This window comes from Solea senegalensis, linkage group LG7 (assembly GCF_019176455.1).
Source record: "Solea senegalensis isolate Sse05_10M linkage group LG7, IFAPA_SoseM_1, whole genome shotgun sequence".
NCBI lineage: Eukaryota > Metazoa > Chordata > Actinopteri > Pleuronectiformes > Soleidae > Solea > Solea senegalensis.
In genome coordinates this window covers 19,064,744-19,135,365 of record NC_058027.1, presented here as the reverse complement: position 1 = coordinate 19,135,365, position 70,622 = coordinate 19,064,744, and the positions used below count along the sequence as shown (strand labels likewise).

The 70,622-nt window shown below is 39.6% G+C and overlaps 6 protein-coding genes across 15 annotated transcripts in view; 3 read left to right on the top strand and 3 right to left on the bottom strand.

Moving 5' to 3' along the window:
• greb1 (growth regulating estrogen receptor binding 1) overlaps positions 1–3,678 on the top strand; it is a 26,142-nt gene extending 22,464 nt beyond the window's left edge. Inside the window, exons 31-34 of one of the 2 annotated variants that reach the window (XM_044029658.1) lie at positions 612–844; positions 926–1,126; positions 1,250–1,388; positions 2,266–3,678. In XM_044029658.1, coding sequence (XP_043885593.1) covers positions 612–844; positions 926–1,126; positions 1,250–1,388; positions 2,266–2,429 — 737 coding nt within the window. In that variant the 3' untranslated portion in view covers positions 2,430–3,678. Of the gene's footprint in view, positions 1–608; positions 845–925; positions 1,127–1,249; positions 1,389–2,265 lie in introns of both variants that reach the window. The other variant, XM_044029657.1, reaches the window with a different exon arrangement.
• Positions 3,679–10,393: 6,715 nt separating this feature from the next.
• Positions 10,394–28,562, top strand: LOC122772720 (phosphatidate phosphatase LPIN1-like). Of its 6 annotated transcripts, none has more exons than XM_044030942.1 (24): positions 10,394–10,607; positions 13,048–13,248; positions 13,949–14,044; positions 17,165–17,261; positions 17,355–17,574; positions 18,734–18,808; positions 19,007–19,096; positions 19,246–19,360; positions 20,083–20,308; positions 20,988–21,128; positions 21,208–21,301; positions 21,631–21,830; positions 22,090–22,183; positions 22,647–22,716; positions 23,393–23,479; positions 23,762–23,854; positions 23,965–24,029; positions 24,603–24,741; positions 25,127–25,275; positions 25,380–25,466; positions 25,643–25,795; positions 26,215–26,329; positions 26,418–26,521; positions 26,632–28,562. In XM_044030942.1, exons 2-24 carry the CDS (start codon positions 13,057–13,059, stop codon positions 26,801–26,803), a joined length of 2,874 nt encoding a protein of 957 aa, XP_043886877.1. In that variant the 5' UTR covers positions 10,394–10,607; positions 13,048–13,056; the 3' UTR covers positions 26,804–28,562. The 6 variants fall into 6 exon arrangements, with proteins under 6 accessions (XP_043886877.1, XP_043886878.1, XP_043886880.1 ...); XM_044030943.1 differs by having other exon boundaries at positions 19,004–19,096; positions 20,083–20,299; XM_044030941.1 differs by having other exon boundaries at positions 10,395–10,607; positions 19,004–19,096; positions 19,249–19,360.
• A 2,793-nt stretch (positions 28,563–31,355) lies between these two features.
• si:ch1073-291c23.2 (uncharacterized protein LOC799862 homolog) lies at positions 31,356–38,052 on the top strand. 4 transcript variants are annotated; one of them, XM_044031022.1, is made up of 7 exons: positions 31,356–31,515; positions 34,313–34,469; positions 34,565–34,681; positions 35,251–35,307; positions 35,423–35,575; positions 35,716–35,829; positions 36,353–38,052. In XM_044031022.1, the coding sequence occupies exons 2-7, from the start codon at positions 34,341–34,343 to the stop codon at positions 36,398–36,400; spliced, it is 618 nt and encodes a 205-aa protein (XP_043886957.1). In that variant the 5' UTR covers positions 31,356–31,515; positions 34,313–34,340; the 3' UTR covers positions 36,401–38,052. The 4 variants fall into 4 exon arrangements, with proteins under 4 accessions (XP_043886957.1, XP_043886958.1, XP_043886955.1 ...); XM_044031023.1 differs by lacking the exon at positions 31,356–31,515 and adding an exon at positions 31,523–31,642; XM_044031020.1 differs by lacking the exon at positions 31,356–31,515 and adding an exon at positions 32,742–33,591.
• Positions 38,053–49,485: 11,433 nt separating this feature from the next.
• ddias (DNA damage-induced apoptosis suppressor) lies at positions 49,486–53,531 on the bottom strand. The gene is made up of 5 exons (XM_044029463.1): positions 53,159–53,531; positions 52,794–52,955; positions 52,123–52,231; positions 51,694–51,998; positions 49,486–51,579 (listed from the first exon to the last, which is right to left on the bottom strand). The coding sequence occupies exons 1-5, from the start codon at positions 53,278–53,280 to the stop codon at positions 50,010–50,012; spliced, it is 2,268 nt and encodes a 755-aa protein (XP_043885398.1). The 5' UTR covers positions 53,281–53,531; the 3' UTR covers positions 49,486–50,009.
• A 406-nt stretch (positions 53,532–53,937) lies between these two features.
• Positions 53,938–61,128, bottom strand: si:zfos-1056e6.1 (uncharacterized protein LOC107988029 homolog). The gene is made up of 9 exons (XM_044029735.1): positions 61,017–61,128; positions 60,029–60,096; positions 59,690–59,737; positions 58,513–58,577; positions 58,357–58,394; positions 57,075–57,154; positions 55,734–55,796; positions 55,588–55,638; positions 53,938–55,256 (listed from the first exon to the last, which is right to left on the bottom strand). The coding sequence occupies exons 1-9, from the start codon at positions 61,087–61,089 to the stop codon at positions 55,203–55,205; spliced, it is 540 nt and encodes a 179-aa protein (XP_043885670.1). The 5' UTR covers positions 61,090–61,128; the 3' UTR covers positions 53,938–55,202.
• An 824-nt stretch (positions 61,129–61,952) lies between these two features.
• gfod2 (glucose-fructose oxidoreductase domain containing 2) lies at positions 61,953–70,280 on the bottom strand. The gene is made up of 3 exons (XM_044030792.1): positions 70,130–70,280; positions 68,197–68,561; positions 61,953–66,004 (listed from the first exon to the last, which is right to left on the bottom strand). Exons 2-3 carry the CDS (start codon positions 68,447–68,449, stop codon positions 65,103–65,105), a joined length of 1,155 nt encoding a protein of 384 aa, XP_043886727.1. The 5' UTR covers positions 68,450–68,561; positions 70,130–70,280; the 3' UTR covers positions 61,953–65,102.
• Positions 70,281–70,622: the final 342 nt, after the last annotated feature.

Here is a 70,622-nt window from a genome sequence, read left to right as displayed (position 1 = left end):
ATCAGAAATACTGTTCTGTTGCATTTACCAGGGTATGTGAACGGAGTGGAGCTGAGGATTTTTGACCGGAGTGTGTAGAAAATGAAACAAATAACAAAAACCTAATAGTACATAATAATAACTTAAAGTCACCTTATCTCGCACTCCATCTTAATCTAATTTCACTATAAATCTGCCTCCTCCTTTGATTGGCCTATTTACACCACTGTATTTTAACATTGCCGATAATGGTGTCACTTCGAGAGCTCAATAGTTTCTCATGTGGTACTAATGTGGTATAAAAGGTTTGCGAACCACCGGCTTAGAGGATGGTACCTCAGGAGGTGGTCTGCATCATAGGGACAAAAAAAGTGGAAACCAACCTCTAAATGTGTTTTTTGTGATCAGCTCAGAAGACGTGTGCAGGAAGCATTGAGAGTGTACAAACCTGAACAGCGTCACATTTGCATGCCTTTTAAGGCCATGACACCCTGTGCAACCTTTTACAACCACTAACATGGAACATGCAGACAGGAAATAACATCCTCATACATCAAATCACAGGCATGCAAGCAATTTTAAAACCAACTTTTCTGGTTTGTATTAAGTGAAATCATTGCTTTTGTCAGCAGGTAACAGACAGAGGGAGCCCTTCTCCAGAGGTCACCTTCACGACTTCCTCCTCCTCAATGTGGACCAGAGTCAGAACATCCAGTATGACCAAAACCGCTTCACGTGTCACGACGTGGACTATACCCTGAGGCTGCACAGCGCCGGAATGCTCGTGTGCCGGTTCAACAGCTTCAGTGTCATGAAGAAGCAGATCGCTATCGGAGGATACAGGACATTTATAATCAAGACCAAGGTACTGTAGACAATGAAGAAAACACACATTAATAAGCTCTTGCTGTGCAGCATCTTATTGAAAAAAACGTCATCTCTCCAGATGACGGACGTTCCCACCTCGGTGGGGCCCTCGCAGTACGTCTGCGCCCCAGACAGCAAGCACCTTTTCTTAGCTACACCAGCTCAGCTTCTCCTGGAAAAATACCTCCACCACACCAGTCAGAAACTGTTCCCACTCAGCACCAAGAACTACACACACCCGGTGTTGTCTGTGGACTGTTACTTCAACCTGGGGCCTGAGGTACACAGCACATACACACATACCACATTTCCACACACAAGCAATGTGTAATTACATGGCGTAAATTAAACTGGTAATTAAGCTGCAGGTGATTAAAGTCGCTCTCTGTTTCTCTTACTGCAGGTGACGGTGTGTTTTGCGAGTTCCAGACCTCACTCTGTCAACATCAGCACCACAGGAATGCTGTTCAGTGGCCTCCTCCTCTGTTTCACGGATTCCTTTGTGACCGCCGGGTTCCTCAAGAAGTTCACCTTCCTCAAAGGTGAGGGGGGCAGGTCAAATGCATACATCAGAAAATATTCCATGTATGATGTATTTATTAATATAAGGACTCTGTTGTATATGCCGTGTGTGAGACAAATGATACAACTTTCCTTTGGAACTGGGAGATTTTTAAAAATCATTAAAAATCACTAAATGCAAATGGAGCTTTTCCATTATACAGTTCTAACATCTTTCCATTAGAGATTTGTTTGTAAAGCACTTTAAAACAACCACAGTGAACCAAAGTGCTGTACAAAGATTAAAAAAAAGACACAATAAATAAAAGGCATAGGAGCTCACAAGAGGCGATGATAAAAACAACTAAAATAAATGAAAAGGCATAAAAACGTGGATTAAGAACCACAATAAAAACCGATCAAATCAAATATAGAAAACAAAAAATCAAAAATTAAATGCGGTGAGTGTTACAGTGAGCAAAATGATGTTCCTGGTACCCAAACCGAGTAGAGTCAAGTCGAGTAGAGCCGAGCAGTGCTAGAACTGTATCATGGCCAAAAGTCTACGTTACATTGTTTCTGCTACAGTCTGCCAATGCTGCTAAATTACTGAGCACCGCCGATATAAAGAATTCACATGATTAATAATATCCGTGTGCCACAAATTCATATTATTTAAATGCACTATATGAAAGTGTGTATATGTGTTGGGGATGGGACAATACCACTGTTTTGTGTCCGATATTGTGACGACATTAGTCCGATACAGTCATTTTAGACCATTTAGTATGAACTATGACGCTGTTAACGACACATTTGTGCTGAGTCATTTCAAAGACATAATTCCCAAACTGTGTAAACAGCCCAAACATGACTCAGCTAAAAGGCTTTTGCTCTGTCCTGTCTGCCTCCCTGCAGGTGCGACTCTGTGTGTCATCAGTGCAGATCGTAGCTCACTGAGGCAGACGGTGAGCAGGCTGGAGCTCGAGGAGGAGTGGAGGTTCCGGCTGAGCGACGAATTCCAGACCGCCAATGCCAAAGAGGATCGACCGCTCTTCTTCTTGACTGGGAAACACATATGACTGGACGCAGGAAATTACAAATGGAGTCACAGTCGAGTGTTAAAATGCTCTAAATGCCAAAGACAAGACAATTCAGGGTATTTAAAAGACAGTAGATTTTACACGTCAGTGGTTTGCTGACTAACGTGGACATTAACACACACATGGAAGTCCTGATCTATGAAAATGAAAAAGTTTTGGTAATTTGTACATTTCATAAATCTCTAATCAAACTTCATAAAACACAATATTAAGCCCGGGTGAATTATTTCTGAAACTCCTTTTATAATATATGTTGACATCCTTTTTATGTCCTTATTAAAGGGACAAAAGACAACTTTCGTCACTGTCATGAAGAGACAGTTCCACGACTTTGAGGAAGCGCCGCAAGAAGTTGATGGAATTTTTTTATTGCAGTTTTTGAAAGTCTCACTAGTTTCTAGACTTACAGACCCTTGCTTTAGAAGAAGTTATAAGAGAACTATTTTCTGAACTGTTGTAAGTGGATAAAAAAAAGATTCAGTTTCGTTTGTTTACAAAAGTATATGAGAAGCTGAGCAATTCAATCAAAGATGGAAATGAAAACAGTCCTTTTTTAAACTCTGTCATTCAGTTATCGGTGGCTCTAGTTTTGTACTCTTATTTTTAGATGATATTTCACAGTTTAAAGGTTGTTGTTAAAATTCCTTACACAGTCATTCGTGTGCAGTTGTAGCCGTATTTTTGGCAACAGAATTTTTTATAGCGCAGTGTTTTGTAGATGCTTGTTTCGCTTACATATAAATGTTTTTTGAACATATTTTGTATTATGTAAAAAAAAATTATTTTCATTGTGTACAAGAAAAGAAGCTTTTTCTCTGTTTGGATGAAAAGCATTTTTTCAATGCTCAGTGATGACTGTATTTGCTGTGTCGGCAGCTTTTTTTTACCCTGTATAGTTTTGTTTGTTTATTTTAAAATGTATAAATGTACAGACATTTTGAATTTGTTGTGTTTTTTTTCAAGAGTAACAGGGCCCGGGACATTATAGAGTATTTATCCATCTAATTTTGAAAACAAGTACAGAATGTGCAATGTTATAAGACTTTTTTGGTTTCCCTGTAGAACTGCCACTGATTTTAATTTAAAAAAAAAAACATTATTAAACCATAATTAAGGACAACTGCCAGAAAAAGGGGGTCAAAAATAAAAAATCCTGTGAGGGCACTCAATCTTCCGGCTCTGTGAGAGTGGGAGAATCAACTCAGTGCAATCAGGTGTGTGTGACACTGATTAGTGTTGATTAAGCCCAGGTGTGGGGAGTGTTCCTACACCCTAAGTCTCCAGTGCTCTGTGCTGACTCATTGTCTCACCTTCAGAGGTAGTGAGAGGTTCTCCCTTCTTAAGTTGTCCGTGTATCTAAAAGAACCAACTCAGGACTTTGTGTGTATTTGATGTCAATTGCCTGTTTCCCAGTTTATAACTTGTGGTGCTGGAGGGTTTGTTCTGATTTCAGTCTTTTGGGTTTTCTGGGTCTCCTGGACAACTCTGGTTTTGAATCAGCTGCTTGGCAGCAGTGGTTTAGTTAATCATTTTAATGCTTTTTTTCATTAAGGAAGCCTGTAGTGGCTCTATACAGTTTTGTTGCTTTTTTTTTTTATCCCCTTTCCAATCCATCACTATTGCGATTGTGTTTCCTGAAACACAATGCACAATACAGACCTCTTAGTGTCCCACAGTAATTAACTCCTAAACTCTAATTAAGTCAGATAAAGGTAGATAAAGGTACCCACCTTTTTTAACTCTTTCTTCTATAGTAAATGCATTTTTCCATTATTATACACACCTCCGAAATCTTAGTATATTATTATGTTATATATGTTATATATATTATTATATTATTATTATTATGTATATTATATGTTTTTTCAGACTAGAATCTACATTTTGCCCTGAAGTAATTGCTTATACATTGTTATGTCAATGTGGGGAAGAGCATATAACCCAAAATAAACATCTTGTTCGGCTGTTGTTGCAGATCAGGTTAAAGGGGCAGATCTAAATGTATTTAAATCACCGTCCTGTCCAGAGATGGAGCATTATCTGTCACGTAAGAAAGAAATTCAGGTGTTTAGATCCACGTGTTTGTACAATTTCTATGCACATTTTGAAAAGGAAACACCTTGTAGAAGTCTACTTCTTTACAACACTTATAATCTCTTTGGAATACAATGAAAAGTACCACTGACTCAGATACATGAGACATAAAACAAATGAACAGTAAAACATTAGCCTGTCTGAATAAGGTTTACAAAAACAATATTATACATGCTGTGCAGGGGATATTTGACAGTAAAAAAGTGGATGTGTCAGCCTTCAGTGTCTCTGCAAACTGAAGCATAACAAGTTGTCAGAGGCATGAGGCAAAATTAGCTCTGTGTCAAGAGGCCTCATATGCACTATATGTCCTCAACATAGAAGTGTGTGTGTGTGTGTGTACACACATGTGTCTAGCAGCAGGACTACATGGTGCACACATGGCGGGAAGATGGGGTGTAGGAGGGGAGCAAATCAGATCAGGTTAAAGGGGCAAATTTAAATGTATTTTAACTACCGTCTGAATTCATTTTCACTCAAAAAAACATACATTTGACATGTTCCAGGTGTTTGGATCCATGTGTTTGTACAATTGCATGCAAATATTGAAAAGAAAAAGTTACTTTGCATTTATTTTCTAAGAGCTACACAGAGTGTGTGTGTGTGTGTGTGTGTGTGTGTGTGTGTGTGTGTGTGCGTGTGCGTGCGTGTGCACCCTCTCAGATTTCCTCCAAGTATACTCCATTCCAAGAACACACTTGTTGATAAACTTAGCCTAAAAAAAGTCACTGCATGTCAAACAAGCACCATCTTCTCACTCAAACCACGTCAAGACCCGTACAGAAGAGTCTTTACCCCACGATGATGAAGAGATACCAGGTGAAAGGAGTTAACTATGACTGTCCAGAGGAGTTTTAAATCTTTGTCAGCCAACGACTGAAAATAAAGTTTTAATAGAAATAGACCAGGAAAGAGTCAACAATTCAGTTTTTTGTTGCGGGTTTTTTTGCTTCTTTACACTGACCAGCTTCAAGATTTCTGCTGGACATCTTCGGAGACTGTAAACAACAACAACAACAACATGAGTTTCCAGAGTAGCTCAGGACTGTGAGTCGTACGGAGCCATGACCCACTCACTGGAGAGCGACGGAGAGTTCTGCAGCCACAGTGAGGATGAAGGCCCCAATAACTCCTGGTCCTGGGTAATAGAACTAAAACATAATACATGTATAAAAGCATGGAGGGTTCATTTGGTCATTTTAAGGTAAATTGTATTGTGCTTTGTGTGGAATTAAGGACACAGAGTCTGCAGTGGTTCACTGTGGAAGGTTAATCTCTTCAAATGAATCATGTTGTCGTTATTAATATGCTATTATATGATATAATACATAGCAATCACAGTAGGGAATGTTGGAACAGAACAGGAGTGGATCAGCATCTGTCTCATAGGAGACATAGGAGGAATGAAGAGTTAACAGAGAATGTTGTTCCTCAGATTGTGTGTGTCTGATAACATATGCAATGCCTGGTAATAATTACACACAATACAAGTTCAAAAGCAAAAGAAGGCTGCACACTCACAAACCCTGGCTCACTTATATAATGTTTATGTTCTTGTTTGTTGTTTTCTGCCCATGAAGAAGTTGAAGAGATAAGGTAACACTAACCCTAAAACCACAATTAACCCGTTTCTTCAGCCTTGTTTACTGGATCTGACATTTATTGAGATAGTTATCAATCCACGGATCTGAGGATTTCCAATCCAATCCAACTTCATTGCTGTAAGTGCTGTACATCACAGATTAAGAAAACAAACAAAATATAGAAACACAAGACCTAATAGACCTAAAAAATTAAACTGAGCTACTTAAGGGCAAACCACCTGACATCAAATTCCTTCTTAAACCGTCTGCAAGGTTACGCTTTAATTTGTACCTGAGGCCTGAGGAACCATGTTTCCATGAAACACATGTGATCAAATAACTCACTCTGAGCACGAGTGTTTGTCTGTCCTGATGTACAATGGTTTGCTGAACAACCAGTTCCCAGTGTGCACACACACACACACACACACACACACACACACACACTGGTTCCTGGGACATAGTGAGCGGGACAAAGTTTCCATGCATGACCCCAGGCCTGCATTTCTCTTTATTACAGCGTAGTACATCCCCGTTAGCTAAGCTATTACATAACAGTCACACCATGCTGGGGGCCTGAGAGAAGCCATGTGGACTCACACAGCTTTTCCACTGGACAGTGTAAGGACAGTGTGTCTGTCCTAATGTAAGGATTTTTACTTCATTTGGAATAAGCCAATTAACTGTCAGTTTGTATGATAGATGCACTCATCGCAACTCAAAAATATAAATACCAAATATAATTATAATATAATTAATATTGTACATAGAGACACCATAATGTCTATATGAATTCTGTGTATGACAAGATTCATGATGCTAATAAACACTGTTCCACGTTATATAAGATGATTTGTGCCAGTGAGAAACCACATTAACATTATGTGGGGGTGGGGTTTCACTAAGCTGGTTAAATGATGAGATATTAACCTAACCCTCTTTACAATATGTTCTATTCAACACAATATTCATTGCGTATGATTGGGGTTGCAGCATACAGCAGAGCATACAGCGAGGACTCCACATTCGAGGCAGGTCCAGTGGTTCATTTGTGGTGTGTGTGGCTCATGTTGCCTCCCGATTGGCTCCCTCAGCCCATCCCCCGTCTCCGTGGTGATGAATAACCACATTCTTGACCTCAGAAAGCTTTCCTGCAGAGATTGGTCCCTTCACGGTGAACTAACTTCTTCCTTCTTTCCTGCTTTTTCTCCCTCTTTCTCTCTCTCTCTCTCTCTCTCACGTGTCTTACATGAGGTAACCGTGCAGGGACAAGGCTGCAACAATGAGAGTTTATCAGCCAGCATCGACCCACCCATATACGCACACACACACACACACAGTAAACACATACAGTTGAACTGCACATGTCAATACAGAAACACACAGTTGAAGAGTGCAAAGAGCAAACATTAACCCAACCACATAAACAGACAGAGCTCGTGGCCACACGTGTGCTGTGGTGAATGGAATCCTTTATCAGTGTCACAGAAACCATCATCATCATCACACTTTATTATTTCATTAACATAATTTTGGTAGGACTTTAGTGATGACTGAGCCAGGGCAAAAAACAGATAAATGCTTAAATGTGGAAATCCAGCTGAATGTCACAACAGAAAGACAATAACAACAACAATGATCAAGAGGCTTTACATTAAGGGTTAAGAAGAAAGGTAGATTACACTTAAAGGGAGGGTACATTTTGGTTTTCTTCTGTGAAGAATTAAAATAGATCCATCTTAACATATCTTAAAATATACATATAGTAAGGAGAAAAGTAAGAGATGAGTATGATAAAATAAAAATATATATATAATCATGCTGTACGACTTTTATTTGCAACGATGAGTCCAACATGCACATGAAAGGAAGTGAACGCAGTCTCTTCTGTCACATGTCTCAGAGTCTCATAGATCCATGCATACATTAACATTCTGCAAATTCTCTCTCCCTCTCTCTCTCTCCCCTTCACCCAGTTGGCGTCTTGTTGCTCCCTGACGATTGAGTCAGTTCTTAGAAAACCTCACACGTGCTTCCTTGTTCCCGCCCTGGTGGCCTGATCTGTGTGTGTGTGTGTGTGTGTGTGTGTGTGTGTATGTGTTGGATGTGAGTGTAACTCAGAAATGGGTTCTAAGAATCGCTGAACAATGAAAAAAAAAAGCCACGAGAGCCACTTTAGGGAGCCTCCTTATATAACCTGACTTTTCTCTCAACACAAAGAGTCAAAAACAACAATGAAAAGCACAAAAGATTAATACTTTTATTTTAATAAATCCACTTTTTTTCGTGGGAGTTTGTTACCCCAATAAAAACTTGCAAACATGTGAATCACATATAATAAAAGAGTTTTATTGTTTAACCATTGAATCATTTATAGTTAGAGATGTCAGATTTGACTGTCTCTCTGTTTAAAGTCATATAATAAATAAACTGTCCTGCACAGTTTATGCTCAGGTCCTTACAATAGAACCAAAGCTGTCAGGTGATTCATCTGATTTGCAGGTTTACATTCTCCTGTTTCTTCACAGGGCAGATGTAGTTATAGATCTAATATGTACATCCCAGTTTAATGTGCAGCAGAAGACTAAACTTCCCTCTCAGGCTTCTTTCTTCAGCCTCTATAACCCAAAAATGTGTCGGTACTATATATATTGAAGAATCCAACTGGTTACACTGACAAAATGCATTACGCATTTTGAATATACCTCAATTTGGGACTCACAGATCCATGTGACCCACTATGACCAGCGCTCTCATGTCAGGTTATAAAAAGTCAAAAGTGTTGAGCTGTATTGTCTTCAGTGCCGTCAACCTTATAGCTGTCCCCAAAGTGTCTCTGCCTTCCAATGTGTCTCTGCAAAGTGACATTTTGACCGTTCTATCACACACCAGTCCTCAGCTGAATACAGACATTTACCAACTGGTTACCAACCAAATCGGCTTTATGCTACAAACACCAGAGATAAGCACCAGCCAGATGCTCCCATAATATGACCTAGTCATGCAACCTTCTTCTGAATCATCTTCTTCTCATCAGACAGAGCTGTTCCTCCTCCTATAGCCCGATCTGTATTTACCATACAGTTTTAAGAGCGGTAACTTGTATCTTACGTGGCTAAAGTCTCATATTGTTAATTACAGTATGTAGACCTGGTTGCTCTTGTGATGCATTATTATTTCACTTGTCGAACTATGTTTGGGGTGGCTTGGCTTGAGGTGGGTGGAGTCACATGTTGACAGCTGAGACACAGTCAGTGCGCTGCAAAATACAGATGCCTTTAAGCATCTGAATGTCACTGCTCTATTCTTATCTCTGCTGCTTCACATGTTGGATTTTCTTCAGGATACAAACAAGACTGTGTCAACTGAGTGTTGCTTTCCTCTCAGTCATACACACAATAATAATATACAGTGTGTGTTTGAGTGTAAGATTTCTTACATTGGTTTTATATAGACTATGTCGTTCACAATGTGTAGACTGGACAACATTTGAGTTGACAACAAGGATTTGAGTTGACGTCACGTGTCATCTTCTCTACAGATTTAACAATTACATTGAATCTCATGTGACCTCAGATACATTTTTATGACAATGGAGGAGGATGAGCATCTTTACCACTGTGGCCCACGTTCAGGGGTATGGACTTGGTCATCTTCTGACCAGAAGGCCACAGTTCAATCCTTAGCTCTGCCAACATGCCAATGTGTCTGTAAGGAGACACTAAGACTCCTAAGACCACTAATTGCTCCTGGCAGCATGTGATTGGGTAACAAGGGCCTTTTCTGAGTTTTTGTGGGTTTTCTCCAGGTTCCTCTATTTCCTTCCACAGTCCAAAAACATGCAGATTTGGGGATTAGGCAAATTGGACACTCTACATTGACCGTAGGTGTGAATATGAGAGTGAACGGTTGCTTGTCTCTATGTTGCCCTGTGATGGAATGGCAACCTGTCCAGGGTGTACCCCGCCTTAAAAGTAAAAGTACAGTAACAAAGTATCTGTACTTTGTTGCAACTCTGTAAATACTTACAAAGAACTGTAATTTCCAGTTTCATACATGAAATAAATCTAAAATCTAACAATAATAATCCTCTGAAAGACGACATTTAGAGACAGCACAGGACCACAGAATAAACGTACAAAAAAGAGAAAATGTGTAGTAAACACAGACATGTGATAAAACTGCCATGACGTGTACAGTATTTCAATATCACGTGACGTCACCTCCCCCTCGGCCAATCAGGTGGCGCTATGGGCGGGAACCGTTTCACCGCGGCGTAAATAGCAAAGCAGCATCTCCGAGCGAGCGTCAGTTGTGATTGAAACAGCGAAAGGATACTCTGTGACAGGACGACAACATGTGAATAGTAATAGTAAGAACAATAATAACCAGAATTAACCTGCCGAGAGAAGCACGTGACGAGGAATAACGTTTAAATGGCGGAAAAAAGACCCACGACACAGACGAGACAGTAAATAATGTAAGTGAAGACGGAAATACGACAGCGACCTGCTGTCACTTAGGCCGTAGCCATCATTATTATATCATTCGTGTTGTTAGTTTTTAATATTATTATCATTATTTTAATTATTACGTGTTTGGGTTGTTGTTTTTAATGTGCGGCTGTTTGAATGAGCGCAGAGCTGCACGCGCGCACACACACACACACACACACACACTGCGGAGCCTCACCCTGTGATCAGTGCACACATGTTTACATGATGCAGCATATGTTTTACCGTGATTTACATTCAGAAAATATCGTCTTACAAATGTTGTATTATTGTGGTGTATGTAGAGCTGTGGTGTGTGTGTTGTGTTGCCTCTTAAGGACGTTTTGTGGCATAAACACTGACCTTGTCAGGACCAGCATGTCCTTATATGAACTACAGCCTGGTCCTAATGAGGCAGAACCTCATTTTGGAGGCTCTGGTTAAAGGTGATATAAGTGTTTGGATTAGTCATTAACCTGCTTATGGTTAAGGTTAGGGATATTAAGGCTTTGGTTAGGCTGAACAAATAAATGGATGGCATTGCTAAATACAGTAGCTTTGTGTGTTTTGCCAGCTGAAATGAAGAACAGTCCTTCATCATTATCTGTCTGCAAATGTCTCAGCATCTCTGTTTATGTAATGCTTCACACTCTCTCTGTCTGTGTGTGTGTGTGTTGCTTTTATTTAATTTGGTTTACTCAGTAAAACAATACAAGAACCTATTGAATGACCTTATGAGTTGTCTCATGACTGGTCCTTACATATTGGAGGAGCACTGTGTGTGTGTGTGTGTGTGTGTGTGTGTGTGTGTACTTGTATTCATATTGTGAGGACATTTTGACCTTGTGGGGACATTTTTGTCTGAGCCCCACAATTTTAAAGTGCTTTTTCAGGGTTAGAATTGTATTTAGGGTTCGGGTTAGGCACTTGTGATGGTTGAGGTTAGGGAATGCATTGTGTCTATGATGTGTCCTCACTAATATAGAATAACAAGGTTGTGAGTGTGTGTTCTTATATTTGTGCTTTGTGGGGACCAAAAATTGTATAAACCATATGGAGTGAGGACATTTTGTCTGGTCCCCACATAATTAAAGTACTTTTTCAGGGTGTAGACGTGGTTTTAGGGTTAGAATTAGGTTTGGATTAGGATAAAAGTTAGGGTTAGGCATCTAGTTGTGATGGTTAAGGTCAGGCTAGAGAATGATTATGTCTATTTGGGTCCTCACTATGATTGAAGCATAAACATGTATGAGTGTGGGAATGGTTCCTAGTGTGTTGACAGTGATATCAGGTCTGTGCTCATGCATGTACCCGTGTGTGTTTATTAGAGACAGAAGATAAATAGATAAGGCAGTGAGAGTGCCAGTAAAACAAAAGGGTCATCTAGTTATGTAATCATTGTCAAACAAATCCGCCTCCAGTCTTTGAGCAATAAGTCACACTGAGGTATTAAAGGATAAGTTAGCTCAAATTGCTAAAACAAATAATAAGCTTTTGTTTTCATTAGTCCACTGACCTAATATCTCCTGAAAAAAATATCCTTATGGAGAAGAAGTTTGCAGACATTAGATGTGACCTCTGCTTCTGTAGGTGTTATTCTCAGTCTGGACAACGTGTGTCTAATACCTTAGTCACAGTGTCCAATACCGTGTTATGTTGTAAGTCAAGACAAGTTATGACAACGTTTCACGCATAACCTGAAGACAGGTGCTTGTCATCGTTATTGTTTTCAGTGCAAGAGAAAAAAACTGTGATTCACAGGAAGTGAAGGGTGTAATCAAATCCTCCTCATCAGCTGTGTGTTTTTACATAGTCTGCCAAAAATATTATTAATGAGATTAAAGAAGGCTGAGTAACACAGTTACTGTAAAAGACTGTGCAAAAAAAGAGGAACTATAGTAAACCTATTAAGTTCTCTTGGAGAATAAATGTGTTCTCTCTACCTCTCTTTGTTTCCCTGCTGAGTCAAGAACCATCCGTCTCTCAGCCTCATGAATGTGTTTTCCTGTCCCTTCCTCCATGCTTGGCATTCTAAACAGAGAGAATTAGATTGTGTGGATCAGAAATACTGGCCCGATGCCACACCTAGAAAACAAATGAACTTGTTTGTACAAATGCAGAAAAAAGCACACGCAAATACAACACAAGTTCAGCAACACCACCGGATATAGAACATAAATATGAAAACTCTCACTTTATTTGGTTGCTTCAACCTGAGATTGATTGCTCTGAGTTTGCTTTAATGGATGGGACTCAGTGGAGCAATAATGTATTTTAATGTAGTGGGAAGACAGGGAGCATTTCTGGTCCATTAAAGGTCATTCCACATGCTGATGTGAGATGCATAATTTAAAGAAAACTATATTTAATGGATAGATAAAAAGAAGAAGAGACCACCCCCTTCAATTTCTCCCTGTCTGTCTCCAGTTGCAGACCATGAACTATGTGGGTCAGTTGGCGGGACAGGTGTTTGTGCAAGTCAAGGAGCTGTACAGAGGACTCAACCCTGCGACGCTGTCTGGATGTATAGATGTCATAGTGGTGCGGCAGCCTGATGGCTCCCTGCATTGCTCGCCCTTTCACGTCCGCTTCGGCAAGATGGGTGTTCTGCGGTCTCGTGAGAAAGTGGTGAGTTTTTGCTCCTCTCTCATGTCCAGTGTATTTGTGGGTACAGATGAGTGACGCATAAAGTATTCCCATTACTGAAGAAAATATTGGAAAATATAAGTCTGTTCTAAAGCCTCAACCTGGAGACTGTGTCAGTTATGGGATGGGATGATACAATTTTTTTGTGTCCCATACCGATATCAAAAACTTGAGTATCTACTGATATCAATATTATTCCGATACAGTCATTTAATACCATTTATGAAGCTGTTAACACATTTGAGTCATTTCAAAGACATAATTCTCCAGCTGTTTGACAAATGAACAAACATGAAAATGGTTTTTAGCCCCTAGGTTCTTCTGTGATTGATATGGGAAGTTTTCCTGACCTTCCCCAAACATTAGTTTTTGGTTGCACATTCGGTTTCCAGAACGTTCCCAGAACATTCCCAGAATGTTACTTTCTCACAACCTTCATACAACCTTTGGAGTACGTTCTATTTTGGTTCCCGGAACATTCCCAGAACGTTCCTTTTCTAAAACCTTCATACAACCTTTAGAGTCAGCAAAATCTTTACATGTGATATTTGATAAACAGAGCTGAAAGTTCTGACAGTTTTCACTGTCTGTTGGATAGGGATAGATTTGAGATATAATTTATTTACAAAAAATAAAAAGTTGTTTAAAATGGTGTTAAATGTCCCTTTAATCTGTCCCACAGGTGGACATAGAGATCAACGGCGAGCCAGTGAGTTTGCACATGAAACTGGGAGAAAATGGAGAGGCCTTCTTTGTCAAGGAGACAGAGAACATGCTGGTGAGATATGACCGACAGGGTCATTAGTGGGTGTCGGTAAACAAATATAGTACAGAACATAATGACACAAAGGTCTTACAGCCAGAGACAGTACTTGCTTTCAACTCTTGCTTTGTTGTTTGTAGTTATTCATACATATTGCTATTTTTATTCATTGATTGCTATTGGCCTCAATTGGCAGCAGAAACACTGAGTCACAGCCAGAAACAACATAAAATAACAGCTGACTCAAAACAAGCCACAAATGTTAGTTTAAAACCCTGAATAACATGTAAAAAAAAATCTTTATCTTACATAATGAAATACTGCTGTGGATTTAGGCTCTTTTTATTGACTATTTTGGAAAAAGTAATGTGGTTAAAAATCAAGAAATATTTTGAATTTGAGAGATTACAACTGTATTCATAGCAACCTATTCCCCTGACATTCTAATTCATACCACTCTCTTTGCCTTTTAAACACCCTTGCTCTCTTTTTTGTCTTGGGGAAGGAAATGTCAACAATAAACTAATCCAAGTTTTAAGGCTCTCAAAGTATAATAAAAGTAAGTTAGAAAAACATACCATGATTGTTTTTAATCGAGATGGTTTTGGTACAGGGTAACATCCAGTCTTTTTTGTCACATAATTGTGATTTACAATAATTGCACAAATTATAAGGTCGAGGCACAAAGTTTACATAATAAGAAGAAATAGAAGAAGAAACAAAGACATCTAAATGCAATATTAAAATAGTACCAGTCAAATTTAATACTGTATAAACAAGTTGTATTTGTCTGTTTTTGACTAATAAGCAAACTATTTGTTTATCTCAGACTCTGCTTGCACAAATGACTTCAAATATAGACTCTGAAATTTAAGCTGAACAAAAACAAGGAACAGGAACCTCTGTCTCTTGTGGCATCCTGTTGGCCCGGGTGAAATTAACTTTTCTGGAAATAAATCAGCAGAAAAGAGACAGTGAGCAGCACAAATACAGTACAGATGTTGCAGAAAATCATTATGTTGGGTCATTTACTTCTGTTTGCACTTTCTTTTTTCTTTGTCTTTTTCTTTAGCAATGACCTAGGATGTATGATAAGTGTAATTAACTCTAACAATCCATGTAATTCCTAATCTGAGAAAGTCTATAGAAGGTGCAGTTATAATGAATATGGAATTATCAGGGATTTAACGAGGGATTATCAAATTCTTTGGGACTGTGTCCGTTATTGTCTCTCAACTGTTGAGGGTTTGTGTTAAATCTTGTCCCCGATCGTAGTTTTTCTCCCACAAACTGGAAAACCACCAGAGGGTTATTATTAGGTCTGTCAAAGTCACTGTCTCACACAGTCTGCTGTCAGAAACTAGGCCGCCACCAATCTGTGTACCGCCCACACACAGTGAGAGCTGGACAAACGGTGTAGGCCAGGAGGAGACACAAATTATAATGGTATGCATTAATGTTCATCTCACTGATCTGAATGAAAAAAAAAAGATTAACGACATTTTTCTGGAACTATTTGTCATTGAGCCGAGTCCCTGAACCGATCCCTTTCTCTCCCCCTTCCCTCTCTGTTCCTCAGGGTGTAGTGCTTGTTGGGACTTGTGTGTTTGGCAAACGGATCACTGCACATGACACATTAACCATTTGTTCCAGCAGACATTAATCTTAAGGCTAGAGAATCAGGGATGCCTGAAAGAAAAACACAAATGATGTGCTTGCTTTTGATACTGGTACTTTTTATTTTTGTCCTAACTCGTGATAAACAATTACACACAGGTGAATAATCAAAATATGTATAGAGTAGATATTTTAAGTTAAAAACCATGGCATTCTCAACAGTTTAACATGCCAGTATTGATTAACTGATGCCACTACTGTAGGTTAGCGTGATGTACAATTATACAATTGTCTTTCAATGTATTGATTATCACAGAATAGGTGTAGATGTGTCGTGGACCATGTATCATTTGTCTAATTGCATTGGGAGTTACGCTGCAGACCTCTCGTGGGATGTTTAACTGCAGTGTTAAAGTCTCATATATGACATCATGTCATCCCTCTAAAAATAGAAAGTATAGCTTGGAGGGAAACCTAAATATATACATGAATTACAACATGTTTCTATGTGGTGAATGCACAGCAGGTGTGCTGTGACTTGGCATCATGCACGTCCTTTTCCTCTCCCTGCAAATTAATCGTACTGTGTTGGACTGTGTCATGACATGCAATGCAAAGAATGTGTCTCTCTGCACTGTTGGGATCATCTCTTTATCTTACTTATTGCTCTCTGTGTGGGGGGAGTGGGTTCTCTTTCTGGTGCAGTAGCTATAGTGAGACAAAAATTCCCTGTGTCTCCTCCTGGTTAATAGCTGAAAATCTGAGGCATTTTATTATATTTTCAGTTTGTCTACCCGTCTGTTTCTTTCCCATTAATGCAATATCTTAAGAACCTGTAAGATTGTTTTTTGTTCACCTGAACTCATGGGTGTATTGCTTAGAACTTGGCAAACCCATTATCTTACACGAATAACATTTTTGAGAAAGTCTTTGAGAGATTTGGCACATAGGTTAACTTAGTTAAACATGTTTTTGGCCTCTTTAACATTATATTTGCTTTTTTAGAACAACAGGTCCATGATATAGAATTCTTGAAATGTCATGTATTTACATAGCTCACTGCTACCAATATTTTACATGATTTTGTTTTTTTAACACATAAGCCTTTCACACCAGAACGGTTCCGGGTCCCAAGCACAATTTTGAACTGGCTGGCACATTTACGCTAACAATCGTGTAGGAATCAAAAAAGACTTGGTTTTTCCTCACAAACTATTACACCATCAGTGTGTGTGTCAATGTAAGCTATAGACAAAAGGAAAGGTAGAAGGAAGGACAACATACCAGTGAAAATAGCAAAGAAAATGATGAATGCGTAGTCCTTTCTGAAAACACAGAGGGAACACTTGTGAACGCCCCTTAATTAAGGGGGGTGGAAGTTAGGTGCTGCTTAAATGGTGTGAACGCAGACTGTTTTACTCAGATCACCAAGGTTCTGAGTGAAATTATAGCCCGAATTCTGGTGTAAAAGCTCTAGCAGAGACCTCAAATAGTAATCCCTTGTTTCTCTGTTGACAGGAAGTGGTTCCAGCCTACCTGGCAACATCACCCATCATGTCCACAGGGGAGGAGTTAATGGAGTCCCAGCTGGGCAGACGCAGTTCCCGTCTCCATGGTAGGTCCTCATGGTAAAATAATACAATGGAATTTGTAAAATAAAATGTGAATGTGCTCAATTTTTATAACCATGTCTCACGTCATCACATAGACACCATACCCTGCACCTCACTTCCTGTCCAGAACCTGGGGCCACAGCAAAGTGACGGAGGGGCGACCAAGAAGAGGAGGAAGAGGAGGAGGAAAGCACGGCCAGAGGGAGGCGGCGGGGGAGGGAGGAGAGAGGAGAGTGGGGAAGAGTTCTCGGAGGACGAGGACATGTTTACAATTGACTTGAGCTCGGATGATGAGAAAGAGGCTGACGACAGCAGGTGTGTGCGTGTTGCCCTCATGGTAAAAAACACACAGCATAGCATTGCAAAGGTTTCAATCCATTGACCTAATTATTATTTTCCATGTTGTTTTGTTTAGTGTTTGTGAGAGTGGGTTTTCAGTGAGAGGCAGAGAGGAATAGCATTCACAAAATTCCAGTCAATCTTGTCCATTGCTGTTATAAACAAACTGTGTCAGCAGTGTTGCTTATGAAAAGTGTTTGTACTTGTAATTGTTACCTCTTGAGGACGTTTTCTGGCATAAACACTGTCCTTGCCAGGACCAGTAGTCCTCATGGAGACCAAAAACCATCATTTCTGAGGAACTGGTTACTAATATATCATAACATTGACTGGTTCTGGTTAAAATTAGGAGTAAGGCTTTGGTTCGGCTGGCCAAGTGAACAGAAGTCAATGAAAGTCCTTAAAAGAATAGTCTTGTGAACCTGTGTGTGTTGCATTGTGTATTTGCACCACTGCATTCTAAAGACTGGGAAAGCGTTATAAACTGAGAACACTATGTTAATGTTCACATTGTCTCAACATGACTGTCCAGACTGATCACTAAAGTGATTTTCGAGTCTCATTCTGAGGTTGTTGAAAACTAATACTGTGGAATAGAGACTCTCTGTCCATTAAATATAAAATAACACAAATATCACATTTACACCTAAATATCATTATCTCTTACTAATGTTAGGATTGTTGCTTTTATTTTTTTAATTAAGAGGCAAGGATGAGACATAAACATGTATGATCAAAAGACCTGTAATTATAATTCCTGGTATCAAACAATATACTTTTAAGTCCTGTAAAACCATTATTACTTCCATGAGTCTGCATGTGTGAACATGTTTGTGTTTATCTGTGTGGCGCTTGTGTTCTGCACATGCACCAGAGATTTGTCCTGTTCCCACAGTGATCTCTGTCACTGTGAAATAATGTCTCAAACTGCTGTCCTCGCTGAACAGTTCCAAGCTTTTTAGGCTCATTAGATGATGACGGGAACATTCCTGCGACCCTTAAAATCATGACAAATGTGACTGTTTCATGTTGGGGCTTTGCGGGATAATTTACTCTAGTTTTTAACAGTCTGATGAATGATGTTTCAGGAGAGTTTCTAAATGCATGTGTGTGTTTGATTTCTGTTTGTCGTCAGGTCTATGTACGGTGACCAGGGGACAAAAGCCATGACACACGCTCACCCCGGCACAGATTGGTCACACTCACAGAGGTAATGTTGGCACATAAAATAAGCATATACAGTACTGATCTTTTTATCTGTTTAAATCACTGTTGATACTTGTCTCATCATGACAATCAGCAAATAATAACCATGATTCTCTGTTTCTCACTCTCAATTCTCTTCTCTGTGTTGTTTGTTTCTGTTTGTGTCTACTTTCTGTCTTTTTTTTTTATCTTCCTGTAGTAGATTGACAAAGGACACTCTCTCCATCCCTTCACCCTGTGGTCTGTCCATTTCTTGTCCTCAGCAGACTTCTCACCTCTCCTCTCTTGTTAGGTATCACCTCTAGTTTTAATCTTCCTCAATACTGAATTTTTGATATTAGGATTTCTGCTTTATTATAGGTCACTTACAGTACATTATTTTTTGGAGTAGAACTTACATGGGAATAATTCAGATTGTATAACTTTCTCTCTCTCTCCCAGCAGTCCTGATGATTCACAGTCATCGACACCAAAGAGCGACTCAGAGCTGCATAATCAGAATAAAGAAAACCCTGAAATGCTGTGGACGTGGGGAGAGCTGCCGCAAGCTGCCCAGGTATCACACACACACAAACACAGTATGAACAAGTCTGCAAACTTTATATTGGCAGCATAATAGAAAGACAGCAACATGCACTCATGCATCAACCCAGTGTGTGAGGGACAGCACAGTCTGAGGTGAGGCTCGCCGCTGCCACACCTCACGTTTCTCCCCTGTATTTGAACAGACAATAGGGCTTGTTTATTTTATGTCGTACATACAGTAGATAGTTAGTTCAGGTACTTTTGAGCTTTACCTGCTTCCCCTGACCAATGCTTAAATGCACTGAGTGGCTGTAAAGTGATTCAAGTATTACATGTTTGCATGTAGCGATTGAACAAATGTACCTTGTTAAGTGGCCAGCGAGTGTTTATATAAAAAAAATAATTCAAACAGAAGACCCGGGTTCGAGCCCCAGTTGGAACAAGGGCCTTTCTGCATGGAGTTTGTATGTTCTCCCCGTGTGTGCGTGGGTTCTCTCCGGGTTCTCCGGCTTCCTCCCACAGTCCAAAAATGGGGATTAGGTAAATTGGACACTCTAAATTGACCGTGAGAGTGAATGGTTGTTTGTCTCTATCTGTATGTGGCCCTGCGATTGACTAGCGAACTGTCCAGGGTGTACCCCGCCTATCGCCCGATGTAGCTGAGATTGGCACAGCAACCCCAGCGACCCTCTGGTGGAGGATAAAGCGGTAGATGATGATGATGATGTCTGTCTTTTTTCTTGTCACTTACAGCCAGACTTCCTGACTTATCACCAGAGGCAGGATCCTGCCAACACAGTCTCCATTCCAGTGTCAACCAGCACTCACTTCAGAGCAATCAGTGACAGTGGATCACCCTCTGTTACCATTTATTCCTCCCTGCCAGGGGAGAGCACTGCTCATGGTGGACGCAAGAATGAAGAGGAATGCAAAAATGGAGGCAGAGACGGATTTAGTGCTAAGACTGGAGGGGAGCAAGGTATTAATGTTTATTTCATTCTAATGTGCAAAGCACATGAAAAACAAAACTCAGAAACTGTGCTTTAGTGACCTCCAGAGGTCATTTTTGAAAGTTCATATTTTGCAAATGTATCTCCTGAACGGTTGAGGATATCATGCTGGTGTTGTTAGATTTGTGCCTCCCATTAGGATTAATGTTTCTAGCAATCTTTACTTGTCATTACTCTCTCATTTATTGCATCAGTCAAATCATCTAAATGATTTATGATCTGAGGAGAGACCAACGTAAAACATGCAAACTAGTAACCAAAGACAGTTCTCAGTTTGAATAGTGTTTCATCTAAGGCCTTTCTTTGTGGAGTTAGCATTTTTCTCCCTATGTATGCATTTTAATTTGACTGTATGTGTAAAGGGACACACGGTGGGGTAGTGACTAGCACTGTTGCCTCACAGTAAGAAGCTCTGTTTGACTGAGGGCCTTCCTGTGTGCATGTTCTCCCCATGTGCACATGGTTTTCCCCCACAGTCCAAAAACATACAGAGGATAATTGGACACTGTAGATGTGAATGTGAGTGTGAATGGTTTGTCTCTGTGTGATGGTCCCGTGATAGTCAAAATGTAACTGTGTGCGTCAGTAGACCTTGGTGACCAATACATTTGATATCATGACTTTCTGCTTTGTCTTTTCTGTCCTTAGTGACATTGACTGAAAACACGGGGCCATCATGTGCAGATATGGAGGGCCTAAGTGCTTGTTCAGTGTCTCCCAGGATGCTAACCGATCATGTGGAGGAAGATGGAAATACAAAAATTACTGATTCACCATCCAAAAAGAAAGGTATGTGTAAGCAATAGAAATATGAAATGTCTATGCATGTATTATTTACACTACTGATGTGCAATCTTGTCCGACTTAGAAAAGAGAAGCCAACACCTGGGTGCTGATGGCATATACCTGGATGATATAACAGAGCTACAGCCTGAAGTGGCTGCTCTCTACTTCCCCAAAAGGTACTGGAAAAGTATGTTTTGGTACTCTGGTGGTAATCAAGAGCAGTGTTTCCTAGTCTGTCAATATGGGGCCCCACTTTTTAAACGTCTAACATGAAATAAAGAACACATTTATTAATACTATTTTGTTTCTGGCTGCATATGCTGCTATTTTTACCACATTTTATAACACATTTTCTTTTGAATCTGTCAATTCATGTTATGTGAAACATATGCACATAAATGTTCAGTAAACGGCTTCAAAAAAGTAGCTCCTGATCTAGTCTCTGGGAATGTGTGATGATGAGGGCCCTCGTCAGTGCTCAGGCAGTGGTTGTTTCTCTCCACAGTGATGGAGGCAGCAGCTCAGTGAGAGGAGACTCAGACATGATGATGGTGGGAGTGCGGAGTGCTAATCAGTCCCCACAGTCAGTGGGCAGCAGTGGGATGGACAGTGGCGTGGACAGTTTTTCCGACCAGTCAGGGGACCTTGCGCATGTTGCAATCTCTCTGTGTGGAGGACTCACTGACAACAGGGAGATCACGAGAGGTAGGCCAGTGATGTCCTCGCTGTTTAACTTTGGTGCATCAGTTATTGTTGATAACTGATGCACCAAAGGGACTCACATGCAATCTACAAAAAAAACACCAAAAAAGATCCATCCAAAAGATCCAAAGATCATCCACTGCATGAAGGAACTTAAGACCTACAATAAACTATTTTGCAATGTGCTACGCCTTTAAAAGTGCTATTTAATATTTATGTTTAACAACCGTGTCCTTGTGTGTGTGTGTGTCTCCTGACACAGAGCAGTTCCAGGAAAGGGCAGTTTCCTACCAGCAGTTCTCTGAAAACCCTTCTATAATTGATGACCCAAACTTGGTGGTGAAGATAGGAAACAAGTATGTATGACTATATTTAATAACTCTGTTCGTTAAACTGTTGCTTGTTTGATTGAAGTGTAGAAACAATGAACTTTGCTGGTTGATTCTGGCCCCCTCATGGCCAGACTGGACACTCATTGGCCCCTAGGTTGTTTGAGTTTGAGGCCCCTGTATTAAGAGATCTTAGCGAAGTTTGCTTATAGGTAAAGGGCATAATTTCATCTCTCACATTAGTATCACAATTTCATTCACAGACATTAGGGCAGTGTAATATTTTCATCAAACTTTTGACAAGAAAGCAATAAAATATCTTCCAAACTGCTCCTTTGAATAGCTCCAGTGTTGCAGTCACAATTCCTGCTATGAAATACATTTTTCATGGTCTCTATAAAGTTTCTTGAGGTTATCTCGGTCGTGATGTGTGTTTTAAAATGATAGATCCTAAGACTCTCTCTTGCTCTCTCTTTGCCACATAATGTAGATACTACAACTGGAACACGGCGGCTCCTGTCATGTTGGCCATGCAGGTCTACCAGAAGCCCCTGCCGCAGGTAAGACGACTGGTGAAGTGAAGGGGATGCAGAATACAAGAAGGAAAGAGGTGGGAGGGGATTTATAGGAATATATAGGACACGTTTGATGTCTCCTAGTTAGCATCAAAATGAACATTTTTTTACAATTTTATCTTTGTAAATAATTGTGTTATTGTATATTTTATATCATTTGATTATATTATTATTATGTGTTGTAGGTGGTATTTGATAAGTGTCTAGTGTTCTGCTATCCCCTACATCACACCCCTGTGCACTACAGAGCATTTTACAGTTTATTCAATTTAACCTAATGTTTCACTTTGGTTCAATGTTTTATTATAATCATTATTATTATTATTATTTATGATTAATACTATTACTAATGTTGTTGTTAATTATCTTCAAATTCAAGCAAATGCTTCCAACTAAAGTGCATTCACAGCTATACAGAATATATGGAATATAAATTTCTACTAACCCAACAACGCTGACATGGAATGAATGGATGAAAAGTCTAAAATAACAGCTATTAAATACAGGGACGCTCATACTAATGCTGCCAGTGTTGTACTATAGTGAAATCCATACTTCTTCAAATCTAACTGCTTTCCTAACACTTTAATTATGTCCTCCTTATTTTCTTCCCTTTCGTTCACACATTTGCCTTCCATCCGATGTTCATGTGCTGTTCAAGTGCTGGTGTTTGAGTTACGCGTTTTCTGTTTTCGGCCTCTTCTCATACTGCCTCCCTGGTCTGTTTGGCTCCAGCCCTCCGCAGCCTGTATGTTTCCTGGCTTTGTGTCAGTCAGAGCATGACGTTGTCGTTTGTCTGAATTTCATCCCTGTTATGCATGTCTCACCTTCTGCCCTGCTTTTTGTCTGCATGACATGTCCTTGTAACCGTTTTTACTTTGTGAGAGTTCACTGTGGTCTGACATTTTCTTTGTTATGTTTATCATTGCATTTTGGATTGTACAATTTTCTTTAATGTTTTTTGGTTCATTTGACTGCATTTGAGTTTTTTTCCTGTCAGTTTTGAGTTGTATATGCATGTTTTCTTCAGGCCTCAGTGGAGAACATCATGAAGGACAAGATGCCAAAGAAAGGAGGACGCTGGTGGTTCTCATGGAGGAGCAGAAACAGTGACTCCAAATCAGTACGTATTCACATATCATCAGTGAAATTGTCCTTAGATGTGAGTTCATACAGCAAAGTCATTTAAGTCAGAGGATGGGAGACATCAGTTGTGACATTTGTGCTCCTCAGGAATCAGTGTCAGAGCCTGGAGACGACAAAGGAGGGAACTCACTCGCTGTGGCCTCAGTGAACAGGTGAATTTTTGATTGGGACTTTTTCTCCTTAATATTGTCAATTTACCACAAAACTGTCAAACTATGATACATGCTACAGTCAAAAAATGTCTTAAAACTGCATTTTAAGACAAATATTTGAAGACGTACTACACTACCCACTATATATCGTATGATAGCAATGTCTCTGATTGGTGAAGCTTGCTGTTACCATGGAAACGTTACAGCATTTACAGCTGTGAAACCCACATGCGTTACAGTGGGATGGTTCAGTAAGCTCACATTCATCACACACCTGTCATTGTTTCCCTTTCTAAATAATAATAAAAATAATGATAATACATTTATTTGTATAGCACTTTTCATCAAGTGCTTAACAGTGCATAACATGAAACACACACAGTGTAATATTCACAATGCAGACGTTTAAAACTGATAAGAAGCAATAAACATATACACAGTGCTAATAAAATTACAAACACATTAAGCAAGAGTTGTAAAACAGGAAAATATTAAAACTACATCAAGAAAGGGTAAAACAAACCACATAAGACTGATAATGCATAGTTTATATGACGCTTTGATTTCTTTCAGAATGAAAGATGAGTCGTCCTCAAGTGACGAGGACCAAAGGTCCTCCAATCAGATGTCAGGATCCTGTCAGTCAGAGCTCCTCATGAGTTCTGGGAGCATCTGTTATAAGAAGACTCTACGGCTCACATCAGAGCAGCTGGTGCGTTTTCTCACGTTGTTTCTTTATGACATGCAAATAAAAACATGCAGGCAAGTGAGTTTATGGATATAGATTAGGATTTGGACCAGACTGTGGTCATGAATCTCTTCATGGGAGAAAAGCAGAGCCAGAAGTGCATTGAGCATCCGTAAATCATTGCTAACATAAACACTGTCTCTCGCTGCACTTTATTGTTTGTTGTTTTTATGTAATGTGGAGCAATTACGTTCTCTGGGTTTATAACGATGCCTATGTGGGGTCGAGGACGAGGGGTGTGAGTGTGTGTATGATGTCATCATTGTCCTGATCCTGGGTTGACAGTTAATGATAATGGCAATCTCACTAACCTTCTACGTAATGCTGTGTGTTGTCTGTGTTTTGACAGGCAAGCCTGCAGCTGAAGGAAGGTCCTAATGAGGTGGTGTTCAGTGTGACCACACAGTACCAGGGCACCTGCCGCTGCCATGGCACCATCTATCTTTGGAACTGGGATGACAAGATCATCATCTCCGATATAGACGGAACCATCACCAGGTAAGATAAGTTCATCTTTTCACCAGGAGATGGAGCTTTGGTGTTAAATAGATTGTGATTGATGTGGGAAATGTGTGTTTCCTCTCTTGTGTGTGACGCTGCAGATCTGACACTCTGGGTCACATCCTCCCCACGTTGGGTAAAGACTGGACACATCAGGGTATCGCACGGCTCTACCACAAAGTCAGCCAGTAAGTGATATCTCTAAATGTTCAGAGTGTAGTTGTATGGAAGTCTGATTAGAGAATTATTATATGAATATGTGTATTTATTTGTTATGATCCCTCCCTTATCTGAACTAAAAATGATTTCAAATCTCACAAACGCCTGGTCATTATCATGATTTCTAACAAACTCTGTATCACAGGAATGGATATAAATTCATGTACTGCTCGGCGAGGGCCATTGGCATGGCAGACATGACGCGAGGTTACCTTCACTGGGTCAATGAGAGGGGAACGATGCTACCGATGGGTCCAGTGCTGCTCAGCCCCAGCAGTCTGTTTTCTGCTTTCCACAGGTCAGACACAAAAATGTGTAAAGAAACTGGTACTGAAGAAATCTGGCTCATGACATGACATTTTGATCCAATCATAGAGCAGTTCATAGAGAAAGGATGCTCATATTGGATGCACATTCATGTTTCTTTGGTGGAAAGGTCAATATTCCAGCTTTGGTTACAGCAACCAAAAGCAATTAATTAATTAATGCCATAAAACACATGTCAATATGGGTGGAGCCTTTCAGAAAGTGAGAGCTGTGTCTATGGTTCAGCCTCCATCTCAAAATGTCTCTTAATTCCACCTACTAAACTTGAATCTCATAAAAAAGCACAGCATTGTGCTGGTGCCATCTAAGAGATCTGTCATGGTTGCTATTCTGTGATGTACAGCAACAAAATGCTAACCTCTCAAAACAATAAAATGTGTTATTATTTAGGGAGGTGATTGAGAAGAAACCAGAGAAGTTTAAGATCGAGTGTCTGACAGACATCAAGAACCTTTTCTTACCCAACACTGAACCGTTCTACGCTGCCTTTGGCAACAGAGCAACAGTAAGGCTGCTACACATGTGTGTGAGTGTGTGTGTCCACATAATTTGTACTTTTGGAATAATTCCTTCATTTTTATTCGTTATTTTAGGATGTGTTTTCCTATAAGGAGGTTGGTGTTCCGCTGAACAGAATCTTCACCGTCAATCCTAAAGGGGAGCTGATACAGGAGCAGGCAAAAACCAATATCTCGTCGTAAGCTACATTTTAATTTTCAGTTTTACAGTTGTGGACACATGTCCACAGACACATTAGTGTAAATCTGTATTAAATTCTCTACATATGTCTGTGTGTCTCACTCTCAGCTTTGGGCGTCTCTGTGATATGGTTGACCACGTCTTCCCAGTCCTGGGTCGAGGCGAGAGCTCAGGCGCCCGCCGCACTGACACTCTTGGTGAGTGCGACTACTGGAGTGAACAAATCCCTGACGGCACCAACAAGGAAGAAAAAGACCCACAGCCCCTTGAGACGAGCTGAGGAAACCCTGTGTCTCCTCAGCATCAAGGTCCAGTTTCTTTACACATGACATGGCACAGATCACAGATGTGCAGATGAAGAATGAAGATGCTGATTTTTATAGAATAAGACTGAAAGACTGAAACAAACAAAACTGAGGGGAACACAGATCTGGGATCAGTTGTTACTTACTGTAACAACTAAACGGTGTAGCTACTGATTCAAAGTAGATGAAAGCGATGTCAACATCCTAGTATGGAGACCCCAATGTTTCTAATGATACTTCCTAACTTTTGCAAACAAATAAGTTCAGTTCTTGAATGATAAGTATCTCGTGTGCACAAGATATTTATTTAACATGTGGGCACAAATTCATTTCGTATGCATACAAGATGTAAAAAAGAAAAACATCCACTAGAAATGTAGAACCCCAAGAGAGGAAGCACATTAAAGCAGTTTTATTCAGAGTGCACTTTTAAATACACAGTGGCAGAGTCAAGGTGCTGTACACAGAAATCCATAGAGAAATAAGGATTATAATCATTAGAGATGTATTATTAAGAAACAAAATTAGTAAAAAAAATAAGGATAGAATTAAACGATATGGATTTTTACTCAGTACTCTGTATTTCATATAACTGTATTTATCGAGGCTCACATATTGTATAGTTTGCAAATGAACCGACTCACAACATAAGCATCAGTAGAACATGTGAACATCACTGTATTTAAAAGCTCCTTATATTCAGTGGTGGATATGAATGTATGTCAGGAATGCACTCACAAAATCTACATTTGAATAATCAGCTGTTAGTATACACCCACGCTCATTCACTAAATTAAAGCTGCTGTAAGCGTTCTTGGCCGTCGGACAACTTCTTGTCCACTGGTGCAAATATCATTCCGATCCGTCCTCCTTCAGTCATGTCACAAACGTGTTTGATGAAGCTGTTTTGTAGTGTTCTGGCTCCTGATTGGGTAAAGTGTTGTGATTTACAGTAAAATATTCTGCTACATTTACTGACAAACCAAGTATTTCACTATCAGCAGCTTTAGGTAAAGAAATCCTACTGTAAACTCTATCCCTCTACTCACCTATCCCAGATTGCTTTAACTGAAAATAAGAAGATATGAATGAATATGAACACTTCAGATCTCAAATCCTCCTCTTGATGCATCACTGCTACATGTGTATTTATATCATTTTATTTTTTTCATTTGCATGCACCTACACGCACAACTTTTTATTATTTTATCTGATCCAGATAAAATGATTTTCCCTCAACTCACTTTGCACCAGAAACATTGTGTGATATAATATTACAATGCAACCATACACAGTTAGTGTGTCCACTCTATGACAGTGTTTCTGTGCCAAACTTCTTAGCGAGTGAAGCTAAAGGTGTTTGGTCTTTTTGACCGTGCTACTGTGAGCAACTCCTGCCCGTTTTCTAACAAGTGTTCAGTGACTAAACTCAAGGGAAATGCAGAACAATGCAACTTTAACCTCAGTGTCTGTTTTTATATTTGTGAACACGTATTTAAACACAATGTAGAACATAAATTGGTCACAGTTTTTGTTATGTGTTCTAAAGATTAATGCTCATCAATGCAATCGTTTGTCCAGGTTCACAGGATATTGTTGCTGTATTTTATTTCAGTTTGGGAAAATCACTACCCAGATCTGTAGGTTTTACGGCACTAATGTAACCATTTATGTGGTTGTTGTTCATATACAGTACATATACATATATATATGTATATACAGTATACATATACATATATGTATATGTATATACATACATATATATATATATATATATTCTCTAAATGAATCGGATTAGGGCCACATGTAAAAAAAACAGCATGAGATTAAAGTCATAATGCTGAGATTAAAAAAATTAGAATTCTGAGAAGTCATAATTCTGAGGAAAAAAGTCATAATTCTGAGATTATAAAATCATAATTCTGAGAAGAAAGTCAGAATTTTGATATTAAAGTCAGAATTCATGTAGTTTTATATTCTTTCTTTCTTTCTGTTACATGTGGCCCTACTACTCTTCCGTGGGATGTTCTTGTTTTTATGCTCTGATCAAATATTATTTATGAACATCTGTCCATTTTTGCCTATGATATAAAATGGGAAACCACTGTAAATACTACATAACACACTCACTATAGGAAGTGAACTTTTTTTCTTGTCAAAAAGACCTTGTTACTGGTGCTCATTCATTCATACAGCGTTTATTACTGATTACTTTTAACCTCAGCTGTTGCATTAAACCTGTCGTAGGCAGGAGTAGATTTGTTGACTCTCATCTACACGTGTATAAATACTGACATTTTTATTTGATTGAAGCTCTTGACGGGGTTTATTGTCTGACTCTATTTTCAGGGTTGTTTCACAGCACTGACAGTTGTCACTTGTATTGGAATAGCACCCTCTACTGACACGCACATGCAGGTGCTTTGTAGAACAGCCAATAATAAGAGACGCCCTCTTTCTCTGAACTGCACTGAGGTCAAAGTCTCAGTGGTTCATAAGCCACATTTCCCGAGGCTGCTGAAAGGTAAAAATAGAATTATTTGTCAATAATGGCAAATATATCCCGGACACTGAACCAATAGATGAACATGTAGTATTTTTAACATCTTCTATCTTGATGTAACATCAGCATCAAACGGATTTTTGCAACATGAAGAAGACCGTCGTCAACTTTGAATATTTGACATGTTCAAGAAAAAATAATCTGTACTGGCTTTTAAAAAAAAATCGTACAAATTGACAATGTTTTTTTTTTCCTTTTATATTAACGTGTGAAATCTAAATACCAGAATAATGTGTTATAATGTTTGTATGAATGTGGCAGTTGTCTGATGCTCTACTGTGATTGACTTTTGCGTAAAAAAGGAAAACTGTTCTGGAGTTAATTGAATGTCATTTGAGGAAAAACAGTGTCATTTGTGTAGGAAGACAAATGCATGTTGTTGTAATGTCAAGGTTCATATTTACATGGGTATAATGTCTTCAAATGGAAGTAAAGCACTTAAACAGCAGCAGAAGAGATGAAGTAATGTGACTTCCCGGTTTTCATAATTATAATATACATGATACTTTATTACTTTATCAGGCCACATGCAGAGCAAGAGCTTATTTATGGCACATGGAAGTCAAAATTCTAAATGCAGTGCTCCCGTTTTCTTTGAAGTGAAACATCTTTTTGATGCTTATCACCTCATTCTTTCTGTGAAAGATCTTTACAAGGTCTTGACTAGTTATCCAGTCTGTCTCTGTGTCGGCATGAATGTGGATCCAGTCTGTAGTCCTGTGTAAAGACGACGCTTTGGGCCACTGACAGCAGCCTGTCGAGCAGTGTGCAGTGCAAAACATTGTCAACGACGGAGCTTGAACAAATCTGTGCCATTGACACACGTTTTACAATAAAGTCAAATTTGATTTCTACTTTGTTTTTAATGCTTCTTGTTGTTATTATCATTATTATTATTGTTGTTCCTGTGTTGTTTCTCGTTCCTTCCTCTCAGCTGGTACGTTATGACACTGTGCAGGATCCATCAATCATGCATCGCAAGAGATAGAAGAGTCGGACCTCTCCCCAATCCCCGTTTGTTTTTTCAACTGCTTTAATACTGCTACATACACAAGTAAAATAAAAATGCAATTATATTTAATGAAAAAAAGGATGGTGTAACTGGTGCATGTAAAAAGGAAATTGTATTTCTATAAATAATGCAGAAAGAGCCCAGGAACCATTCACTGTCAATTAGATTGACCTTGTATTTTTAAGAATGAACTCTCTATATCCTGCATCATTTTATTCATTATTTTCTGCATCGTAGTAACGCTTTCTGATTGAGAATATGCAACGTTTTCGCCAGTAAGACAAAGCTCGGTGTGAACTTCCCTCGAAACATTTAATGTGTGGTTTCCAACAGATTTTGTGGTCTAATATCACGCTGAGGAAGTTAATTTCATTTACTCTATATTTCTCCATTACTCTATGTCTACTAATATGTTCACATTATCAATACATACTTTTACTTCTATATTCCTATATTCATGTTTTCCAAACAACATAAAATTAGTTTTGTTTACATTTCAAGTTTTATTATATATTTATTTATTTCATATGTGACCACCTCCAAAAGCTGCTGCAATTCCACACCGGAACAGAAATGATTTGTGTCATATGTAAATAACACAAATTTTAATAGACAAGGATTATTATTTGTCATGACAGGGGAAAAGAAACATCTCATCTCTCTTGGCTTGCTGCAAAATTAGCAGCTGTTTTTCATTTTCAGACAAGGCAGCCTTTTACAAAAAGCCCAACCCCTTCAATTTCTGCTGTCCCTCTTTCTGTAGATATCCTCCCCTGTTTTCTCACACAGTTCCTTTTTTTTACATCCATGTTTTTCAAGAATGTGGACACACGCTTGATTGGATGCGTTGTCTCAGTCCCAAAGAAAACAGAACATTTGTTCTTGTTCCCCTTTCTCTTCCTTTAAACTGAATCACATTACTTACACTTCTCCATTGTAGCCCGAGCCCCTTGTGACCCTCTGTACCGGACACACGCACACACACACACACACTCAGAAACCTCATCTGACCCATCCTAAGTTTTTGCTGAGCGGAAGTTTGACTCTGAAAGCAAAAATCTTGTGTGTTGTTCATACTTTTTTTTTCGTCAACATGAAATAAAGAAAAGAAGGTAAGACATGCATGTTTCCTGTTGTGGACAGAGTAGCAGAATTCTTTGTTAATCAGGAGTTATTGAGAGCACCTGTGTTTTCACACAGCTGAGGATAATCAACCTGGCTGGGAAGCTATATAAGCAGGTCAGCTAGTTCCTGCTCACTTTCTGAATGATTGCCTGAGCTGTTTGTGTGTGTTTAGAAAAGTGTTTGTGTCAGTGTTTTGCCTCATATGTTTTCCCTGACCTTAATGCTGTAGTGCATAGCTTGTAAATATTACTAAATGATTCATTGTATTGAAGGCACTGACAAATGAGTTCACACAGAAGTGATTTACTCAGTTTAGTATTTCACAGTTTAGCTGTGTAACAGCAAGACTGTGCTAGTGAAACTTGATCATGGAGTACTGGACTGAAAACACAAACAAGCGCACACAAAAAGTCTCAAAAGTGAATTCTCCCGCTCAAAAAACCCACAGTTGCTCAGCAGTTTGAAGAGATAAACACCCTTTGTCTGGTGTATGAACACAAACGCTCCCTTGTCAGGTCTGAAAGTGTTGGTTGAGAGTTTTGTTGTTTTGTTTTTTGTTTTTCGTAAACCGTTCACATATCATACGATCCCTATTAGAATTCAAATATATGACATACACCGGTGTAGAACAGTCATTATCTCTTTAGCATGCGCAGGTTGTCCAAATTACAGGAGGAAGAAATTGGGATCACACCAGTAGACTAATCGCCTCTCCACTGGCTTTCTGATTTTTCTGGATGTAATGAAATCTCAGCTCTCTCTGCTCTATGCCAGTGAAAATACCTCACTGATTTCAGTCGTCAGAGGAGAATTTCCCAACTGAGTCAAAAATGATAGAAAGGCAACAGCAACTCAAACGAACACTTGTTATTAGTGGTTATTAAAGTTTGAGTGGAAGTTACCTAGCTGAAGAAGAGTGAGTTTACAACCAGCGGAGAAAGCTACATTAAGAGATGCCCCATCCATGTTCAATAAATAGACTTTATGCACTTGGTTCTCTATGTTGTGAATGTACAGTATAGAAAAATCCTGCATGTTTAACCTTTCACAGACGTTTTGTTTTCTTTAAATTACAAATATTTTGTTACTTCATTTTGTACAATTCTCAAATCTGTACTTCACATTGTTATTTGTATCTCTAGCAACCTTTACTTTTACTCCCCTACATTTCCTCTAACTAGCTTTGTCACTCGTTACTACCAAATAAAATCAGAAGAAGAAGAGTTGGTAATGGTCTGTATTTATATAGAGCTTTTCTAGACTTGGTGAGCTGCTTTACTCTACAGTTTTCACCCCTTCACAAGTGTCTTGCTCAAGGACACATAGATGGACTAGCAGAGCCCGAAATTGAAACCAGACGCTTCCAGTTGAAAGACAACTCATGGCTCAATCCTTACTCTTCACTTTTACTAATAAAGCTTAAGTACATTTTATATCAGAAAATGACTTTTGATACGTAAGTACAGTGAACGTCAAATATACTTTAAGACTTTTACTTAAGTAATATGACCAAAAAAAGTGACCTCAACTTCTACCTAAGTCATTTTCTGGTAAGTTGCTTGTACTTTTACTCAAGTATCCATTTTAAATACTTTATACAAGACTGACTACAGAAGATCTCACTGGATACTACTCCACCCATGTTATTACAAGTGCTGTTTCCCTAATAATAAAGTGTGTGAATACATTTTGACTGCATAACATAGTGCACATAGTGTTCCACAGGCTAACAAACATGAGTATGTTTTAAAATTCTTCCAGGACTGTTATATGTGGGTGGACCTGGACCACTTCACACGGGAAGACGAAACTTCTGATTACAAATCCCTCCGCCGTTGCAATAACGTAGTTCCCATCAAAACACAAGGACGTGTATCGATTCCTTCACGTTATATTCTTCTATACGACAACTATACACTGTAGGGGTTCATGGAGCAGGTCAGGCTACAGTTTTAACTACTTACCATCGTTCACGTACCGATCACAGATCAACCGTGAGCGTGATGAGACATCTGCTGCTCCAGATGTGACTGAGCAGCTCCGTCCGCGAACAGCAGATTCAGGTCTGAGGCTTTTATTTTTAATGACTTTGTGTTAGGGTGTGTCTATTTACTCATATTATTATTATGAGCTTATTTAGAATTAGCGTCTAAAGACGTTTCTTCTTGTCAGGAATTTTGAAACGTATCCTAAACGGGGTAAAAAACAAAACAAAAAAGGGGAAACATTTCTCACATAATTATCAGTATTGTAAGTTAGTTCGAGGTAAACGCTTGTTGACTAACGTAAAAACGACTTTGTGCCGCTTTGCTGCATGGATAGTTTCATTTAAATACACACTTTCAAACACGTTAAACACAACGGCGCTTTACTGGCATCATATCCCATGAGTCTTAGCGAGTGGTTTTACAGCAGGGCATCATGGGAGCTGTATTTGTAGAGGAATGTTGTTGGTTTGAGCTCAGTGTTCACTGGTTTTGTTCCTTGTTTTGTGGGATTTCTGGAAACAATTGAAAAAAAAAAAACAAATAAGAAAACAATTATATTACAATCTCAAAAGCTCCAGGGGTATGTATTGTGATAGTTGCTAAAATGTCAATTAAAATGAAAGGTCAAGTCTTTTCAGTTTCCATATCAAACAAGATTATCATAATTCCAACATGTGTTTTGAGCGGGGTAGCGAATAAATACCACTTTCCAATGTGGAGAAGTTAATGCCATCCATGCTTTGGTGTGGTTAACACACAGTTGTGTAAACTGTGTTTTATTTTACCCCGTAAATAGTGTGACAACGGTCCGATCAGTCTGTAAGATGTCTGTGCAGCTTTACTCAGCGAGTCAACCTGGACCAGAGTGGACTGATGCCACTCTTCCAAGAACCACTGTCGGGGGCAACAAACCTCTACATCGTTTCATTAAAGGGCAGCCCAAGATTCTTGGTGTAAGACACACACACCCACACTCGTGAAAAGTGGACATTAAAATAGAAAAGAACTTGCGATGTCATGTTAGACTTTGTGTCTGTTTCTTTTTCAGATTGTTATTTTGATCTTGGGCACAGCTTTCATTATGATTTCCATCGCACTGTGGGGGGACAACCTGCATCTGTCTTTGTACATCATCCTCCCACCTGGCTTCCTGCAGGGATCACTGGTTGGTGGAGGTTTATTAAAATCAGTAGTTGATGTTGATGATAATTTAGTAGTGAAGCATCAACAATACCTGTATTTAAGAAGCCTGACGTAGGGCTGCTGCAATTACTCGACCTCTGCACTCACAGATGTGGAAACAGATGTCATTTCCATTAGCGATAGTACGTGGTACCTGTTTATTTTTTGAGTACCTGTTCTGGCGAGGTTCCAAGCGAGCTGAGCCGATACTATTGCGTGACATCGACTGCTGCCCACTGATTGGTCAGAGTGTCGTAACAGGAAGAGGCATGAGCCTTTCAAACCAAACATTTAGTTTAGGTTACCTGTCAATTATAGCAACATAATCTATTTGAATAAGTTCATATTTTTTCAGAATAAAAGCTCTGAAGTCAATGTGAAATGTACTGTTTCTTTTGTGAAGTCAAGCAAATAATTTATGATCAGATTTGTTAAATTATCTGCCGGACCAGAGACTGATGCTGGTGGGCCAGTTTTGACCACCAATTGCTGACCACTGGCTTATAGATAGATAACGAAGCTTTCCTCCACCTCCTCCTCCTCCTCTCACAGTTCATCGTATGCGGGATTCTGTACATTCTGACTGAGCACAATCCAACAAAGAAAACCGTAAGCTTTCCTCTCTCCTTTGTGAATGAACCGTTGAACATCATTACTCTACCTCTCCGTGTTGTATCAAGTATTACCAACATAGCTAAGTTTCAACGTGTTCATCTACATGCAGGTTACCACATCGCTGGCTCTGAGTGTTGTGACTGCGCTGGCGGCATTGTGGAGTTTACTGTTAATCCTGGCTGACTTGGGTTACAGCCACAGCGCCCACTCGTACCATTTGGAATACAATTCTACAGAGTATGAAGATACTTCACATTACGCGGTAATTATTGATTTTGTGGTGTTAGTTTTTCCACTCATCTCAAATCATGACACATATAACATTTATATCATTGATGTATCTTTTTTTTCCAATCTATCCTACTGCATTACAACCTGGTCCTTTATTGTCCCTTTGTCCAGTCCATGGAAATATTCTTGGGGATAATCCTTGCATTCTACACCATGGCTGGTGTAATTATAGTTATTGTGATGTCAACGCTGGCAACTGTTGCCCTACGTTCCACAAAGTGCCAGGTAAAACAACGTGCATTAAAAGCACGCATATATTGCTGATAAGAGATTGTTTAAATTTTTGTAACTTAACCCTTAGTGCTCACATGGCATAGAACTGTGCCGCCCATAGTAGTGATATAGAGTAGCAGTAATTGTGCAGAAGTCACAAAATGTTTCTTTTCTGAGTACTTTTTGCTCAGGTGTGTTTTTTATAGTTGTTGAATTCATCAGATGACCTAGTTTGTGCTGAAAAAAAGGATATAAGACGCTCTATATTGCACATCCTTAGAGCCTCTGTAAAACTGTACGTTTTAACATAGTAATGGAAAAAAGCAGCCAAAATGCTGTGTTCTAAGGGTTAACAGAGCAGCTCCCGGGTCAAATTTCCAGCTGACGTTAGAGTGAGCCCACGTTTGAACAGGATTAATTCTGCATGCTCAAGCCAGCCTTCAACCCTCACCTGAATGTTCTGGAAACCAAATGAACGGTTTGAGTCTCGTTGTTAAGTCGAGTGTCACAGTGCTTTTCTTTCTCACACCTTCAGGCCGTTGTCAGGATGACCACTGATCCGACTTCACCTCCGACTCAGTGATGAGCACGAGAAAATGGCTGACGTGGGAGGAGCTAAGCAGACAGAAGATTTATGACGCATTAAAAAGCAGCAAAGTATTTTTCTATGTGGATACATGATACCTTTTTTATCTTTATGGAATACATATTGTAAATGACTGTGATCTATTATTATTATTACTATACTTTTGGATTAACGGATTTAAATCTAATCTGCCTGAAGAGATCAGAAGCCTGTACTACGAATCAAGATTTGTGGTTGTTGAGATAATGTCAGGTTTAATACCAGGTTTTAGTCTGTCGCCTATTGCTTTTATGGATTCAGTTATCTCCACCCGTTACCTTTTAAAAAATTACTAGTCTGTTCTATACTGCTGATATTGTACAGCATTTCAATGTTGAACAGTGGGATAGATAAAGTTTTATTATTACAGAGCGTGTTTTTTTCAGTGAAACGCTGTCATAACACCAGAGGAAAAAAGTCAACTTCACATTTTTAGATCCACAATGACAAATCAAATCAAACATACACTACAAAATCAAACATACAACTACAAAATGTTATGTCTCATTTAGTCATATACCCACTGTAATGAATATATAACACAAAAAAAAAAAATTGCTCTTGTCTGTTTGTCTCAGATCTCTGGATTACACTCTGGAAAACAATGACATGCATAAAAAAAAGTAATTATACTTGCTCTTATTACTCTTATCAAATGAAGTGCTTATAACTGTTCAAATTATACTGAGTAAACGCAAAGTTAAAGTAGAACATTCTAGTTGCATTGTGTCACTTCCCATGAAAACGTTGTTGTTGTTGTTTTAAGTTTACGTCACGTTCTTCTCATGTTTGAAAAGGAGTGAGAAGAAGTCAATAACGTATATTTACTCCTCACCGCTTCTCCTTGAAATGTGAATTAGTTAATCAACTCGGCTTCCTGTTGACATCTTTTTTACAACACTTCATCACATAATTCATACTTATATATATATATATATATATATATATATATATATTTATATATATACACACATATGTACACTCCTGCACATATACAAACCTATACAAACGCACACAGACCAGCCATCACCACCAACCCAGAGTTAAATGGTGACAAATCAAGTACATCTTTAAAACAAACCCCTCTGTTTACGCCATGTTTTGACAACCACCTCCTCTTCTATGATGTACCGTGTGAAAGTCATGTCTTGATACCTCAATTCGAATTGGTTCATGTTTTGGATTTCATTTCACATTCATACAGTTCCACAGTTTCATTCCAAACACTTGAGATAAAAAAAAAAAAAACCTCTTCCTGGTCGTCCGAAACTAACTAAACTACTAATTTAATTTCCCTCTAGTGAACAGATATTTCTTCTGAATTAGCTGCTGTGGTTTTGTTAAAGTAAACTAAAGTAGGAACACTGTTTACATCTGTACATGCTACATGAAGGATACTTCTCTGTATCACCATTCAGTGTGTTTTTGATGTTTTTAGGAAAAACAAACAGTAATGAAAAACTGCAGCCATGCTGTAACATTACCTGCACTAAAGCAGGTCATTTTTCCTTGGCTAAGGAGCCCGTATGAGATTAAATTAGGACACCCTTATGTACTGGAATCATTTTTTAAAGAACTATTTCATGTAATATTGGTTATACTGTGAAGCCTTCTGTTTTGCATTAAACTCCATTTAAACAAAAACAAAAAACAATGTTGAATTATGGACTTTTTTTGTTATTTGCATGTATTGTCAACTTATATATATGTCCTCAAATTGAAGAGGCAGGGGGCTTGGGAAAGTCGCCGCCCTGTGGACACCGCTGGTGAACACGCATGTGTTCAGTGACACGGTACTGCCGGGAAAAGGTCATAGGGCAGCAGGGGCAGGGAAAGGGCCGCACACCGAGGTGGCTCCTCACATGTCTATTCAGAGAGCCACGCTGGCTGAAGGAGCGGTCGCACAGAAAACATTGGAAAGGGTGAAGGGGTGTTGACAGATGAGTTGATATATTCCTTGGCATGCTGGCCGAAAGGGCAGAGGGTATGCAGACAGACGAGTGAGGTGACATCGAGTCTTGTAAAGAGTCTGGCACACCGGGGTGTGAACAAACTGTTTCGGGGTCGGAAACCTTCTCCGTTAATCCGTTAAAAGTATTAAGTGTGACATCAGGACCTGGTATGATGTCTTTGTCGTATTTACTTACAGCATTTCTTTCTCTTTTTGTCTCCGCGTCCCACAGTGGAGTCTTGCCCTCAACAAAACTCTCGCTTCCAAGTTTTGCCGGAGTACGTCTATTATTTGTCTCGTCAACCTCATTCCTTTGCTCTCTGTCGTTTGTTTTCTCCCCTTCATCCGCTCTGTGTTTGTAGGACACAAGCAACTCTGCGGGTTTAGCGCTAATGTCCAACAGGAGAACCTGCTGGGTCGCCTCTGCAGCTCTATGTTGCCTGTGAGAGCTTGGACCAGAACTGTCGAAGGTCCCGTCCTGCTCTTCGTCACTGGTCTGGTCTGAATAATCAGGGTGGCTGGGTGGGTAGTGTTTGTGGTCAGAGTCTATGTGCAGTAGGTGCGTGTCCTCCTGGGGTAGACAGTGATAATGAAGATGTCCAAAGTAAGACTGTCCCACTGCATCATACATGGGGTCACACATTTCACTGTCCGTCGACACTGGGAACGACGAGCACATCTCTGCGTTTTCTGACATTTTTTCAACTTCTACCGACGTATGGTTTGAGGCAAAGAGATGCCCACAGTCATTATCTACACTTGCTGACTCTGGTGTGGTGAAAACAACACAATGGTTTCTTTTGTCTCCCCGTGCTGTGTCTCTGTTGTCAGGGTGAGGGTCTCGTGTGTTTGTCTCACGTTTATACAGCTGATGGCACCAGTCTTTCTTGGGTTCACAGAGTTCAGAGTGGAGGTCTTGTTCGTCCATTTCAGGTGGACATTTGCTGGAATAGCTTTGTTCCTCATCGGCCGAACACATATCTTCATAGTGAGGGTCGCTTTCTGCCTCTGACTTCTCCACAGGAAGTGGAACGACAACTCCCCTGTGTTGTGAGAGCTTCTCTGCTGATACGCCGTGGCTGTCGGACACATCCAGAGGCTGATGTTTGGAGGGCAGATCAAACTTGAGTTCAGTTTTATGCTTTAATCTGCAGTTAAAAGGACTTTGACCATCATTCCGCTGCCCTAAATCATCTCTGCGATGTTCAGTGTGAATATTTTTGTTAGTATGGTGGATATTCTCATCCTCTTCCATAAAATAATCTGCACTGATGCTACTGCCACTTTGTTCTAGAATGTGAGGGTGATCCGTGCAAGATATGCAACTCAAATCCTGTGCTGAACATTGATCTGAACTATTCAGGTCAATATCCCAGTTTCTGTGATCCTGATGCTGTATGTGGTTTGTGTGTTTGGTAGAAATACCTGCCACAGTGCTGTCACTGCCTGTGCTTTCAGATCTTGGGACTGGGATCCTGCTGGATTTTACTGAGGCCTGTGTAAGGACTGTAGACCCTCGTGCCAGCTGGAGCGTAGCTGCCCTGCTGCTATGTCGGATGACAGGAACCGCCCCACTGCATGGATGTGGTGATGAGGATGGGAACGAGTACCTGCTGTCCTCAACTTTGCTCACTCGCTCCTCTTCTGTGCTCCTCTGCCAAGTGTGTGGTGCTACAATGCCAGATGATTGAAATAGATTCTTTTGCACCTCTTTGTCCACTTTAGACTCTCCATGCACTTTAGTGGTATGAGAGACGTTTTGAATCAACTCCCGAGGTGTCACATAATTCACTTGTCTGCAGTTGACTGTGTTTAAATTATTGGTGCAGTCCTCAGACAAACTCGAACAGTTGCTTTCATTCTTCACATCGTCTCTGCCACAGCAATTTGCACAATTTATACCTGTTTCTCTGCCTTTGACACAGGGGTCCACACTTGCCGAATGCCCCTGGACTACATGACATATTTCAAATTTGTCTGAATGACGATTAAGCTGTTTTTCCCGCGAACTTGCTGTAAAGTCATTACATGATGGAATATCAGATTTCACGTCAGAGTCATTTGCTTCTTGCCAAGCCCTGAGGGCCTCAAGTAGCTCGTCCATCTGCAGGTAGTGAGCGGCAGTGAGCAGACTGTAATAGCACTGCTGGGTACGAGTGTATGGCAACATTCCAGTATAAATGTAGTCCATAAGATGTGCCAGCACCGAACCGGACAGACAGGCTTCCTGCAGCTCCACCAGGGCTCCGCTAGAGGACAAAATAGACGCTAGCACTGGACTTGAAGCCGCAAGGACACATCTGCAGGAGCAAAGAGAAACTATGACTGTCACGCTTTGTTGTTTGTGTATATCTCACCAATACGTACATGTGTGGGGGAAACCTGGCCCTAAAAGAAATGATATCCCCATACAAATAAACAGCAACCGCAGTGACGTAATATTATGTAGTTTTCTCCCTAAATACTTTTGTGTTATACATGAATTTTACACAAAACTGTCACCAGTAAGTGGAGGTGGACGGTGGACGCTTTTTGTACCTAAAGCTAAACACAGGTTACTCACACTTTATATCAAGGGATGGATTATTATCACGTCATTCCCTCAGGTACTCTAAAAGCACCATAGGCATTTAAACACAACCACACTGATATGCACGTCTGTAGACACGCAATGTTATTTCTGACTCTGATAATTCTCCGATTCTTCCCTATCATACATAAAAAAGGATTGCAGTCATTTTTAGGGGGGGACAATTTCGTGCCGATGGTTGTCTTGCTCACCTGTGTGCTGGGTACAGTTGACCTGGGCTCAGTCTCTGTCTGACCACACAGTCACAGAACTGAGCTTGTTGTCTTTGGAGGTTCAGACTCATCAGCAGTGATGCTCTGTGGCTACTGACAACCTGGGCACAGGCTGACGACGCCTGCAGCAGACAGAGCTCAGTGGTTATTTCTGTTTAGTTTACAAACGTTTTCCTTAGATGACAAAATCAAATAGATGAATATCACCGAAAAACTACAACACAACACAACAACACACAAAGTCATCACCTTTCAATGAAGCATGGACAAATATTTGGGGGGAAAAAAGTTTGCTTTAAATGTGTATTTTCAGTTTGCATTTAGTCACCAACTACAGTGAACACAAATAAAAGCCTGAGTATTTAAAAAAAAAAGAATTATTGAATGTAAAGTCATTATATTTTTCAAAAATGTCTATTTAATCATAAAGAAATATCTTCTTACCTCCATGTTTTGATTGTAAGAGATGCAGCAAACCTTCAATATCCTGAGGTGTGCAGTGTGAACCGCCCTGTGTGAGTCTTACCGGGTCTGACTTGCAATTGAAAGGAGAGGAGAAACTCCATGGAGTGTATATAGAACCGGTCTACTATCTACGCACACCGTCTTGTTCGGAAAACAATCACACGCTTTTCATACTGGGATCAGCATGACGCCAGAGGGCAGGTGCTTATTTGGAGTCCTGGCATCTCACGTCAGAGTCTCCACTGCCTGATATGGAGGGAGACTGAGACCAGCCCACCAAGAGCCAGCAGGAGAACACAGAACCATTTCAAATAGATCGTCTCATTCAATTCACAGCATGACTCTCTCTTTTGGCGGTTGTTGTACTAAGTTTGTAACATATTCTTTGAGCTGCTGGACTGTGAATTTCTCTGTGAGATGAATAAAGTATCTATCTATCTATCTAAGCAGCTGTGGATAAGTCGCTGTCGAAGCATTGGGAACAACTGCCAACCTTGAGACTGAAAGACAGGCAGACAATAAACTCAACAATACGGGCAAAGTATTAGAGTAATGGAGAATATTGCCATGGGGCATCTGTCACGTCTGCGTTTCTGTCCATCCGACAGTCGTGGGTGCCTGATTTGAAGAGATAATCTGGCCAAATTATCCTGCAGTGTGAGGAGTTGACAGACGTGATTTTAACGTCATTGCATCAGAGTCTTCCTGATTTCAAATCGTAACTATTAAACATGTTTGACACACTAATGAGAGCGAGTTGACTGCGAAACGGATGTTATTTACTTTGGTTTATGTAACTTGTGCAAGACGCTGACTCTGAAAAGTCCTCACTTGGTTGGGCATTACTGGAGCGGCTAAGAAGAGGGCCATTCAATCCAGACCCAGACACGGGAGCTTGAATTAACCAATTTAGTTATTAGCAGTAGGTTACATTTGTTATAGAAATGTCATAACGTTAGCTTCAAGCTACCACGCCCCACGAACCAGTTCAACTAAAAAAGACACCGCCTCTGTGTCGCTTCTCATCCCTGTCTTCTCCTTCAGAGCATGCCAGTGCACAAAGGATACTCAACATTATCCTGTGGGAATGAATGCAAAAATCCATAAAGTTGGGTGATTGTACACTCTATAGAAACCCCAGCAGTATAATTATTTTATATTCAATATCTGGTGGTGGAAGTAAGTGTGAGCTCATGAACCCATTGTGGGCCACACCAGCCACTGTGCTAAAGAAGGCCCACACGTTTCTATCTGCTTCATTTCTACACAGGGCAGCGTCCATGTGATAAAAGTAAGAGCCGCCCCCCCGCAGCTGACGATTTGTTGACAACTCCATACTAAGCCATTTCTCCACCCTTCCACACCATGTGCTTGTCACGCTTCCTCCTCTCATGCTAATGTTACAGCCACCTCTCTGGCTGTCCACAGGGTACTCGTACTTTGTCCCTGGCAACTGTGCAATGGAAATACTACTGCCACACAGCAGCACATAGTTCCATTAAAAATAAGTCGAGTAGCAGTACTTATAAGTTAATAATAACCTATTGACTTTCGGTGCCAACCTTAAGTATGACAAAATATGTAAAGTTTGCAAAATATAAGTCAGTGCTAACTATATTGATAATGCCATCTTTCTCTGATTAGGTTTTATTGGTTATGATTGTTATCATATAATAATAATAATAATTTAGTTTTTAATATGCACCTCAATGAATATATTCTATAATTGAATACATATTATGTACAAGTGGATATCTTCTTATTTTACCTTTATCTTATCAACCCCAAAATTCAACAAAGCATTATATTATCAACCTGCTAAGTTGCAATAGAAGATGAGGTCACAATATTCTCTTGAGTTCACCTCTTTACTTTCCTCCTATTTACAACATTCTTCTAAAAAAATCATCATTTTGTGTCAGTCCATGAATGTCTGATGATTTTAACCAATAAAACACTCAGTACAGTTGAGTCTGAATCGTTTCCTGATCAGGAAAAGGTTATTCTATCATTTGACCTCTATGGCCGTCACTATTTGTTCGACCTGGAGAGTGAGGGAAGGGTGAGAGGGTTACTGCTGCATGGTATGGTGACTTTTGACCACTAAAATCTAATCAGATCATTTTTGAGTACAAGTGAACCTTTGCACCAATTCTAAAGAAATATCTTGAAAGAGACACTACATAAGAATGGGATGCGCAGACAGAGGGACGGCTAACCTGGAAACAGTGTTTCCATTCGCTGGGCATGTGGTGACACAGCTCACGTACTGTAGTGGTTGCATGCAAAGAGGAGAGGGTCTCCCTTGGCACACACTCAGACACGCACACACAGCTGCGGCCTGTGGAAACATATCACAATCTGGGACAGTCCTCATATAACAGCTAAAAGTCGAGGGCCAAGTTTAAAATAATGACCACTATGTCGATCCCCGTTTAATAATCTTGTTGGTTGAACTGCGTATCGCATAACCGCATGTATTTCCCACGACTTGTGGGGGACTTTGGTGACGAGCCATAATATTTTTTTGAAGTTCAGCATTTGTGCCAGACATAATAAACTTCCCTTAGGGCACTGCTGGTACATTGCATTCGCAAAGACATCGCACACTTGAGGTCAGTGATCTTGATCTTTGACGAACAAGAGTATAATCTGTGCATATTTGAAGACACGGTCTTCATGAGATATGGATTTGGTACAGACAGACTGTCATCCATCCATCCAGCCATCCATCTCTGTTTATTCAAAGTCAGGTCACAGTGGCTAGTGAACCAGACATTCCTCTATCTAGCAACGCTTTCCGGCTTCTGAGGCATTCCCACAGGTCAGATAGGATATAGAATCCCTCCAGTGGGTTCTGGGTCTGCCAGTTTAAAGGCACCTGGGGGACATCCTGGCTCCAAGAAGCAGCGACTTTACTCTTCAACTTATGGCCCAGTTAAGACCTGGTATTAACATCCATCCTGAGTCTCCAAGCAGACAGGGCTAAGTACAGATGTGAATACACTCATGCGCTCATTGCATTTTCAGATTCCATCACAAAAACCATATTCAAAGGTGGTCTCGCTGGGATGAATGTGCCCACATTCTTTCAAGTGTATGAACACAAACTGTCCCCCAGGACACAGTGGACACACCTGCACAGTAGCACTTTAAAGACATTATTTTGTCCAACTCACAGACATGACACCTGTGTGTATTCACCGTAGACCATATGTAGAAATTGATGTAGTATTCTGGGTACGTTAGTTTTGTATACACAATTCAGTTTCAAATATCTTTTTTTTTTAAACTCTACTTTTTGTTTCTATTTCAGTTAATGAAAAAGTTTTCTTCGATTTTAGTTTTCGTAATTGTGTTAGTTTTCGTTAACTACAGTATAATGACCTTGGTCTGAACAGGGCCTGTCTCTCAGGATGACGACAGACATTTCAGCGTCTTGTATCCTCTCGATCTCACTCTGTCATTTCCTAAAGCTCATGAGCACAGATGAGAGCGGTGACTATATAAGCGGTGAGCTGTGATTATATAATATACATATTGTTATATTGCAAATATAATAGCAAATATCTGCATGGCACATGACAAAATAAGGCCAAATTTTGAATCATCATCATTATATCTGGCTTTATTGAGTGAACCGCTGACAGATTATGAAATACCCAAACGTTTTCATTAAGAACTGAAATTGTAAATCACTGAAACAGAGACTTGTGGTTATATTTACGTACAGTAAAGGTTATATCCATTTTTTTTTCTATTATAGCTATTGAAGCCAAGATTCTTTGGCTGGCACATACTGTACACATCAAAGGGCCGTGTCGTGTCATGCCTGCAGTATGCAGCTGCAGGCATGACACGACACAACTGGTGTCCCAGTGGTGGATCTTCAGTTGTTCAGTGCTGCCATAGCTCACGTTCTGTACTTCCTTTGAGCACGTATCTTTTTTCACATGCAAACGGCCGTTTCCAAAAAACGCCACGACGGGGTGTCCCTCAATGCCAGTCTTGTGAACAAGATATCACAAAAGAGTGCCTTAAAATAATCAGCTGGACCAGTTACCATCTCGACTGGAAAACATGAATATGTGATCAAAACAGTTAGAAAATCACAGGGGGGATATTTTTATTTAGCTTTTTAGCCAATATTCTCGGGACACCCTGGTGATAAACTGATTTTCTCATTTTTTTATTAGGTCTCAATAAGGTCACACTGTTATGAAGTATTAGGTAGATGAGAGATAGGTCTTATATATATTGGTGTTGTATATACTGTCATTTTTACTGCACATGTGATAGTCTTTATTTCTGAAAAGCCCTGCCAGGGACAGGCTTCTATGTGCAATACATATACAGATGCATTTTATGTCCACTATGTCTCATTGTCCCTGATAAATAATGATTAATTGAATTGAAAACCATTTCATGGACTCCTGTATAGGCAAACACAGGTGTGTGATTATTTCCACATGCTTGTTCTTTGTGTGCTTTTATTTTTATTTAACTGTTCAGTTTTATTTAAACTTGTTCTTCTTTCCTCCAGCCCTCTTGGCACATGTCCATTGCTTGCTTTCCCACTTTTGTTTTCCCCCAGCTCTATATTTTGTTTGTAATTACTGTACAGCACTTTGTACTTTGTTACTGTGTGCTATATAACAGCTTATAAGCATATTATAACATTTATTTATGGACACAAAAACTAGAATACATACCCGTGCAGGAACACAGACACAAACCAGTCACCAGTTGACTGCGTGCCGTCCACCTCAGCAACACATGCAATGCAAGTAGTAAAACTCCTCCTGTTTACATTTTGTTCCAACTTCCATTTTTACACACTTCACATCATCTTCGTCCCATCATCTGTGTGTTTTGCCCACACACCCACAACACTGTAGTCCTGATATTTGGCAGCTGCTATACTTAGCTCTCTGGCATGGCACTCCACACTCTGATCCCTGCATTATTAACATCGTCTGCAAAAACAACAGACACAGCAGCAACAGAAATGCAAGTCAGCTATAAGACTCGGCTGTCAACAGGAGTAACAGGGAGCTGACTGAGTCAGTCAAATTAGACAGGAGGGCATTAAAAAGTGACAGAGGGTCTTGTTGGCCTTGATATATATACGGCCATATTTACTAAAATCAAGATGTCCCTGGCTCCGTTCCAGCGGTTGGGACATTGTAACATGTCTTCCTCCTTCCTATTAATATGAACACGGGGTATATTGCTTAAAACAAGGCCTGTGTCGAAAAGTGTAATATTTAACTTCCTCACAGGAAGCAGTAGCAGCACTTATCCACCCAGTGACACACATATTATCCTTCTGCTGTTACTGTCACTCTGGTGTCTTTTAAACAGCTGTAAAATAAACCGAGAACACACTCGGTTGTGAGCCAGTGGTGTGGCTATGAGGGCAAAGTTACTAATGTGTCATGGGCACATCCTTGTTAAGTGACACAAGGTCATTGACTATAAAAATAAACCCCGAAAAGTATATTGACATCCAAACATGAGACCGTGGACTTTAATTAGGAGCTGCTCCGTCCTGCAGCCGAGCCCAAATCAGAGGAGGATTTCTGATTCAGTCAAACACAGACATTTTGGTTTGTAATGAAGTAAAGTGCTGAGTTTGTGCATTAAGGACTTTCTGTTTTCAGTGTTATTCTGCTCAAATAACACTGAAAATGTGTGGGTTGGCACTCATGGACTAATTAAAAAAGGGCTGTTTTTACAGAACATCCATTGTTTACTGCTTTATCCTCCATATGAGGGTCGCGGGATCGCTGGTGACAAAAGACAGAAGACGGGGTGCACACTGGACAGGTCGGCAGTCTATCGCAGGGCCATTAACATGAAAGATAAAAAATAAATAAAACTAGAAACCTCCACATTTAAACCTTTAAAACTTGAAGTATTTACACAAATTAGAAGCTCAACAAAACCCCACAGCAGCAGAAAGGAAGATTTTGCCACTTTGCCACTTGTAACTCTGACATTCCTATCCATCCTGCATGAGTTGGGTCACCTGCAGAGTGCTATAGAGGCCATGCAATGTGAATGGCCATTATTTATATAGCGCTTTTCTAGTCTTGATGACCACTCAAAGCTGCCTTTAGGTTCATATTGGTCCTTTGTGTCTCTTTATGTTCAGTTAAATTCACTCATGGCCAGTCTTGTCATACACTTCCTGTTTTATTTTGTACTCATCTTTTCCCTCTGTTTTCAGATCCTGACTTCCTCCCTTTCTGTGAGTTTTCCCTCCTTTGAGATTGCCAACCCCGCCCCTCATTGGTTTCACCTGTGTTCCTCTACCTCATGTATAAATAGTCCTTGTTTCACAGTCCTCTTGTCCAAGGACCATGTGACCAAGTAAAATGTAAGTTTTGATCCTCCTTGAGAGTGTTTTTAGTGTTTTTTGTTTGTGGAATAAATTCCACCTTGTGCTCCTTGTTGTTGTGTTTAAAGCCGTAACAGCAGCAAATTTTTTTTTTTTTACAATTTTTAGTACATTTGCAGCTTGGACTGGAGCTGGAGACAACTTGAATCTCATTGACAGACTTCTGTGTCCTTCATCACAGATGAACTATGAGTCACTGATCATGAGCTCCGTATGCATGGCATGGTTTTCAATGACCAGCAAGGAAAGAACGGCTTTGTGATTTTCACCCGCACTTTAGACACTACAGTGGCGTTTCCCAAGGCCCAAATGGGTAGAAACAAAGCTTATAACGTCTTCCAGTATCTTAGGTACTGGCCCTGGTGCTCCATCTGAGCTATACTGCCAGTGTCGATGAGCACTTAGCCACATGTAGACTCTAATACAGTTGCAGCTCCAGTTTTCAGGCAGCCAGACCTTGATTTACGTGTCCAGTTTTACACGGGCTGAATTTGAGATGTCTGTTCCACCGTGTGCAGTGACAGAATGTACTCATGCTGTTCACATTACATCAAATTCCGATCAATCCATGCTCGCAAGCACCAGTCATCATGGCACAGAGGAACATGTGATGTCTAACAATCAACATAATACCAGATCTGTCAAGACTTACTTAACAGCAGGTTTTACAGAAGACTTAAGAGGACAAAAAGCAAAGTTAAAATTGATTTAGAACACAACATACACACTTAATCAGTATAAAGAGATAAGGAGTTTAAACAGAAACAGAGGTCTTGCATAAAACCATGTTTTTTTTCCAGCATAACATATTTGAGACGCACAGACGCCGCCATGTGTAGCAGTGAAAGTCATTGCAATGAAGGAAACCATGAGAGCTATCACAGCTAAGCTGTTTGAGGACGTGATGAGCCAGTTATAAGAGGGGGAGTTACATTGGTATGATGATGGGATTGGTAAATACGGTCAAAGACAGGTGCCATCACGACACAACGCTGTAATATATCATGTGGCTCTTGTAAATGCCACCACATCTGGAAACAACAAATAAAACTGACTCCAGCAACAGATGCCCTGATGACTGTCATAGGATGCCTGACCTCTGTACGTCTCAGGAGATTTTCCTACCAATATCAACAGTTTCAACCTTAAATTTCAAGCACTCTGATTCACTTCGCAGAAATGGAGAGATAGACAAGAGAGGACTATTTGGAATCAGCTATAATGGATTTATATTCCATAGTTTGCTGCAGGATCTGTGGACATCAAAGGTGTGTAAGGCTTCAGGATCGTGGAAATGAGGGAAAGAAGTTCTGGACCCAAATAATATGGAGCACATGGATGTGTGGGGAAAATGCTTCCCAGAGAGCCCACAAACACCCCAAAAAACAAAATTAAAACTAAAGTACGAGCCAGTCAGTCATGTTAGATGGTTACTTTGGGTTGGTTTAATGATATTGGTTATTCTGTAAACAAAGAATCAAATCTCCTTTGACTGTATATAATCTTTAAAACATTGTAAATACAATTCTGTTTAAGTGAATTACATGTGTTTGTGTGTTTCTTGGAATATTCACAGTTCTGATCAGTTACAGTAACCAACAATAGGTGCAAAAGTCTAGTTCTCTCTCTCAGATCAACTGATTATCATTATCCTGAAAGAATATTATAGAGAAATTGATCAGTGGCAATAGTTATGTTGCATACACCAGCTTAAATAATTAAAAACTAGAACCTGTTTAATACGAGGTTTCAATACCAATAAAATGTGTTTAAGTTAAGCGATACGGTCACATATCAGAAATAAGCATTTCCCCTATCCTAACAGTAGCAGCAGGGACCGTATTAGTGCTGTTCAAACACAAAAGTAGATCTTGCATAAATTAAGTTGCGAGTATGAAATGCATAAAAAAAACAACATTGGTTAAACCAATCTGCAACAGAACCTCTCAGACCGAGTCAGAGAACAGATCTCTGGACCAATCGCATGCCTGGTTCTCATCGTCACAGAGGTCGGATCCGTCCAGTCTACTCTCACGAGCTGATTTCGTGCCACAGTTTTCTGTTTGTGCCAGTTGTTTCCCTGACGCTGTGATAGATGACAGATGAAATTCCAACAGATTTCTTTTACAGTTAACTTGACAAGTAGAACCCAACCTGCTACTGCTGCTGCTGAGATCACTATTAGGGCTTCTTCTACTGAGCTTTACATTCAGCTGTGTTTTACTGACAGGAGTAGGAGGAACCATTACTTGGCTGTTCTCACAACCACACGCAATCACATCACAGACACTCGAGTCACACTTGTGGTTCATCCTCACTGGCGACTGCAGGTTCAGAGCTCCCGCCTGGACCCCCATGATCTGGGATCGTGGAGTTTGTTTGATTGGTTTCCGGATCCTTCCTTTTGGGGTACATCTGAAGGGTGTTTTGTTCCACACCAAGTTTTCTTTTGTAGACTCTCTTCCAAAGTGGGACAGGTGGTTAGCACTGAGTTTAGAAAGAGGTGAGCTGATTCGGCCGGAATTCTTACTCTTCAATTTCTCCAAACCTGACGTACCATTTACTTTTAAAACTGGGGTGGACTGAGCCGGAGGAATAAAGTCAATGTGTTGTATACCAGGTGGAATTAAACTACTGAAGGATTTTCTACTTTTCAGTTTGTCAGGTGTTTCAGCATGAGTATTGATCGTCATAGTGTCCTCATCGATTGGGAGTGAACTACTGAACAGGTCTACTGAACAATCATAGGTATCTCCTTCAAGCTGCTCTTCTTTGGTTTCAAAAGACAGAGAACTGGCCTCTTTGTCTTCCTGATTAAAATCTTTACTCTCATTTATACATACAACATACTTCTTGCACATCTGCTTAGACAGACCATCTATGTCTCCCAAGCTTGAGTGGCTCTCTGTTACTTGGGTGCTGCTCTGATGAACAGAATGTGATTGAATTGACAAGTTCTTGTCTTGTGATCTTGTTTCTGGGTCATTTTTCACCATTACACTCTGAGTTTGCACATTTGGATGTGGCTCCATGTCACAATGTTTGTATTCCTCACATAAAAACTCCCCAAAACTCTCAGAGAAAGGCAGATCCTCCCACACCACAGAGCTGGACTGAGACATTTTGGGGGATTGTGTGGTAGAAAAACCCATTGCCTTTGAGCAGAGTGATGAATCCAGTTTGTGGCTGGGCTGGGAGGGACTGAACCAAGTACTTGCAAGGGGGCCATTTTCAACAGCTTCCTCAATAGATGTGTATGGGTGATTAGCAAATGATGGACTATGAGGACTGTGCTCTAAAGAACGAGGAGGTGACAGATTTCTCTCCTCTGTCACTGTCTCTTTCTCCCAGTAGCTGATCGGTACACCATGTGTTGTTTTGTTGTCATCTGTCTGCCGGCTGTTTTCGTCTCCATTATCCTGGCTGATGCTTCCTTCGTCCTGCTCTGCTGATGAAGTGACCAGGCCAAGTGATTGTTGCCATGGAGGGGTTGGAGTGAGGGTGCAGTCTTGGGATCTAGGCCAACATAAAATTAATAAAAGCAGATGAGAAATATGATGTAACAAGGGAAAATTTGAAAATACTGAGAATTATCAGGGGAAAAAAGCAACAATCATCAAATTCCATTACCCTTGTGGTGACAGTGAAAGAAAACCTGAGGCAGAAAATGTGGCATTATTAAAGCTTCTGGCTGGAGAACGATAAGGAATCAGACGCAGGGGGGTCTCTGGGGGTCTGAAGGTTTTACCAGGATCATTACTGGAGCCTGGTTCATATTCTGCAGCTTTCTGAAGAAGGAGCTGATAAAAAGTGAGCACTGTGCAGCCTCCCAGGCCAGCAGCTTTGGGGAGAATCATCTGACTGGCGATAAACTGGACTCTTTCATCACTGAGGCCAGACTCTCCAAAGCATAGCCCACTGTCTGTTCCACTCACCTATAATAAAAGACAAGGAATGGTTAAGTTAACGATACATACAAACAAATTAAATTTAATAATTTTGGGGAAATTGAAAACTTGCATAAACCATAATATATCCAATACTCAGCAGCAATAGTACCTTTAAACCAAAGATGAAATGTTTGCCTATGAAACAGTCCTCGACAGCATTAATCAGCAGTTTAGCTTTGACTGATGGTGCGACTGGTCCGTCTTTGTTTTCCACCAACCTGCAAAGTTACATACAACATAAATAAAAGCTGTTAATGGGAACTCAAATCGTAAGTTGATCTATTTAAACTAAACTAATACTTGTTAAATAAAATTAACTATTGTGTTCCCTCTGACCAACAACAGTCCCACTGTATTTTATAGCAAATGCACCACGACAGAGATGTGCATTTCAGACAGTGACTGACTGTGAATATGTATGTACAATGTTCAATAAGTGGCCTATATTTTCAACACAGGACTAAGCTCCACACAATGGGTGACAGAGGCTTTCAGGCAGCAGCTCCACTGTTGTGGAATGTCCTGTCTGACCACCTGAGAGCACCACAGAATTGGTGTGTTTTTATTGTTCTTAACATGTAGCATTGAGATTTGTTTTTTTCAAATGTAAAGTATAAATAACATGCATCATTATTATTATTACCACACAGAAAAAGATGTAGTACTTCAAATGCAGCAGAACAGACAGTGTAAGATATCTTTAAATTCCCAGCAATTCAAACAAAAGTTGAAAAATATAAACACAATGTACAAATGGGGGGCTTCATTGACTTTGCTCACCTCTGTAATCCACCTGCATGAACACCAAATAATGGGTTTAAGCAGGTTCCGAATACTGTGACTCCAAATATGCACCTGTCCCGGGTCACCCTCAGTGAGAGACGGTACCTGTAATCGACCAGTTCCTTGTGACAACTGTAACCACACCTGGAGCATCGACATCTGCAGACAAGAGGACAATGTGTCATGGGAGGAGTGAGAGGGAGCTGTGTTTGAATGATCACGACTCCTGGAACAAACGGGTTGTTGATTTGGACAAGTTTGCATAAGTTGAGCTTTAGTTAGTTATGTTAAGTAGTACAACGAGTGGCTACTGCTGGGTGAAGCCACTGTTTGCTTCTCAGCAGCTGGAGATTTTTGTTTACCTCGTCGTGTCCCGCTGATCCACATCGATCCTGGAGAAGCAGCTCTTACAGCACGGATAAAACACACAGGTATCTTTAACACACAACACAGCACAGCTCACCAGAGCTCGTCTGGCCGACATGTAGACGGAGAAGGGGAGTCTGAACTAACCTTGGCTGCTGCAACTAGCATGCTAAGCTAACTTCAGGAAACTTCTCACAAAGTCCAAACACATGATTGTCTGCTCAATCAGACGCTTTTTATGGACCATTTTGAAGGCAAAAGTCTATATAGTGTGTTAGAATTTAAACTAAAATCTATTTGGCATCGTAAAATATATAAACATGGTCCGACTCCGACTGTACGTCTGCTGGTTTGTTTACCAACTGCTTCTTCTTGTGTTTTGATTTTCACGCGGTTGGCAAGTCCTCTCGCAGGCGGGTCACTGCCACCTTGTGGTGAACCAGAAGACTGAGTAGTAGTTTTCTTGTGCCTGGACTAAAAAAACAAACAAACAAAAAAACACTAATTATCGCAATGCACTTTTCCTCAATATAATCCACGTTTCGTGTATATATATATGTATATGTATATATGTATATATATATATATATATATATATATACATATGATTGCTATTATTAACGGATAACACTGCTTTAACACTGCAAATTTACCCATGCGGGATTTACCCATGTGGGATGAACAACAATGGAATATCTTATCTTAAATACAGTGTTCATTATTTTAATTTTTAATTTTATATATTTTACATTTCCTGCTGTTTTAACATGTTTCATGTTAAACATGTTCAGCCAAGCATATTCAAAATATTAAAGTGCTTGGTGAATGGCTGTTTTGCTGTTATGTTGCAGTAATATATTGTTGTATTCTGTCAGAAAATGTTGTCACTGTTTCTTGTTAATTACAATACAAACTCAGAATCTGTGTATGCAGTGTGAACACGTTGAAAAGAATGTAGGGGGACTTGATCTCTCTCCTTTATTTAATTAATTTCAACATGAGGTAACATCACAGACTACATCTGATTATTTATCAAGCAATAGTCATTTTTCACACACATACACTTTCAGGCAGAACAATATTAAGGTTTTCTGTTTAAACAGGACATAAATTAAAATGAATCTCCTGAAAATATTCTGTAAGACAATAAGAAAGTTTGGGAATAAGTTTATTGCTTGAATTATCTCACTTGTGATTGGATGTGAGAGCTTTTGATATTTAAAGAATATGACATATTTATTGTTGTGTTGAAAAACCAAAAAAAGCTATAATTTTTTACCTTTATAACATTCTTCCAATTTCCAATTAATTTATACATGACAAATATATTTGGTTCTTCTTAATTTCCATGTGACATATAACATTTATAATATGTACAGTACAGTACAGTAACTGACTGTAGAATAAATTATATTAAGTAAAGGACTTGGTGAAAATGGAAAATGTACTGCAGAAATAAATAATATTCCTTCTCTAAGTAGGTGTGTACAATCAAACAATAATAATAATATTAATGAAATTCTCTATTCCACTTTTCAGGTCACAGAGAGACACTTAACAAAATAACAAAAGGAAAGAGAAGCGTAATTAAATAATGAGTGTACAGTAAAAGCTATGGGAATGCCAGTCAGAGTTCCTGATGTGTTGTGGAAGGGAATTCCAGAGGTTAGCAGCAGCGCCAGACAAAGACTCAGAGCTTGGTTCTAGTGATGTGGGTCAGCAGATCGGAGTGGGGGAATGGCGGTGGAGAAGGTCAGTGAGATAAGAGGGGGAAAGATCATTGAGGGCTTTGTAGGGATGAGGAGGAGTTTGTTCTAGATATGGTATTTGGATAGGGAGCCAGTGGAGCATAATGTGGTCTCTGCCGCTAATATCGTCTCTAAAACCTCAAATGTGGCACTTTATCACAATATTAGTCAGGTCGTACAACACGAGCTACATCAGACACACACCCTCTTCACACAGTGACATAATGAAACCTGCAGTGGTGAGTGAACCTACAGCCCTGAGGACAAAACAGCTGTTAATGTGAGCCCTGGTTTACCACAGAGGGGCTCTGGTCAGCGTCCCCTTCCAGCTGTGAGAATCTGCCACCTGCAACACAGCGGACAAACATGAAACTGAACACAGCACAGACACTGAGAGAATAAATACTCAAGTGAAAGAGAGAGACAATAGATGCATTGAAATACAATTATGTCAGCATTTACACAGCCTGTGTGTAAATGCTGAGTGTTACTTTCACTCACCGCTGACAGAAATAGAAAGTCTTACTTTCACTAATATTCAGGCTCTGAGGAGATGTACCTGCATCTGTACAAGTGTTTCACTGCAGTGTCTTAATGACTGTGACCAAACAATAACACACCAGGAAACACAAGGGGAATAAAAGCTGCCTGTCAACTCTTTAATCCAATCATCTCACCTGCATTCTCTTTTGAAGAAACCCCAGCTTCTGGTTGAGACATTCAATCTCCTGAGACGGGACAGAGATTAAATCAAATCAAATATCTGTTTAATCCTTTAACTATACAATTCAAGAGTGCCCACTCAAAGACAAAGTTGGAATACCTGGGCAAGTTTTTCATTGCGCCTGAGATCGATTTGAGGCAGAAGATCGTCCAGTCTTTGAATCTGGAATACAGCACTGCAGCTTTAAGGTCCAGACAGACTGAAAACAGCAAACAGTCAAAGCAGAAATCCATTGCGATACATTGATTGATTAGTAGTTAACTACTAAATGAATCAATTAAGTTGATTGAGTGTCTTTATTTAAATAAAATAAGTTCTGTGATTTCAGCCTCTTAATTGCGAATATTTTCTGTTTAATTTGCTGCTGTGACAGTAAACTGAATATCTTTAGTTGTGTGGATAAAACAGACATTTGAGGATATTGTCATTTTGAGGTCTGAGAAACACCAATCAACCTTTTTCACTAATAATAATTAATATATGTCTTCTTTATAGTACAGCTGAAAATCTGGACTACTACTGGACACTGAGTTTTTAATGAAAGAAACATGTTTTTCTGCTGCTTTTATTTAAACCTCTGACTTTGTAAATTGGGGGGCCACACGGTGGTGTAGTGGTTAGCACTCTCGCCTTGCAGCGAGAGGACCCGGGTTCGAGCCCCGGTTGGAACAAGGGCCTTTCTGCATGGAGTTTGCATGTTCTCCCCGTGTGTGCGTGGGTTCTCTCCGGGTACTCCGGCTTCCTCCCACAGTCCAAAAACATGCAATGTGGGGAATAGGTAAATTGGACACTCTAAATTGACCGTAGGAGTGAGTGTGAGAGTGAATGGTTGTTTGTCTCTATCTGTGTTTGGCCCTGCGATGGACTGGCGAACTGTCCAGGGTGTACCCCGCCTATCGCCCGATGTAGCTGAGATTGGCACAGCACCCCCCGCGACCCTCTGGTGGAGGATAAAGCGGTTAGATGATGACTGACTGACTGACTTTGTAAATTGGGTAGTGCACAACCTTTACATCACATATAAAGAAATGTATGTTACATTCAAACATTTTCAAACAAGTTCAAACAATGCTGATTAAGTCGGAGAGTCTATCTGTGTTTCCTGTGTGAGATTGTGTTTATGTGAAGACAGACAGACGGACGGACGGAGGCAACGCCAACATTTCGCTGGTAGAGCAAGACGGTTGCAAACTTGCAGTATGACTGAAAACACAAGGGAGAAAAAGTTTCAGAAGTGAATTCTACTCTACTGCCTAAAAACCCCAATCATGGAGCCCGTCCCGGCTCTGCCAGTGAAACATCCCCTCAGTCAGGTCTGATAGTACTGTTTGACAGAGTCAAAGTTTTCCGAAGAACAAACAGAAGCAGAATAAAAACATCAGCAACAATAAAAAGCACCATTAAAATGTACAAAATAGTTGTTTTTGCTATGTGTCCTACCCTCGTGTCTATATGCTGTAGTCTGGTCTTCATGGTCTTGTTGATCACAGTCGTGGGAATGATTTTAGGCCTTGGAAACACTGAGATAAAAAAAAACAAGTCATTAGTCGTGTTAGTGATGACACTGACAAAAAATAAGTAGGTTAGTGGATTGATTTTCTCCCTGTATATTTTTGTTCACCTTACTTCCTGTTTTATTTTTTTAATCTGTGCTCATCTCATTTCAGTTTGCTTTGAATCTCGTTTGTCTAATTGCCATCACCTGTGCTCCACTGGGTTCACTTTTGGCTCCTCCTTCACTTGCCATCTCCTGTTCCTCATTGTCCCCTCTGTTCATCTCCACTCACGCTTTCTCTTTGGTTTGTACTGTTTTAGAAGCAGGATTCATGTATCTAACATGATATTTATACATGATTCCCTTTGTCCTGAGGTGCCTGACGTCTCTGCTGCTTCTTCCCGTGAGTAACAACACAGCAAAACTTTACAATTTGGTAATAGTATCTGTTAACAATTGTGTAACAGGTAAAAGTAATGTACAGTAATACCGTCTCATTTCTGTAGGAGCAAAGCGAGGATGAATTTCATCCTTGTAACACGGTGCTGATGTTTTCAGGTGACTTCCTGTGTTGTGGCTAATTGGTGGCTAAACTTAAAATGGCTGACTTTTTGGGTCAAAGTCATGTTGGTAGACATGTTCCGGTTGATGTACGGCAAAGTTACGGTGCACTTCCTGTTTCGTGGCCAATGGTCAAAATTCCCCAAAATGGACAAATGAATGTGAGAGACCTTTTGATACATTTTCTAGCGCAAATTTCATTCATTTAGGAAACGTGCAAATCGGCAAGCTGGACGTCAAATTAAAAATGACTTCCTGTTGAGTTGAAGCTATGGTCCCAATTTACTTTTTTGTAAATATTTTGTTATGTCTTTTTACCAAGTTTCGTGGAATTTGGTGCAACTTAGTTTTGGTTTTGTCCTACTGGGTTTCACCTTTGGGGGGCGCAGCTGTGCCATTTTGCATCGCTATTACATATTTCCCTTATTTTAATAAAATTTTTAGTAAAACATTTAGTACGTCTTTAGTACGTCAAAAACTAACAAACTGTAATGTGTTAATTAATACAGCTTAGAAGACCATGTGGTCGCCTCATTGCTGCTTCTGCCTGTCACATTAATGCTTTGAGAGTGGTATTTTTGAGGTATTAGTAGTATATTTGCCAGTATATCATGCTACTTCGTGAACACTGTCCTCAAGGAGATGAGATGTTAAACCAACTCTTACCATGCTGAAAGATCTTGGACACCTCAAGCACGTACGGCCTGTTAGAAACAATACACGTCACCAATTAGCATCAAGTAGACGAGGAGAATGCAAAGAAAAGCTGTGTAGAAGCCTGTGTGTGTGTGTGTGTGTGTGTGTGTGCAGTCCAGTCCTCACATGTGTTTGCTGTTAGCAGGTATGAAGCTGTTCAGTGGGATCAGACAGCTGCGCTGGTTCCTTATCTGCACACAGATTAGTTACTGTGTTTTCTAATGACCTTTTATTTATATAATTTTACAACATTCACTATATAGTGGATTATTAGATTTCTTTATCCATTCACCCTGCCTACAGAGACGTGCAGGCAGTCTTGTACTTTTTATAATATTACTTCAGTAAAAGTCTTAAAGTATATGGCATTCATTGTACTTAAGTATCAAAAGTATTTTTCTGATATAAAATGTACTTAAGTTTTAAAATAAGTAAGTATTAAAATAGGTATTACAAATGATGTGTCCTTGAGCAAGACACTTAACCCCATGTTGAATGGGTGAATGGCAAAACTATAGTGTAAAGCAGCTCACCAAGACTAGATAAGTGCTATATAAATACAGACTTTATTTGGCAGCAACCAGTAACGAAAGATGGTTAGAGGAAATGTAGTGGACGGTAAGTTGCTAGATATACAATAACATACAGATACGTGGATTTTGTACTTAACAGACTGCACAATCTCATGTCTGGGCAGAGGGAAAAGGGGGTTGTCTTTAAAATCGACTCCCGGGATGCACAGCTCCCTAAGTGCAAGTCTGGTCCCTTTGCTGGTGGAGCAAGCCCAGAGTCCCTCCTGCTGTACTGCATTTGTTTTTTGGAGCAGGTAGTGCCACATTTGTCCAGCAGAGCTTAATAAGTACAGTAACAGTAAAAGTATTTGTATTTGTTGACTCTCAATATATTCAATAATACTGCAAATTAAAACACTGTCTTGAACATGAACGCTGCGCTGTCTTATATATATGTATATACTGTTTATAGCTGAGCTATTGACGTTTATCTTGTTTTCATATTGTTGCACATATTTAATAATCTTTATTTCCTTACCTTATTACTAGTACTTTCTACCTCTTTGTGATTGTTGGCTGCTATAACACTGCAAATGTCCCCATGTGGGACGAATGAAGGATTATCTTACCTTATTCTCCACTGTCCCCTCTGGCAGACAGAGACAATGAAATTTGAATGATTCTTAGTGATTTTAAGCTGCTCTCTGCCAACAAAGTGTTGTTGTACTGTTCCCCAGCACAATGACAGTAAAGAATCTATTCTATATGTACAAGAGCTGTTGTCGTTGTACCTTGAATATTAAGTCAGAAGATTTCAGACCAAAGGTGGACGTGATGATCTAGAAAGGAAAACAATGCAAAAACATGTGAAAATAACACAACATGCATTTTTTTAATATATATTTTATGATATAAGATATAAGTTTTGAACGCATCTAAAATATGAACAAATAATTAGTAGGCATGACAACAAATTCAACCAAATCTCAACAAATCACGCGTTTGTGGCGAGCACTTTACTAAATCGTGGTTGTAATTTAAATTACAGCTATAATTGTTAAAAGTCAGTAGCGTTTAGTCTAATAAAGCTCGGTACTGGTAAAAAACAAACAAGTAAAGGTGCAGCACACCTCTCTGATCAGGGTGATATCAGCCGCTGGAGGAATAGACACTTCCCGAAGAGCCACCACTCTGTCATCTACACAGCACACAATGATAAGCACAATAATTTAAAATATATGAATATACACAACTTTGAGTTATATAATCGTCCTTTGTTCTAAGGTCTTGATCTCAAGCCAGCTGGACAAAATCAATATTATAATAGAAAAAACAGGGTTTTTTTTAAAATTATTATAATAATAATAACAATCTGTCCATAAATAATGGCTTATAAACAAATGTAAGGTTTTATCATGAGGTCCATCTGAATTTGTGAAAATTTCTGATGGAACTGAAAAATAAAGTATTTCACATTATGATTAGATTGAATTAGATTAGATATGATTAGATTCTAATCATACCGTGAAATACTTGATTTTTCAGTTCCAGATACCTGTGACTAAATGTTTTGTGCCTCTGTAGATCCACTGTGATCTGTAAGTTGTGAAGCACATGTGTAAATGGTAAACTTTGGCATAATATTTTTGAAATTTCAGGTTGCTCATAATAGGTTTTGTAAAATGTACTTAATTAAATGTGAAACAAAGGCAAACTATGTGGAGTCCTTGGTGTTCATAGGTTATGAACCTATTATTCTACTGTTCTGGCTCACTTGAACGAGAATGAGTTTGACAGACAGCCCTGGTCTAGAAACAGAGTCCCAGAATATTTTATAAGATAACAACAACCGAGTCAGATGCACCTGTTTCCTCTTTGACCATTTATGGTCATGAGCGACATTTTCCACTGAGGAAAACAAAAATACAGATATGAGCAACGAGTATTATGTTTGGATTTATTCCATATTCTGAGAGAAAAAAAAGAGCATATAATCTCGGTTTTCAATCATGACAGCGTTAGGAGACTGGTTGCCATGGAAATGGACGCACAGACCCACTCCATCGGAGAAAAAAAAAGGGGGGAAAACGAGAAACTATGAACTACAAAAATACAAACCGTTTTTGTCGAGCCTCTTTAGCGCGATCCAGACTTTTAGCACCCGGGATTTGTCAAACCCGCTGTGAGACATTTAATCTCCGTACAACCGAAGCAGCGTCAGAGATGAAAGTGCCCGTTACATCCGGTCAAGGGAATTTCAAAGTAAAGCTTTTACACCAAGGTGACCAAGGCTATATTGTAGCCTATACTGTCAACCAGATTAAGACAATGATCCGAATAAGACACTGGTATAAGGCCATATTGTTTGGTTTTATTGTTTGGCATTTAGTTTAATCCATATTTTCATGCCTTTTTAAATTGTTGCAGTTGTTTTAGATGTATCTTGTAGCCTCTTGTGAGCTTCTGTGCCTTTTTACATATTGAGTATTTTATTTATTATTCTGTCCAGCACTTTGTTCCACCGTGGTTGTTTTAAAGTGCTTTACAGAATTAGATTTGATTGGATATTAATAATCAACAAGATTGCATTGAGTATTATGATTTTAATCATGTATATCAGATTAGATTATGTTAAAATAAAGTTCAAATATACAAGTAGAGAATGAAATTTAGACATGTATATCTGAGACTATAACATTTCTGAGTTTTCAGGAGATTTAACCTAGACATAAGACTATGATGTTGGATTTTATGTTAACAATATTTTATATATTATCTGATCAAATTCAGAATTAAAATTATTAATATCTATGAAAAGTTTATAGTAATCAGTTTGAGCTGAATATGTTGTCCGGCAAACATTTTGCCACAGACTGAAATCATAAAATCTGGCTTCCCTGCTGGCTCCATGAAAATAGGTTTTATGACGTTCAAAATGTTGACTAACACTGCAATTGTAACTAACACTACGTATAAAAACATCATGTTTTCTATGGTTTTAATGCACAAGGACTTTTTTGAACAGAATAAACAAAGTTGTGACCAAAGACACTGTGAAGAAGACAACTGTATTTATTTAGGAATATGTAGGAAATATCTGTTAGCAGATGAACAACACATTACCCCAAATTAAATGCAACACATTGTGCTCAAAAAGCCATACTATTAATTAAAACTCTAAACAGAAAAAGATAAATATTACACCTTTTTAACAGATATTCACTGAACGATTCCTCCACACCTAAACATAAATAAATTAAAAAAAACATCTTCCTTATACAGACAAAATGTGAAAGTCATCTGTGCAGTGAGCTGGCTGGTACAAACATTACATTGCATGTATTAAATAGGTGGCATTATAGCAGTTATCAGTGCAAAAAAAAAAACTCAGCTGGAATGTATTTTAACAGTGGTGCATAATGGAAGAAACTGCAGACAAGTTAATTAAAAACACTCAATGTAAACTCAGGGATTTAGTAAAGCACTGTTGGGAAAGCGTGAGGTAAGTGTTTAACACGCATGTGTCTGCGAGTCCACTGTAAGAAGAACAAACCAAACTAATACCAGTGCTGCCTCTGTTGTCAATATCACAGGATGTTCAGCAGAACTGAGAGATGTAGTCAACAGCTACAAAACCCACAAACAACACACTTCCCGTCTCTCCGTGTGTGAGAGACACACATTTCTACTCACTCGTCAAATCCAGTGGTTCTACTCTACGAAAGATTTCAGGGCCGCTGTAAGGGGGGGGTGACCATAACGTAAAACAAAACTTTAAATGCATAGACTGCATAAAAATAAAAATCTTGTAAAAACAGAATCACTCCACACATGTAAACAAACTTTTACACACATTTTTAACTCCGTCTTCATGTCTACAACATCTGACAGCTTAACAATAGAAGTTCACTTTCTAAGGACAGAACTGAATCTATTCATCTACCTAAGGAAAATTATACTCTGTCAATAATCTGTACAATGTGTAAACTCAACAAATTTCAGTTAAAAGCTGGTAGGTTCCCTCTTCAGTCAGTTTTAATGGTTAGATTAAATAAACAATTGATTCTGCAATGATCCTGTAATCCCCCATCTGAGAAACCTCTGTAGAGTCAACATCAAAAACACAATACTTGTAATAAAACATGAACGCTGCACTGTCCTTATTGAAGCTGCTTTCTAAATCAGTTAAAATTTTGCGGGACTCTGACGTGGTTGTTGTTTTCTTACTAGCTTATAATGTTTTGGTGCTACTCAAATGTTTGACAAGAAAGGAAGAACAATAGTTCAGGGTTTTTTGTTGTTTTTTTAAAGTGGAAGTGTATAAGGTACTCATGCATAGCCAGTCATAGTCTGGAGAGGAAGATGGGAGGACCGGAACACAATTTACCCATTGTTTCCAAGTGAATGGGAACAGCAGAGAAAACATTATGGAGAAGGCCCTACTGAAAATATTGATAAAACGTTTGTTATATTTGGAATACTTTCAACATTTTCCTTTCAAACAGGCAGCACACTGAATGCCGTCTACGCTATTTAACACATTGACTATGCATTGGCACTATTTTATATCAATTCCTAATTCAAATAACCTGAACTACACATTTCTTGGGGGGGTAATTTTTCTTTATACAATATAGCTTATTTTTACTCAATCCCTGCCATCTCATCTATGTGAAGATATTTTTTTTACAACGACACGACACAATTTCACAATTCTGAAGTTAGAGTGGTTGCTGCTCTCTCTCTCTCTCTCTCTCTCTCCATTGGACAGTCATTTGAATTCTGAGTACACTGCAGTCATAGTGATTTGTTAGTCAGATCATCCTCGCACTTTGATATTCACATTCACGTCTGTAGTAAACACTTCCATTCAGAACAAGGTGCTTTAGGGAACACGTCGACGCAAACACGGTCATAAATATATACATATGTATAAATATACATATATGTATATATAAATGTAATAGTACAGTAGAGGTTCTAATGTTATCTGATGGACTGTAAAAACACTGAGAACTTAACCTCACTCTGTGTCCAAGTAAACAGCTTTTACAAACAGTGCTGCATCCAAACATTACGTTAGTGATTATTTACTTATTGCCACTGGACAAACAGGCCGTCATTGTGTTCATGCTTTAGCAATAGTTTTGGGAAATCTTGCAAACACTTTCATCCTCTCTGCACAGATGAGGTACTTATTCAGCTTTCTACATTCAAGTACCCATACAACTACAAAAAAAAAGATCGACTAACACTCACTTGTTTTTTGAAAACTCCACAAAAACAACACAACACATTATCTAGAACTGTGAAATAATTCCCTAAGAGAAAGCATCACAACAGAATTTTCTTCAATGGCAATATAACAAAGGTTCAATATAAAGTAAACTGACGTGTTTTTGCATCAATTTGAATGAATTTGAATGATGTTTTACATCAGATGAGAAACGTGTCACTGAGGGGACAACTCAATGTTTGACTGTCTGACACTGGTCAATGATAACTGTCAGCTGACGGATTATAATTTAATTATCGTGATGACCTTTTTGCACATATGACTTGGCCATAATTAGCATCTATAGTCATGACTGTGACTTAAAGCGGAGGTCTCAAAAAGAAGAAGAAAAGATGTGACCTTTGTGTTTGCATGAATTGTGTGTACACTGTGGCAGGCTGAAACTAAAAAAGGCTATGTGATGGTTTCAGATGAGGATTAGAATAACAGTGGTGTGGGTGACAAGTGTGAGACAAACATTCTGGTCAAATTGAAACCGAATGTTCACCTTGTTGATATCAAGGTCATCAACCAATCGGCAAGATAACATCTGCCAACATGGACATCAATGTTTATCTGGGCTGTGTATACTGAAGAAAACGTTCTGACAGTTATCGTTTGTGATTGAAAGCAGTATTAAAGGTTATTTCCACAAATTTGCATAATTAAATATATGTTTATTTAATGGTAATGTGCCAAAAGCTATTATTTATTTTTCATAATGAAGATATCTTTGTGTCCCTGCCACAAAAGAAAGACAAAAATAAAACTAACAATCTGTATCAGTTAGACATCGGTGTCAGCCCATAATTTCACAATCTGTGCACCATTAGTGAAAAAGTAGTCATAGCGTTAACTGCTAAAGCAGCAGGATTACAGGATCCTGTTTTGTCAGACATGTAGTAGTTGCACTGGTTGTATAAATATATTTAGTTCTTATTCCTCTGCAGTGCTTCACACAGATTATGGTTGGGATCTGGCTCTTGACTCATGATCTCGACACACTCCCACTCTCCACTGCAGCTGGACCTTTTCACGGCTTCGACCACCGTCTGCACATACAAGCCGTCTTCAAATGTTGGTGCCATGGCAACTGGTCCACGTGCCCATAACCTGCGCTCTTCGTGAGCCTGAAAAGACTCTTTCAGTGCCTTCACCATGGAGCTCAGACCCCGCAGGTGAGGCAGGGGCATCTCTTTCGCCTCTGGTCCCACCCATCCATCGTCTCCTAGCAGCAGCTCCTCACCTTTACCTCCGTTGCGTTGACCGTACAGTTCTGTCCCCCTGGCAACCAACCTCCCAGTGGATCCGACTACCATAACCTCGTGCACAAACGACCCTGGCATGTTGAAGTTCAGGGTCACAGTGCAACACATGCCGCCAGAACTGGATGCAGTTCCACCCATCAGCATTTGGAAGAAACAAAAATCATCACTGGTCACACGACGGATGCCTCGGATCAAGTTGTTTTGCTGGACAAAGGTGCGCAATAAGCCGTGCACACGATTGGCTCGGGAACCAGTCAAGTAACTTAAAAGGTCAATGATGGCGGAGCCAACGGTGTGCAGACCGCCGCCTCCCATCAGCTCCTCACAGGTCCAGCCGTACGACTGGTCCAGGAGGCTTGGGCCATAGACACGAACGTCGCACACCTGCACTTCACCGACATATCCCTCCACCAGCAGCTGGCGCATTGCAACAAACGCTGGCAGAAAGCGCAGGGTGTTACCCATAATGCTGAGCAGCTGGGGATAGTATCTGGCTGCAGTCACCATCTTGAATAAATCCACTGCAGTTGCAGCTTTCTCACACACAACATTCTTACCAATACCTGCAGAGAGAGACGTAGAGGTGGGGTTATTTTTATCAATGATGTGCGAGGTGGAGACGATCAGGAACTGCACCGATACATTAAATCATGACATTTCATGTCATTCAAGTCATATATGTTTTGTGGGTAAAGGGGGTGAATATTAAGGTCACTTACTATGTTTTACATACACTGCAAAAACAGCATAGGTAATGTTCATACAGTGGATAGAGCGAGGTGGTGGTGGAGAATAAAGGAAGGGGAACACATCTATTTTACATCCTAATCTGTCCATACAGCATATATTCTCGACATTATCACACATTCTTACATATTTATCACATGTTTAAGTGCATTTTCTGTTCAGATTCCCCACATGCTAATATGGATCACGGGAGATCACAAGCTGTGCTCATTTGAGTCTTTAAATCATATTAATTGTAATTTGAAATGACAGCCTTTTTTCAATTTTGAATTGAATTCAATATTCTACTGTAACCACCCGTGGTAGCAGAGGGTGTGGTAGTTTTTATCTCTGTAGATCAGAAGCCTCCAGTATACATTGGTAATAAGAGTTGTGGATATTAAGTCTTTTTTTTGGGGCACACTCGGGAAGTTGCAACTTAAACAGGAAGCTGGAGTCAACACTCAGGAATTCCATCAGATACAGTAGGATCTGCTCCCCTCTTATACACCAGTGATTACGTTTGCTTCAGTGTGTAGTCAACAGAAATGTAATATGGGTAACGTCATCATTTTCTTAAAGATTTTTTGAGGTTTTCTTCCCTCTGATGACCACATACTTTGTGGTCACGGCTAAGATCATCATTAATCACACTGACCCCGAGAAATCTGATGCAGCAGTACATACAGTACTGTTCAAAGTCTTAGGGCACTATCAGCTTTGTTGCTTTTAAATCCTTTTATCTTTGGCATTTGGATTGGATTGGAAAGATGTGATTAATAGTTGGTCTTATATATAGATGTCAATGAGTGTAGCTCGTATATGTGCATGTAATGCTCAAGCATGTCTTGAATAAACCAGACAGATATCTCTTTTACATGGAATAGTAAGATCAACACAGATTTTATCAGTAACATTATTTTGGGTTCCACTTCAGGTTTAAGAAAGCCAACTTCCTGTTATTGCTCAAGGGCAAAACTTTACACTTTAACCTGTTGAACCAGTTTCTATTATGAAGAACTTGTTTATTTTATACCTGCAAACATGTTTTCCATATTTTCTGGATGTGTTCCAATAGTGACTGAGAAATAGTCCATCATACATCATAGCATTGCTTAAAAATCTTTTTTTTAAACTAAAATAAATCTTTTGCACAGTACTGTATATTTTTTGTAGGGTAATAATTCAAATATTTTCCCTAGCTGACACACTGTACATACCCAATTGGGTAAACTTGTGTTGGGAACTTGTGTGATTGAGATGCTCATACAGGGAAAGTAGACATAGTCAGGAAATTGTCATTCACATAAAACCCACATGTATGTTTTGCAAAAGAAAAGGAAATAATTAGCAATATACTAAGTTTTTTTTATCAGTGCTTTGTTTTATGGCTTGTGCAAGTACGCTGGCTTAACGCAGACGTATAAAGTATAAAGGTGGAAGTCCAGTGTTTCCCCATTACTTATCTAACCCGTGGCAGTCAGCCGTAGTTGCTTCTCTTTTTTTACCTGGCACAGTTAAGCAATTAATCGAAAAAACAGAATTCATCTTCTCATAAGAACGTTGACATCTCTAACTTAGCATTTTGGTCTGTTGCTGCACTATATGTTTGTGTGCAGCACTATCTGCAGCACTGTTTGCCACATGCTCACACTATCGTCAACGGTTATCAACATCCATGCAAACACCCAGACCTTTGTCAACTGTAACTGTGGGTGAAAGTGGCATGTCATGCAATGCTTCCTCTATTGATTTTAACTGCTGCTATAGCTGTTTATACAACTATTTTTATTTAAAAGCGAATATCATTCTATATTTTCTACATGTGTATATATTTATCTTTAATGCCTACAGTTTCACTGAACCTGAGTGTAATGACACTAAAGATGTATCATATTTCATATTCATACTTCTCTTTCATGCTCCAGCCTGTGTACCTGTCACTGCTTTAGACTGAATTCCTTTGATGGGAAACACAAAGACAAGCTGCATTTTAATCTAATTGTATTATTTGACCATGAGTTCTCACCAAGTGCTTTGACGGCAATCTGTCTTGTCATTGAGGGAGGAATATAGATGCAAACGAGGTCGACATCTTGATGCAGCAAAACATCGTCAGATCGGCTAGTGTGGAATGGGATTCCAAGTTCCTTAGCCAAGCAGAATGCTTCCTCTTCACTTCGCCCCCATAATGCATGAACCTCAAAGCCTTCAGCTTTCAACAATGGGACCAGCACCCGGGCTGTGCTCCCTGTGCCAAAGACACCAACTCCTGGCAACATGGCAGTGCCACTCACTGTGACCTCATGTGTGAACCATGGCCTGTCTAAGAGTCTGTGATCCACTTGTCTGTCAAGTCCTTCCCTATTGTCTGGAAATCCGGGGGAAGTTTACCTGTTAAAACAAATAATTAACAGACAATTACAGCAGTGTGACAACTGCAAAACAATATTGTGGGTTACAATTACAGTGGCTCAAGGAAATACATTCACAAAATGACATTACTCTCTTTTCAGAAACGTGGGATCAGGGAAGGACAATACTGTAACTAGAGAAAGTACCAAGAGAGTGCAAACCTCCAACAAGGTCCCTCAGTTTTCCGCGGTGTCAATACACTTCCCTGTCTTGCAAGGCTAACAATTATTTTTAAAAGGTCCCGAGTCCATACCACAACTAAAATATTCCTTAGGCCATATGCTACAAACCCAGAAAATTCAGAAAAATCAAACCTAAAAAAAAAAAAAATTAAATTAAACTCACAGCTAGAAGGCATCCAACAACATAATTACCACAGCAGAGGTAATTAAAGCTACATAACAAGCCAACAAATACCATAGACAGTATTTTGCCTCATGACAAAGGATATATATCATCTATTTAATTTACTTCCCAGCTTTATTAACTGTATCAAACAGGAAAAGGTGGAAACTGACCAGATTTATTTTTTTATCCAACATCAGTGACAGCCACTTACATTCTGTCCTGCTTCATAGCTAACATGCCTTTCCTCAGATATCACACACCCTGTGAAAGTAAACAAAATCTGTATCTCGACACCACATGTTATTTATGTCTGTCTGTCAGTGTGTTTGTTTAAGTGTGTGTACTCATTTTTGTTGCTTCTTTTGGACTTTCTGTCCGTCTGTTTTGTCGGTCTGTATGCAGCATATCTTAACATGGCGAGAGTTCCATTTTAGGGGGGTTGTTATGTTAAGGCCCAAGGATGAAATTATTAGATTTCAATGGTTATCTGGATGCAGGATTTTTGTTTTTGAATATTGTAAGAACAGGGAGTGTACTGACACTGTGGTTAACAGAGTGGCCTTGCACTCTCTTGGTGTTTTCTCTAATGGTTAAAGATTAGAAGTGAGATGTGAATTGTGGTTAGGTTATGGCTGGGCATTAAATGGTTATGGTTAATGTAAGAGAGGTTAGGGTGCCAAATGAATGGAAGTCAATGCAGTGTCCTAACAAGAATAGCTAAGAAACACTGAGTATACAAAAGGTAAACGGACGTTTGTTTGACTATGGCGTGGTTACACAGGTACTGCAGGTGCACACACACCACTGAAAAGAGCTGCTCTTATTTGGTCAGATCGCACCAACCTGTCTCCGTTAGTACTAGTTAGTAATAGTTGTGCATACGTTTAAGTAATTATAACCATTAATTATCCTTACAACACGTCAAGTCTTATAAAAGTGATAATCACTGAGCGTATATCGTATATAAAGTGCAGATAGCCAGGGTTCCCTCATAACCTCGCACCATTCAGCTGCTGCTGCTACACACTGAGGTTATTGATAACGTTAGCTAACACGTTCAGCTAGCCAGCCGACTAGCGAGCCACAAAGCTAATCAAAAACTTGAAACGAACACAGATACTTTATAAATTTAATTTCAGTTAAAAGTTAATATTGAATGTCATCTGGTCTTAACAAAAACTATTCTTAACGTTATTTACCTGCAGTGTTGACCGGACACCGGCGGTCAGTCAGAAGTGGGAGTCGAGTTGGGCGCTGCCCAGTTGCTAATGGTAACTTCAGCAGCAACGACACTGGGAGTGAAGAGAACCAGAGATACAACAAGAGGCTAGAGATTAGTCACCAACGGACGAAACATGGACTTCTTCTTTGGGGTTTAATGGCCGCCTGCGTCTATGCAGTCGCATTACTGCCATCTTCTGGTGGTAGTTAATTACTACAATGTCCGTATAGATCGTATAAGGCTTTTTTTAAACTTTGAAAACACAAAACGCGCCCACGAAAAGTTTCAGAGGTAAACTTTCAGCGGTTTGATGGGATAATTGCTTCTTGCCCAGCCCCTGTTCTGCTGCTATATTCACACAAGTCAGGCCTTGCTTGTCACAGTTTGTTTACAGATGAATGACACAGTAAACAAATAACGTTGCCTCATTTCTGTTCATAAAGACTATAAACAGCAGCAAAACAATAACT

What these genes read in the sequence shown, in the direction of transcription:
- si:zfos-1056e6.1 (XM_044029735.1), bottom strand. Translation starts at nt 61,089, where the DNA reads ATGTCTCACAGCGGGTTTGACAAATCCCGGGTGCTAAAAGTCTGGATC. An exon ending in ATATCACCCTGATCAGAGAG is followed by an intron (nt 59,738 to 60,028) that starts GTGTGCTGCACC and finishes TTTCCTTTCTAG; the next exon opens with ATCATCACGTCCACCTTTGG. An exon ending in TACAGCATATAGACACGAGG is followed by an intron (nt 55,797 to 57,074) that starts GTAGGACACATA and finishes GCTGTATTCCAG; the next exon opens with ATTCAAAGACTGGACGATCT.
- LOC122772720 (XM_044030940.1), top strand. Translation starts at nt 13,057, where the DNA reads ATGAACTATGTGGGTCAGTTGGCGGGACAGGTGTTTGTGCAAGTCAAG. An exon ending in AAAGAGGCTGACGACAGCAG is followed by an intron (nt 17,575 to 18,733) that starts GTGTGTGCGTGT and finishes GTTTGTCGTCAG; the next exon opens with GTCTATGTACGGTGACCAGG. An exon ending in GAAACAGTGACTCCAAATCA is followed by an intron (nt 23,855 to 23,964) that starts GTACGTATTCAC and finishes TGTGCTCCTCAG; the next exon opens with GAATCAGTGTCAGAGCCTGG.
- ddias (XM_044029463.1), bottom strand. Translation starts at nt 53,280, where the DNA reads ATGTCGGCCAGACGAGCTCTGGTGAGCTGTGCTGTGTTGTGTGTTAAA. An exon ending in GATCAGCGGGACACGACGAG is followed by an intron (nt 52,956 to 53,158) that starts GTAAACAAAAAT and finishes TCTTGTCTGCAG; the next exon opens with ATGTCGATGCTCCAGGTGTG. An exon ending in CTTTCACTGTCACCACAAGG is followed by an intron (nt 51,580 to 51,693) that starts GTAATGGAATTT and finishes ATGTTGGCCTAG; the next exon opens with ATCCCAAGACTGCACCCTCA.
- si:ch1073-291c23.2 (XM_044031022.1), top strand. Translation starts at nt 34,341, where the DNA reads ATGTCTGTGCAGCTTTACTCAGCGAGTCAACCTGGACCAGAGTGGACT. An exon ending in ACAATCCAACAAAGAAAACC is followed by an intron (nt 35,308 to 35,422) that starts GTAAGCTTTCCT and finishes ATCTACATGCAG; the next exon opens with GTTACCACATCGCTGGCTCT. An exon ending in AAGATACTTCACATTACGCG is followed by an intron (nt 35,576 to 35,715) that starts GTAATTATTGAT and finishes CCCTTTGTCCAG; the next exon opens with TCCATGGAAATATTCTTGGG.
- gfod2 (XM_044030792.1), bottom strand. Translation starts at nt 68,449, where the DNA reads ATGTTGCCAGGAGTTGGTGTCTTTGGCACAGGGAGCACAGCCCGGGTG. An exon ending in GATTGCCGTCAAAGCACTTG is followed by an intron (nt 66,005 to 68,196) that starts GTGAGAACTCAT and finishes CTCTCTCTGCAG; the next exon opens with GTATTGGTAAGAATGTTGTG.